This window comes from Halichoerus grypus, chromosome 13, assembly GCF_964656455.1.
Source record: "Halichoerus grypus chromosome 13, mHalGry1.hap1.1, whole genome shotgun sequence".
In the NCBI taxonomy this organism is placed as follows: domain Eukaryota; kingdom Metazoa; phylum Chordata; class Mammalia; order Carnivora; family Phocidae; genus Halichoerus; species Halichoerus grypus.
In genome coordinates this window covers 61,573,241-61,645,329 of record NC_135724.1, presented here as the reverse complement: position 1 = coordinate 61,645,329, position 72,089 = coordinate 61,573,241, and the positions used below count along the sequence as shown (strand labels likewise).

At 44.5% G+C, this 72,089-nt stretch overlaps 1 protein-coding gene and 1 pseudogene across 1 annotated transcript; one reads left to right on the top strand and one right to left on the bottom strand.

Annotated features, from left to right (window-relative positions):
- Window positions 1-23,637: 23,637 nt before the first annotated feature.
- Window positions 23,638-57,104, bottom strand: APCDD1 (APC down-regulated 1). Its single transcript, XM_036092480.2, has 5 exons — window positions 56,896-57,104; window positions 43,980-44,163; window positions 40,547-41,078; window positions 27,304-27,625; window positions 23,638-25,703 (listed from the first exon to the last, which is right to left on the bottom strand). The coding sequence occupies exons 1-5, from the start codon at window positions 56,951-56,953 to the stop codon at window positions 25,252-25,254; spliced, it is 1,548 nt and encodes a 515-aa protein (XP_035948373.1). The 5' UTR covers window positions 56,954-57,104; the 3' UTR covers window positions 23,638-25,251.
- Window positions 33,938-34,824, top strand: LOC118535877 (proteasome subunit alpha type-2 pseudogene; annotated as a pseudogene).
- Window positions 57,105-72,089: the final 14,985 nt, after the last annotated feature.

Sequence of the window (72,089 nt, the reverse complement as noted above, 5' to 3'; positions counted from 1 at the left end):
TATAGTTAGTGGGGAAACCAGACTATGTACTCAATGTTCACTTCCTCATCTAGAACATGTTTGCAAAGTACTGAGGTCCATGATATGAACACAGCAGGGGCAAGTCAGGCACCTTCCCTTCCCTGGAGGAGCTCACTCTGTAACAAAAGCAACAGATACTAAAGAACATTTTTAAAAATTACAAGTATGGAAGTAGAGCCTGTAAGGGGTCGGGGTGGGGGAGTGTGGGGAAGGATAGGCATGGTGTAATCTCAAACAGCTCAGGAAAAAGTTAAGGAGATGAGATTCTAAGGAAGAGGGCACACTGATAACTGAGGGAGCTACTTGCCCATGAGCCCCAGCTACACTTTGGTGCAGATGTGGACCTCTGAGCAGCCAGGCCCTCAGTCCCTATCAACTGAATGCTTCATAGGCATGTTACGGGTTACATCTCAAATACTGAATAGTTGGCAGAAAAGGTTGAAAAATAATAATATAAGAATTAGAGAGAAAGAAACATTCTAGTAACTCTAGTATTTTTCACATTTGAAGGTTATTCCTTAGAAGGATTGGCTTTTGGCTTTTAAGTGATTGGTTATTTATATGTAGGTAGTATAATTGTATGAAGATGAACGGAGGAAACAATTTTATGGGGGGAAGGGAATGGAAGAAAGAAAGAGTCTAATTTGGATTACTCTTGGATTGGAAGCAACTCCAGAAAAGGGTTGGATGCTACTCTTAGAAAAATTGCTCTATCTTGTGGTGCCTTGCTTGCTTCTGGTGATGGAATCCGTCCCAGCTCATGCCACTGCAGAAGATGAGGAGGATTTGGAGGGGTCTCTTTTTAACTTGTTTTGAACCCATTTAGGGACCACTGCCTTCTCTTGCTGTTTGGACACAGCTGTGACCCAGCCAAGAAGGCAACCCCTATTAAAGCCCAGGACACTGGTTAATAAGACAAAGGAAAAGCTTTGTGATGCAAAACACACACACACACACACACACACAGATACACACACCCATAGATGCACACACAGACACACAATACACACGTACACAAACACAAATGCACACACACACACACACACACACACACACACACACACACACCTCTCTTAGGGAGAACAGAGAGTTCTCTGAAAAGAGGTTGGCCTGGTTTGAGGACTTAAAAAATAACCCTCTGCAAGAAGATAAGGGAGAACTGAAGAAAGCAAGGTAAGAGGCTAGACAGCGGGCATCTGAGGGGCTCAGCTCTAGAAGGCCCATCACCTATGGGCAGGACAAGAGAATGATTTGTGACCAAGAGAAAGAAAAATTCTATCCTTAATGTTTCAGACGCTATGCCATGGCCCTGAGAACCAGCTGACTCATCATAAAGAAATACCACCAAAGTCTGATGTCATTGGTCGGGGGTAAATTGTCTAGGCGGAGGGATCCTGGAAAAAAAGACTCTCCTACTGCCAGCCATTTGGTGAGAGAGCTGGGGTGAAGGAGGGCAAGGCTGATGCCATTAACATTGGTGCAGAGAGCAGCAGACCCACTTGCTGGCCTCATCAAGAGCCTCCAGTAGTGGGGACGGTAAGCAGAACTCCCTGTTGCACTTACTCCTACTCCTCCCTCCAAAACACTTTTCCCAAGAACATCTTGGATACATATAAAAAAGCAAGGACCTTTCCACCTGGAGGTTACACAAGAAACGGTTTTGCTCTAAAGAAGTAGAGCAATTTAGGGTTTTAAAGTTGGATAAGCTTAACAAAGACCGTCATGTCAAATATCCCGCAGAATGTACTCTGCATACTGCATACATACAGACTGCATGTTTGGGCATTCATTGACACCTGAGAATAGCATACCGTAATTATGGGAGCACTCTGGGGACAGATAATTAAGACCCTTTGATGGGAATGCAGCCTCGTGTTTATGACTGAGGTAACAAGGAGACAATCTGCCTTTCATTAGCACATAATAACATCTCACTTTTATGGGAAGTTCCTTCAGTTGATTTTCTTAATTAGATTTAACTGAAGGATGAAAGTCAACTTTTGCTACACAAAGCCCTGGAAAGGAAGACCACTGTGTTTAACACAGTAATTGAACATGAAAGCCACATACATCAAAGGTATGCACAAATAAGAGAAGTATGTTTTCTAAAGATCCCTGGACCAGTGAAGGCTAATTTCAGATGGACTCGGGGTTTTCAATTTAAGTGAAAGCTTCCATACTGGGACTAAATTTGGTGCAGACCTGGGGTATGCAACACAGGCATCCTTACTGCATCTTCTAAAAAGTACACAAAAGGGCATCCAGCTCAGTAGGTGCAAAGATTGTGTGGCTTTCAAATTCCTCAATGGAAGTGACTAGACTGAGGAATAAACAAGTGGGTTCTTCTTTACTGAATAAGTTTTCCAAAGAAGAATCTCTCTCTGCTTTCAGAAATATTTGTTCTTTTTTTTCTGAGCAATTAATTTATTTAAGTCATATGAAATTTGAAGTCATGTTGCCATTTTGGCTTCTAGAGAGCCTGACATTAAATATGGCTCCCCTCGAAGTGAGGGGCTGAGGTTCGCCGGCACATCTTGACAATACCCTGTCACATCCGGATTGTTCTTGTTTTTGTAGCCCTACATTCTGTTTGCTCAGATGCACTCGGCTATTTTGATATTTTATTTGGTCTTGTAGGTATTTCTGTAAGCTGCCTTGAATCATTTTGGGAATAAAGTGGGATATAAATAAGTAAATAAAGAAACATTGATTGCAAATTAAAGAACTCAAACAATTTAAATCTACTTAAAGTAATGCAGTAAGATCAAAGCCAGGAGTAGAGATCAACCCCTCAAAAGCACAAACAATGCAGTAAGATAAGCAAAATATAAGTTTATAACCACTCCTCTGCTCTAAATACAACCATTCGCTATCAGGCCAAGGTGATGTTCCCTATTTTACCTTCCCCTGAAAATATACCAAATTCTTAAAACTTCTTGGTCCTTAATGGAAAAGAAACTCAGGAGTCCTGCCTCCAGGGATTCCCAAACAGGCCCTCACATCTCATCCTGCAGACTGACCTTGTTCCTCCATTACAATTACGTATCGTCTGTGAGCTTTGATAAGCACTGAGTCTGTCAAAGGTAAAATATTTTAACCAATATCATCATGCAATATCTGTTATTTTGTGGATTATATATAATGCATGTCTTAGATGCCAGGCATGAAGGAGGTGAAGTTGACGGTGCATTGGAAGAGCTTCTAGACAGACACAACAAATACATAAATTATTACTGTATGAAAAACTTTGAATCTTCTCAAGTTCTTAGAGCAACTGAGTTCTTACATTTCTACACCATACAACATTAAAAGAGACAACTTTAGCTTCTAAATTTTTAAGGACACAATGCCAAAAATAAATGCATGTCTTAGATTTAAAACTGTAAGTTACTGATATGACCAGAATTGGTTTAGAATAAGGGAAGCAGTGGTACTAATATTATTTTCATTTGTCCAGTTCATTGGTCTGTTCATTTAAATATCTATGATATTTTATTCAGTATTTTAAGAGAAATGTTAATTTGTCAGACTGAAGCTAACTAAAAGAGAAAGAATAGAGAAGTGATTTTTAGCACTGTAGCCAAGTCATATTAGGGAAGTGTGAAGAAACTACCAAAGAACAGAATTGGAAAGAATAGTTATTGGGAAGCCTATCAAGTGAATGAAGAGTCTAACTTATTCTAACAAAACTAGGGCCATGGGTGGAAGCAAATTTGTTTTAACTCAGTATTAGAAAGTTTTTTTGAGAATTTCATTTAAGCAATGCTTCTGGAAGTGTTTGAGCTAACACTGGGTGTCCCCATCAGTTATAGCATTGAGAGGATCACTGCACTGGGTATTTGATAGGACTAGATAGATTCAAAGTTTCATTGGGTGTAAAATTCTCTATTTGTTGCAACATATTTGCTATTGCTAAATCGTGGAAGGGCATAGCCCAATGATCGGTTTACATAATGTTGATCATGTAAAAATAAGTGAAAAACTATCAAAATAAATATGTGAACTTTAGAATAATTAATTTAAGTCATGCCATCTAAGATTAGCTAATCTGCATGCACCACTATCTTGTAGCATAACTCCTAGTAAAAAGCAGTTAGGACATGTAATTTGCATGAAGGAAGATGCTGGGATTTCACAGACCCTACTTCCATTTTACCAGAGTGCCTGGTAATAAGACTATAGAATCACGGATTGTGGGGCAAGGCTTTGAAGTCACAAGTCACCCAAAATGTACCAAAAATAATCTGATAACTATGAAGAGCCAAGTTCCCATTCCCAACTGTTATTCTTGAGTCCGTTCTGAGAGATAGGACATAATAAAACAGTATTAGTCTCCAGCTTGTTGTTCACAGATGGTATTATTTTAAAGAATCAGGTCCTAAAATTTATTAGAAGAAAAGAAGGCCTAAGTTTTTAAGACATGGTCAATAAATAGATAGATTTTATTTTGAGGCAATCAAGGATTACCATACAATTTTTTTCCATATTTTTTGTTCCATAAAAATATATGGAATAGACCCTACTTCAATGCCCATCAAGAAAATATGTAAAGATATCAGAAAAAGGGCTAGTATCCAAAATCTATAGAGAACTTATCAAACTCAACATCCAAAAAAACAAAAAATCCAGTCAAGAAATGGGTAGAAGCCATGAATAGACATTTCTCCAAAGAGGACATAGAAATGGCTAACAGACACATGAAAAAATGCTCAACATCACTCGGCATCAGGGAAACACAAATCAAAACCACAATGAGATACCACTTCCCACCAGTTAGAATGGCTAAAATTAACAACTCAGGAAACAACAGATGTTGGCGAGGATGTGGAGAAAGGGGAACCCTCTTACACTGTTGGTGGGAATGCAAGCTGGTGCAGCCACTCTGGAAAGCAGTATAGATATTCCTCAAAAAGTTAAATATAGAGCTACCCTATGACCCAGAAATTGTACTACTAGGTATTTACCCAAACATAGTTATTCGAAGGATACAAACATAGTTATTCGAAGGGGAACATGCACCCCAATATTTATAGCAGCAATGTCCACAATAGTCAAAATATGGAAGGAGCCCAGATATGGAAGGAGCTTAGATGTCCGTTGACAGATGAATAGATAAAGAAGATGTGGTATATATATACAATGGAATGTTACTTAATCATCAAAAAAATGAACTCTTACTATTTACAACAATGTGGATGGAACTAGAGGGAATTATGCTAAGCGAAATAAGTCAATCAGAGAAAGACAAATACCATAGGATTTCACTCATATGTGGAATTTAAGAAACAAAACAGATGAACATAGGGAAAGGTAAGGAAAAATAAAACAAGATGAAATCAGTGAAGGAGACAAATCATAAGAGACTCTTAATTACAGAAGACAAACTGAGGGTTGCTGGAGGGGAGGAGGGTGGGGAGATGGGGTAACTGTGTGATGGGCATTAAGGAGGGCACTTGTTGTGATGAGCATTGAGTGTTATATGCAACTGATGAATTACTAAATTCTACCTCTGAAACTAATAACACGCTATATGTTAACTAAATTGAATTTAAATAAAAAATTAAAAAAAATATGTAAAGAAAATTTGATTCACGAGTGTGGCAAGATCTTGGACTTTCAGCACAAAGATCCTTTCTGGGATCAACACAAATCGTGCTATTAAATATGAAACATGAGTAACAGTTGTAGAAAAGTTTAGGTTAAAACATTATTACATAACTGGGGTGCCTGGGTAGCTCAGTCGTTAAGCGTCTGCCTTTGGCTCAGGTCATGGTCCCAGGATCCTGGGATTGAGTCCCCGCATCAGGCTCCCTGCTCCGCGGAGAGCCTGCTTCTCCCTCTCCCACTTCCCCTGCTTGTGTTCCCTCTCTCGCTGTGTCTCTCTCTGTCAAATAAATAAATAAAATCTTTTAAAAAAATTATTACATAACTGAAAATGATAGTATAGAGAACTCCAAAACTACCTCCCCCTATCCCCACCCCCCACTAAAGCAATGATTAAGTTAGCAAAATTAACTCTTTGGAGTGAATTCTGTATGTAATGTAGTATGTTCTCTGGAACATAATTTAAAAACTTACAACAACTGGGGAATGATTAAAGAAGGAAGAAGCTAGGGGCGCCTGGGTGGCTCAGTCGTTAAGCGTCTGCCTTTGGCTCGGGTCATGATCCCAGGGTCCTGGGATTGAGCCCCGCATCGGGCTCCCTGCTCTGTGGGAAGTCTGCTTCTCCCTCTCCCACTCCCCCTGCTTGTGTTCCCTCTCTCGCTGTGTCTCTCTCTGTCAAATAAATAAATAAAATCTTAAAAAAAAAAAAAAGAAGGAAGAAGCTACTAAAATTCAATAAGAGATAATGGTGGCATTTTTCCTTACCTGCCCATGATCGACCATGCCTCAGCATGGCAGCAACCAAGAATCCATGATGCAGCTTGCTAGAACCAGTGGGAGCAGTGTGGGCCTTGTTATCAGAGGATTGTGTTTGTGGGCTTTGATCTGTCCAGTGGCTCCCTGAGGCTTGGTCCTGGGGAGCCTGGGGTGGGGGTCCGTGGAGATAACTTTTGTTTTCCTGCCTTGGAGCTTTCTCAGGGCTGGATGGCCTCCTAGGGAGTATTTGTCAAGTGCATTCAAACACAAATACACTAGCAGAAGCCACCCACCAAAGAGCAAGCAGCAGACCAAAAAACTAGGGAAGGAAAAGGCTAGGAAAGAGACACCTTGGGCACCATGGGGAAACAAGGGCTTTGAAAAGCTCCTGTGTATACCAGGGAATCTAGAAGGCTCATGCCCAAGGCTAGATAGATGTTCAGAAAAGACCTGAGAAGACACTGACCTTTCTCCTCTGGCTGACCATTAGGCTCTGGATAAGTGGGAAATGAAAGTTAAGACAGATTTGTCAACAGCCTGGGTAAATGTGGAAAGAGTGTCCCAACAAAAGCTAACCTACAAACTCAGGATTTTTTTTTTCTTTAGCTCCAGGCATTTAAGGAAATCTGTCTAACGACAAAGCTAATTAAACAGAGACCTCAGTAACCTTGAGTAACAATGAATACAGTCTTGGGCGCCTGGGTGGCTCAGTTGGTTAAGCGACTGCCTTCGGCTCAGGTCATGATCCTGGAGTCCCTGGATCGAGTCCCACATCGGGCTCCCTGCTCGGTGGGGAGTCTGCTTCTCCCTCTGACCCTCCCCCCTCTCATGTGCTTTCTCTCTCATTCTCTCTCTCTCAAATAAAGAAATAAAAAAAAAAAAAAAATCTTTAAAAAAAAAAAACAAAAAAAAAACAAAAAAAAAACAATGAATACAGTCTTTACAAAACTCATTTAGAAAAGTCACTAGATAGGGGTGCCTGGGTGGCACAGTTGGTTGAGCAACGGGCTGTTGGATTCAGCTCAGGTTATGATCTCAGGGTCATGCAATCCAGCCTCACATCAGGCTCTGTGCTCTATAGAACATACTACCAAACAATAGTAGAACACACATTCTTCTCAAGTACTCATGGAACATTCTCCAGGATGGCTATATGTTAGGCCACAAACAACTATATAAAATTTAAAAGATTAAAATTACACGAAGTATCTTCTCTGATGGAATGAAACTAGAAATCAATAATGGAAATAAACTGGAAAATGAACAAATTTGTGAAAATTAAACAACACACTCTTAAACCACCAATGGATCAAAGAAGAAATTGTAAGAGAAAATAAGAAAATACTTTGAGACAAATGAAAACAAAAACATGACATACCAAAACTTATGGGTTGCAGTGAAAGCAGTGCTCAGAGAGAAATTTTTAATGTGGATATTGACATTAAAAAGGAAGGTGGATCTCAAATCAATAAGTTAACTGTCCACCTTTAGGAACTAGAAAAGCAAGAGCAAACTAAAACCAAAGCTAGCAGTAGGGAGGAAATAATCAAGATTAGCACAGAGCTAAATGAAATAGAGAGTAGAAAAACAAAAAAATTAAAAATTAGTTCTTTGAAAAGATCAACAAAATTGAAAAACTAAGAAAAAAGATTCAAATTACTGAAATCAGAAATGAGAGTACCAACTTGTGTAAATAAAAAGAGTTATAAAACAATACTATGAAAACCTGTACATCACAAATGAGATAACCTAGACAAAATGAACAAATTCCTGGAAACAACACTACCAAAACTGACTGAAGAAGAAATAGAAAATCTCAGTGACCTATAATAAGTAAAGAGATTAAGTGATTAACCAAAAACCTGCCAACAAAGAGAAGCCCAGGATGGTGACTTCTACCAAATATTAAAAAAATTAAACCTAAGCTTTTCTCAAATGCTTTAAAAAAATAGTAGAGGAAGGAACTTCTTAACTCATTCTATGAGGCCAGCATTACCCTGATACCAAAGCCAGACAAAGACATTACAAGAAAATGAAAATGATAGACCAACATCCCCAATGAATATAGACTAAAAACTCCTGAACAAAATGCTAGCAAACTGAATCCAGTAGCACAGTGAACATATTATACATAATGAGCAAGTGGGATTTATCCCAGAAATGCAAGGGTGGTTCAACATAAGAAAATTAATCAATTCAACACACTACATTAATAGAACAAAGAAAGAAAAAAAAACCCCACGATCACCTCAATTGATGGAGAAAAAGCATTTGACAAAATCCAATACCCTTTCATCATAAAAACACTCAACAGACTAGAAATAGAATGAACATCCTCAAAATGGCAATGGGCATTTATGTAAAACCCCACAGCTAACATCACACTCGGTGAAAAACTGATAACTCCTAACATCAGGAACAAGACAAGGCTGCCTACTTTTGCCACTTATATTCAAAATTTTACTGATTGTTCTATCCAGAACAAATAAGAAGAAAAGGAATAAAAGACATCCAAATTATAAAGAAAAATAAAACTATCCATATTCACATATGACATAATCTTATATAAAATCCTACAATATCCTTATAAAAACTATTAGAGCTAATAGATGAATTCAGCAAGTTGCAGGACACTAGATCACACAAAAATCAGTTGTATTTCTATATACTAGCAATGAACAATCTAAAGGGAAGTTAAAAAAGCAATTGCATTTTTACAATAAGGTTAAAAAGAATAAAACAGTTCAGAATAAACTTAACTGAAAAGGTACAAGACTTGTACACTGAAAACCACAAAGTATTGTTGAAAGAAATTCGAGAAGACCTAAGTAAATGGAAAGTCATCTGTGTCCATGGGTTAGAAGACTTAATACTGATGTGGCGCATGGGTTGCTCAGTCGGTTGAGGATCTGACTCTTGATTTCTGCTCAGGTCATGATCTCAGGGTCGTGAGATCAAGTCGCAAGTCAGGCTCAGCATTCATCCAGAAGTCTGCTTGAGATTCTCTCCCTCTGCCTCTCTCTCCCTCTCTCTCTCTCAAATAAATAAATATATCTTAAAAAAAAGACTTAATACTATTACAATGGCAGTATTCCCCAAAGCAATTTATAGATCCAATGCAATCAAAATTCCAAGAGCCTTTTTTTTGCAGCAATGGGAAGGCCAATCCTGGAGTTCATAAAGATTTGCAGAGCACCTTACACAGCCAAAACAATATTGAAAAAGAAGGGCAAATTGGCAGTATTTATATTTCTCAATTTCAAAGCTACAGTAATCAAAATAATGTGGTATTGTCCTAAGGATATTCTATAAATAAAGGTATATATGAGATCATATTCATATAGATAATGGAATAGAATTGAGACTTTATAAATTACCTATACATCTAATTTTCAATAAGTCTGTCAAGACCATTTAATGGGAAAAGAATAGTCTCCTCAACAAATTGTGCTGAGACAACTGGACATTCAAGTATAAAAGAAGGACATTGGACCTTTATGTCACCCCATGTACAAGAATTAATGCAAAATGGTCTGAAGATCTAAATGTGAGAGTGTTGAAAACTATAAAATTCCTAGAAGAAAAGATAGGAGTAAATCTATATAATCTCAGATTTGGCAAAGATTTCTTACATATAATATCAAAAGTATATTCGAGAAAAGGAAAAAAAATTGAACTTCATCAAAGTTAAAAACTTTTGTGCATCAAAGAACACAGTCAACAAAAAAGGAAAAGCCTTCAAATCAGAGAAAATATTTACAAATCATATATTCGATCATGATCTAGGATCCAAAATATGTAAAGAACTCTTAAAACTCAACAACTAAAAGACAAATAACCCAATTCAAAAGGTGCCAAAGACTGGTATAGACATTTCTCTGGAGTAGATGTACAAATGGCCACTGAACATATGAAAAGATGCTCAATATCAATAGTCATTAGGGAAATGCAAATTAAAACTACAATGAGATACAAATTCACAACCACTGGGATGGCTATAACAACAATGAAAGGGAAATAAGTGTTGGCAAGGGTGTAGAGAAATTGAAACCCTCATACACGGCTGGTTGGAACATAAAATGATGCAGCTGTCCCTCAATAAGTTAAACATTAGTCTATGACCTAACAATTCTACTCCCAGGAAAAAACCTGAAAGATTTGAAAACAGGTGTTCAGACAAAAACTTGTACACAAATGCTCATAACAGCACTATTTGCAATAGATCAAAGTTGGCAACAACTCAAATGCTCAGGAGCTAATGAATGAATAAACAAAATGTGATATGCAATAGAATATTATTTAGCCATAAAAACGAATAAAGTACTGATAAATGTCACAACATAGATGAACACAGAAAACATGCTGAGTGAAGAAGCCAGACAGAAAAAGTAACATATTGTATGATTCCATTCAAATGAAATATCTAGAATAGGCAAATCCATAGAGACAGAAAGCAGATTAGTCATTGCCTGAGGTGGGGGGTAGTGGGTAATGGGAGTGACTGCTTAAAGGGTGATGCGAATGCTCAGGATGAGAATGCTCAGGAACTAAATGGTGCTGATGGGTGCCTCACACTGTGAATGTACTGAATGCCACTGAACAGTACACGTTAGAGTAGTTAAAATGGAGAATGTTAAGTTATGTGACTTTAAGCACAATAAAAACCATTATTATTCAAATGGTAATTTATAGACATGGTCTATACTTCATTGGGTGTCACATTTTTCTGAAAGTGAATATCAAAATGCACAGATAACAGCTTGCCTTAAATGAATGTTATTACTATTGTTTTATCAATATTCAATTGCAAATGCTTGGAAGCCAGAGTCAGTGTACTAATCTCTTTGTATTTTTTACAGTGCTGCTTCCAACGTCCTTAGAGTAAAATGTTTCATGGGGAGGAAAGAGTTCCCCAAATGCATCATAGCCCCAAAGCCCCAAGATGCACGATGACAAGCAGCATGACCAGTGTAATAACTTAAATTCTTGAGCACCTACCCTGAACCAAGCACATTCATCATTTCTAATCTTTTTTTTTTTTTTTTCATCATTTCTAATCTTTACAATTCTGCAAAGTGGGTACCACAGGGTACCCATGCCACGGGGGTAGGGGGGAATGACAATTGGTCAGCTGATACCAAGAGTGCAATAAAATAAAAATATTCTAGATGATGATCCAAATATATCCTTGAACATTTTATTTTAACTGAAAACATACAAACATACATTTACTCATTAGTCTTTTCATAAGGAACTAGGAACTTCCTTTTCCCATTGGTTCATTGATTTCTTTTATACAGCTCACTTATAGCACATGACCCAGTTTCCCAATTTCCAGTATGGGTTTCCTCCAAGAGAAGGGGGAGAATGTTGAAACCCTTGTGCAATCATTAGAGCTCCGATTCCTTCTGTATTGTTATGTCCCACCATCCTAGCCAGTGACGTGCAGTTGTCTTATTTCCAGCTTACTCAGCAGCAACATTTTTCATTCCCTTTTTATACTGTCTTCCCAACACATTCAATGTCAATTTCATGGAGACAACAATTCTCTTTTGAAATTTTTTAAATCATTATTTTGTTTATTAATTTTTCTCTTTTCTATGATTTTATTTTTTTTTAAAGGTTTTATTTATTTATTTGAGAGAGAGAGCCAGAGATAGTAAGAGAGAGAGCACAAGCAGGGAGGAGAGGGAGAGGCAGACTCCCCGCTGAGCAGGGAGCCTGATGTGGGACTCGATCCCAGGACCTCGGGATCATGACCTGAGCTGATGGCAGATGCTTAACCGATTGAGCCACCCAGGCGTCCCTCTTTTCTATCATTTTAAAAATCAGCTTTGAAGTTATTTATATAATGACAACAAAAAGAAAAAGCAAGCATAAATGAGCGTGGGAATTAAAACAACTTCTTAATGGATATACAAGTTAGCTGGTAGCAACAGAAGTGCTGAGTATACTTGTGAGCAAGCTAAAGTCAGATTTCTCAAACTTGAATGTGCACATGAACCACCTAGAGAGAGAGATCTTATTGAAATGCAGATTCTGATTTAGCAGGTCTGGAATGGGGCCTGGGATTGTGCGTTTCTTTTTTTTTTTTTTAAGATTTTATTTATTTATTTGAGAGAGAGAGGGAGAGCACAGAGCGAGAGGGAGAAGCAGGACTTGATCCTGGACCCTGAGATCATGACCTAAGCCGAAGGCAGATGCTTAACCAACTGAGCCACCCAGGCACCCCTGTTGTGAATTTCTAACAAACTCCCAAGTGACGTAATGCCACTAGTTCACGGTCCCCACTCTGAGAAGCAAGGTGCTAAAGCCGGCCGTGGCATCAGCCAGGATATTTTCTGGAGGGAATGGGAGAGTCTGTGAATTCAGGTCACTGAGAAGTGCAGGTCTGCTATAAAAGCTTCTGTTTCACCAGCTTATGATTCTCATTATATAAATGCAGAAGCTGAATACAGAGAAGCTGAAGGACTTACCCAAAGAGGGCAAGTGGGCAGTGGGTGAGCAGGGACTCAACAGGGGTCTGTTTGGCTCCAAAGCCCGTGATCTTACCACCAGATGTCCTGCACAAGATGCCCAGGGAAGGGCTGTAGGAAATGATGGCAACTCTGCCCAGCCTGCTCAGAGGAAACAGCAAAAAGGAGAGAACAGTTTCCAGGGCAAGATTGGTGACTTTCTGGATCTCATACACACAGATCATTAGAAGGGTCAGCTAAAGGTGAGAGACCTCACATTCTCTTCCTTAAATTTATGTATTGTCACGAACATTTGGGGCTTGCAGAGTTCCTATGAGTTTTTGATTATTTTTATCACCACTGTTTCTCCAACATCCTGGTGCTCTTCAAGTGAATTGCAACTGGAAAGTTAACATATTGGCTCTCTGTTGTCTGGAAAAATGATCAGAAACTAGGCACAAATGAACAATTGGGCGTAATACGGTGATGTTAGTGCCTGTATCATTCCTTAGAAGAAAGGTTGCTCCAGAAATAGAAAGTATTGTTGTTGTTGTTGTTGTTTTTTCCAATCAGGCTGCTCATTTGAATTCATATTCACTGCTTTATTATGTTGAAAATTGCACATCACTTCTTTGGATCTTTGGCTCAATAATCACTTTGATGTTTTATTTATTGATGCAAAAAAGGGACTTGCCTTTCAAGTTTGTTATCTCTCATTTCAATGGAATTTTTCAAAGTATTAAGAAACTAGCTCCATAGTACTGTCTACCCAGTTTGGAACTGGCACAAGATTCTCAAGTGTTATTGGTGCCCCTGGGTGTTTCCTGCCATTTAGTTTCAAGCTAATAAGGAAATGCAGAGGTTGGCTAGAGTTTGCTATGAATACTGTAGATAGACATTTGTGCTGGAACACACTCAAAGAAGTTTCTTCAGAGAATGCATTTTATCGTACCAGGGACTTTGTTTTTTTGGCCATTGAAATGATTTGTATTTGGAAATCAGAGCTATTTCTCATCTTTGACCAACTCTTTTGTGAAGTCTGAACTTCCATGTTTATGAATCTGTCTGTGACATCATTCAGTTGTTTCCAAGGCAAAAAAAGTAATTTAAAAAAGTTTAGAAAAAGTCAAGGAAGAAACAATATAAAATATAATATTGTTTTTGGAGAAAATCCTTGGCCCATATTTGAAAATTGAGTTATTTTCCTTGTGTTTGGCTATTGAGTTGTAGTGGTTCCTTATACCTGATATTTCTTAGATATTAACCCCTTATCAGATATATGATTTGTAATATTTTTTCCCATTCCATAGGTTGCCTTTTCATTCTATTGATTTTGCTGTGCAGAAGGTTTTGGTTTGATATAGGCTCACTTGTTTATTTTTCCTTTTGTTGCCCTTGCTTTTGGAGTCAAGAAATCATTGCCAAGACCAATGTCATGAAACTATTCTTCTATGTTTTTTTCTTGGGAATTTTACAGTTTCAGGACTTTAAGCTTTTAATCCATTTTGGTTTGGTTCTTATATATGATGAAGGATCCACTTTCACTCTTTGGGTGTGGATATCCAGTTTTCCCAGCACCATTGTTGAAGAGACTGTTCCAATGTATTCTTAGTACCCATGTCAAAGATCAGTTGACTATATAAATCTGAGTTTATTTCTCGACTCTCTATTCTGTTCTATTGGTCTGTGTCTTTATGCCAATGCCACACTGTTTTAATTACTGTAGCTTTGTAATATATTTTGAAATCAGGGAGTATGATGCCTCTAGTTTTGTTCTTCTTTCTCAAGACAGCTTTGGCTCTTCAGAGTCCTTTGTGGTTCCATATAAATTTTAGGATTATTTTTTCTATTTCTGTAAGAAATGCCATTGAGATTTTGAAGGAATTACATTGAATCTATAGATCTCTCTGGATAGTATGGACATTTTAACAACATTAATTTGTCCAATCCATGAACATGGATGCCTTTCCATTTTTTATGTCTTCTTTAATTTCTTTCATCAATGTTTTGTAGTTTTCAGTGTACAAGTCTTTCACTTAGTTAAGTTCATTCTAATGTGAAAAGCAAGATATGGAATTGCAGAAAATATTTGCAAACTATATATCTGATAAGAGGTTAATATTAAAAAAAAAATATATATAAGGAACTCTTAAAACCCAAGAACAAAAAATAAATATCCTGATTATACAATGAATAATGAAAAGAATTATGCACAATGACTAAGTAAAATTTATTTCAGGTATGCAAGTCTGGTTCAATATTTGAAAATCAAAAATGTAATCCATCACATCAATAGGGTGAAAAAGAAAAACCACATGATGATATCAATAGATGCAGTAAAAGTATTTGACAAAATCCAGCGTCCATTCATGATAAAAATTCTCACTAAAGTAAGAATAGAGGACTTGGGTAAGTCCCCAACTTGATAAAGACTATCTACAAAAACCTGCAGCTAACATCATACCTATGGTAAGAAACTGAAAGGTTTCCCACTAAAATCAAGTACAAGGCCAGCATATCCCCTCTCACCATCACTTTTCAATATCATACTAGATGTTCTAGCTAATGCAAAAAGTCAAGAAAAAGAAATAAAACATATACAGATTGGAAGGAAGAAATAAAACTGTGTTTGCAGTTGACATGATCATCTATGTAGAAAATCTAAGAATCAACAAAAACCTTCCAGGACTAATAGGTGATTATAGCAAGGTTGCAGAACACGAGGTTAATATACAAAAGTCAATCATTTTCCTATATACTAGCAACGAATAAGTGGAATTTAAAATTAAAAACACAATACCATTTACATTAGCACCCTAAAAAACTAAGACTCAGCTATAAGTCAAACAAAATATGTACAAGATCTATATGAGGAAAACTACAAACCTCTGATGAAAGAAACAAGGTAACTAAATAAATGAGGAAACATTCCATATTCATGGATAGGAAGACTCAATATTGTCAAGATGTCTGTTCTTCCCAACCTGATATTGGATTCAATGCATTCCCAATCAAAATCTCAGCAAGTTCTTCTGTGGATATTGACAAATGGGTTCTACAATTTATACAGAGAGGCAAAAGACCTAGAATAACCAACACAATACTGAAGAGGAAAAAAGTTGGAGGGCTGAGACTTCAAGGTTTACTTTAAAGCTACAGTAATCAAAACAGTATAGTATTGGCAAAAGAATAGACAAATAGATCAATGGAACAGAACAGAGAGCACCCAGAAATAGACTCACATTATTGTACTTAACTGATCTTTGACAAAAGAAAAAAGGCAATGCAATGGATCAACAAATGGTGCTGGAACAAGTGGACATCCACATACAAAAAAATGAATTTAGACACAGATCTTTCACCCATTACAAAAATTAACTCAAAGTGAATTGTAGACCTAAATGTAAAACACAAAACTCCTAGAAGATAACATAGGAAAAGACCTAGATGACCTTGGATATGGCAATGACTTTTTAGAGACAACATCAAAGGCATGATCCATGAAAAAATAATTGATAAACTGGACTTCATCAAAATTAAAAACTTCTGCTTTGTGAAATATGTCAAGAGAATGAGAAGACAAGCTGCAGACTGGGAGAAAGTATTTACAAAATAAACATCTGATAAAGAACTGTTAGCCAAAATATACAAAGAACTTTTAAAATCCAACAATAAGAAAACAAACAACCCAATTTAAAAAATGGGCTCAAGACCTTAACAGACACCTCACCAAAGAAGATATATGGATTGGGAAGGAAAATAAGCACATGAAAAGATGCTCCATATCATATATCATCAGGGAAATACAGATTAAAATGAGATACCACTACACACCTATTAGAACGGACAACACCAAATGCCGGTGAGGATGTAGAGCAGCAGGAACTCTCATTCATTGCTGGTGGGAATTCAAAATGGTACAGCCACTTGCAAGACAGTTTGATAGTTTGTTACAACTAAATATACTCTTATCATATACTCCAGCAAGAATGCTCCTTGGTACATAGCCAAAGGGGTTGAAAACTCACGTCTACACAAAAACCAGCACGTGGATGTTCTAACAATTTTATTCATAATTGCCAAAACTTGGAAGCAACCAAGATGTCTTTCAGTGTGTGGACTGATAAACTACGGTACATCCAGAAAGTGAAATATTATTCAGTGCTAAAAAGAAATGATCGGTCAAGCCATGAGAAAAACATGGAGGAACCTTAAATGCCTATCACTAAGTGAAAGAAGCCAATCTGAAAACACTACATACTGCACGATTCCAACTACATGGCATTTTGGAAAATGTAAAACTATGGAGACAGTAAGATGATCAGTAGTTGCCAGGGTTTCGTGGGGTGGAATGGGGGAGGGAGGAATAGGCAGAACACAGAGGATTTTTAGGGCAATGAAAATACTCTGTATGACACCATAATGATGGATACATGTTACTATACATTTAGCCACACCCATAGAATGTACAACACCAAGAGTGAACTGTAAGGTAAACTCTGGACTTTGGGTGATAATGACATGTCAGTGTAGGTTCATCAGTCCTAACAAATGTACCAATATGGTGCCCGGATGTGGATGGGGGGGGCGCTGTGCATATGTGGGGGCAGGGGGTATATGGGAAATCTCTGTACCTACTCCTAAATTCTGCTGTGAACTTTAAACTGCTCTAAAGGACTTAAATAGGCATTTCTCCAAAGAGTTATACAAATGGCTAATAGGTATACAAATGGCTAATAGGTATACTAATATTGTCAGGGAAATGCAAATAAAAACCACAATGAAATATCACGTTATACCTGCTTAGATGGCCATTATACCCCCTCCCCCACCAGAAACCACTAACAAGTATTAGAGAAGATGTGGAGAAATTGGAACCCTTGTATACTGTTGATGAGAATGCAAAATGGTGTGGCCACTGTGGAAAATAATATGGTGATTCCTCAGGTAATTAAAAATAGAATTACCATCTGTTCCAGCAATTCCACTTCTGGGTATTTATTCAAAGGAAACAAGATCATTATCTTAAAAAGCTACCTGTACCATGTTCACTGCAGCATTATTTCTAATAACCAAGAAGTAGAAACAACCTAAATGTCCATCAACAGACAAATGGATAAACAAAAGGTAGTATATGCATACCATAAAATATTACTCAGCATTAAAAAAGAAGGAAATCCTACAAAATGTTACAACATGAATGAGCTAGAAGTGCATTATGCTAAGTGCAATCAGCCACTCAGAAGGGCAAATGTTGTAGGATTCCATTTATATGAGGTATACAATATGGCCAAATTCATAGAATCAGAGGGTAGAATAGTGGTTGTCCGTATTCCTCTTCAATAGGCACAAAGTTCAGTTATGCGAGATACGTAAGTTCTAGAGATCTGCTGTACGACGTTGTGCCTCTAGTTCACAATACTGTCCTGTACATTTCCAATTTTGTTAAAGGGCTAGACATTTTAAATGTTATTACTACAATACGAAAATTAATAGATATATATTTTAATACACAGCATGTCTCAGCATTGAACTTTTCATATTGAAAATAGAAGTATCAATTAACTCAAAGTTATAGTGACTACGTAAGTCATCCATGGGAAGATTAACAGAGAATGCAGACAAATAGAAAAGAGCTTGGGGTAAAACCATGAAATCTGATCTGAATTAAATGATCAGTTATTCCCCTCCCCTAAATGGAGAGTGAAGTTTGTGTAATATGGAAAATATTTCTCACTCAGCATGCCCTCGTGGAATCTGAGCTGTTCAGCTTTTCGTCCACATCTCTCCTCCTCGTTTGTCCATCTGTCCTGCCCAGCAGCTAACCTGCCTCCATGGAAATGCAGTTGGCAGTGTGTGAGGGGCCACTGCGTGTGTGGGCATGTGCCACTGGAAGATTGGGTCAGGTGAGGAAGGACTTTATTGCTTATGAAAGGAAGCAGCTTCTCGGAAAGGCTGCCACCAAATTTGCCCAGATGTCCTAGAAGCGCTAAGGCATCCTCTGACAAAATAATTCAAACTCATATTTCTGTGTTCCCTCTCATAACGTCAGATGAGCCACAAAGTTAGATAAATAGAGCTGGTCATCAAAAAGGGGAAATGACTCTTATTTATGAAGGAATGTACCAAAAGTTAAGGACAAGCATCAAGGGCTAGTGTGGTACTCCAGGGGATAGGCCTGGTGGGGAGCCATGAAGGGTATGGGAGGAAGGGCTTCCAGAGAGAGCAGAGAGGGCAGCTGTTTGGAGTGGACCATCTGATAGGAGCTGTAGGTCTGGCAGCAGACCCACAGCGACCCAGCAGGAAGAGCCAGGGGGGATAACTCCCCCACCTACCCCTCTCCTCCTGCCTTGCCTGGAACTGCCTGCCTACGCCCCTGTTGGCTGAATCCAGTCAGATGGTGGAGGCAAGGGAGCCCATGGCTGCAGTCTGTGTGGGGACCCAGGCAGGGAAGGGGGAAGCCCAGATCTGGACTTGGAGAGCCCAGTGGACAATCTCCTGCCCAGCTTACCATGGCGTGCTTCTCTTGGATTTTCCTCTGGGCCTCTTTTGCTGAGCATGGTTTTTGAGTACTTCATCCTCAAGATGTGGACAAGCCTGTCTATCTGAAATGACCAGCTTATGGCCTGGCGGATACCACCACCCCACGGATGGGAGCAGGGGCTGAATGTTTGACTTGGGTACAAAGACTGAAAGAAAGTATGGAGAGCTCAAGTGAGTGATTGTCTGGGCAGTGCTCATTTAATAAGCACGGGCAGACGTGGATGTCTTGCCAGGGCCAGGATGAAAGCTAGCCTGCTCCAACAATTCGCTAAAACATACTTCGGTCCCTGAGAGTGCAGACACTGGTATGTGTACGTCCACCCAGAGGATCCCTCACACTGCACAACATGCTTCTTCTCAGGAGTTTCACCGAGTGCATTAAATCTCTCTCTGGCTTGACCCGAGTTGCTCAAATATCTGCCCTTTGAGCTTGAAATATCAAGTCTGTGCTCGTGTGTGCAGAAGCCCATCCCGAAGGCACCTTCACTCACTGGTCTGGAAACCTTGGACCAGGGAAGATCTGGATGGAATCATCTTGGGCTGGCTGAGGAACTGAGGGTCACTGAAGCCTGACTTGATGTTTGGAAGTCGAAAATGTCCACTTCTTGCAAAGAGGGCATGCGTTGTTCTGTCCAGATGGTTCCCAAAGACTTCTGGGAGGAAGGAGGCTCCCTCGGCTTCCCCAAGCCTGATCATGGAGTAATGATCATGTAATGAGCTCTCAAAGTTAAAAGCAGAGACTGATGCCGCCCTAGTTTCTACTCTCTCTCCCCTGAAATCAGGGACTAACATATGCTTCACCAGCTTCACTGTGTCTCTGCATGTTCTGGAAGGGTGGGTGTTAAAGTCTCTAAAGAAAAACTGGCTTTGTGGGGCGTTAGGACAAGCACACTGCAAACCATAACCAGATTTCCCTGCGAGAATTCAAAATGGTAAAGTACTAGGTTGTAGTGAAGAAACAAGATAATGTACGCGAAGAACCAGTTATGATGCCATAGACAGTGTGCATTCAAGAAATGGCTGCTGTGCTTGAGAAAGTCAGGCTGAAATTCTGTGGCAGGAAAAGAACAACTCTGTAATAACTCTTTGATTCCCTAATCCCCGACCCCAGGGAGCTTCACCTTTATCATCTAGAACCTAAAATTAGTGATGCCTTTTTGGTCTTCTCTAGAGCCAAAATTTCCAAGGAATCCATGCTCTATTTGCTAGCCTTACTTTAACAAACACTTTAACAACGGGTCAGATTTAATCTGGAACATGTAGTGGGAAAGAAGAATTGATTTGTACATTGGCGAAATATACATATAATTAAAAACCAGAAAGATCTTCACATTGACAAAGGGTGGAAAAAGCATTGAAAATGGAAACAAATGCCCACTGGAATTGGATCCTGACTGCTCCGCTTTCTACGTAAGTGGCAGCAAACTCTATAACGAATGCTATTTCTTTTTAATGGAACATAGTACTCGTATTGCTGTGCTCTCCATCTGATATTGGGGAGAGAATTCATTTCAAAAGCTTAATTTATGCAAAGGGCTTTTAAGGCAAAGAGGCCTTATGTGTTACTAAGGTGCCTTTTATTTCCAGGGATAGCAAGGCAGCAATAGTGGAAGAGAGCTCTCTTCTTGCCTACACGAGCTTTCCCTGCCAAGCTGCTTGCTTCTAATACAATGCAATATACTCTCTTCTGCTTCGAGACGATACATTCTTCTCAGGGACTTTTTTCTTTTAATGTTCTACTTAGGTGCTATGAGTTGAGAATACTATGAGGCCGATTAACTTGACTCTTTCACGTAAGTGATGCTGGGACTCAAATAAAATATAACTCCACTTCCCAAATAAGTTGGAGAATAAAACTGCAACATGCAACAGATATTTCGATTTTTCAATCTATGAGAGATCTCAATTTCAGTGAGATAGCTCAGTGTTTCCAACTGATTCCCGGGCAGACGTATTACCCGGGGCCCAACGTGTGAGAACATGGACTGTGTTATTTAGGGAACCAGAAAACATTCTGCAGATGAGCTTTCTTACCACACAGAGTCCCTCACTTGTTTATTATAACGTTGATTTTCTGAAGGTCAAGTCCTCTCAATTGTCCTACATATGTTGCCTCATCTGCTGCAGAAAAAGCCTGAGCCTCAAATGCTGCAAGTTTTCAATTCCCAACCTGCTGAGGATCTTTCTCAGCCTTTCATATCACTCGAGAGGGAGAGACTTCATGAGGAATAAAGAGGCTAGAGCTGTTTCTGAGCAGTGGACAAAGCTACCAGGTGCCCCTCCAGCTCAGGATAAAGACGAAGCTGGTGGTTGTCGAAGCTTGGAGGCCCGGGATTGCAAATTGTTGCTCTCTATGCTCACAAACCCACTGGCCTCCAGATTCTAACATAATAGCTCTACAAGATTGATTTAGTGAAGGGGGTGTGGAATTGCTTGGGTGGTGTTCCAGAGGGCATAGGGGTCGCAGAGGTGGTTGTACAATGGATGTGCGAAACCAAGAGATCCAAACGAATCCATGGAAACCACGGGAGGCCACCGGTCAGATCCTGCAACTTGCTGTCCAGTGTGCCGTGCACTTGAGTAGAGATGTGGGTTTGCCCTGTGTGGCATACTGTGGCGTACCACTTGGTGTCAGTTAGGTCGCCCCTGGAGCAATGTAATTGTGTCAAGTGTCCCTGTCATCAGGTCTCAGTCAATGGAGAAGTTGGAGGGCATAACCTCCCCAGTATTTTTCCTTCTTGTGATAGTGTTACTTCTACCTACTGAAACCCCAGGGGAATGGGGTTGTGATAAAATAGGAGCCCCACAGACATGCAGAGATCGTTTACCGTGCAAGCCAGAAACTCTTGGATCATTATAGGGATTTAAAGGATTCAATTAGTCCTTTAGGACATACGATTCTTAGTTGTAAGAGAAGAATGCTCACACATTTTCTCAAGAATCTAGAAATCAGTGAGAAACATTTATCCAAGCTACCTTTATTTGTTCCTGATGCAGGTGTATCCTTATGAAAGATGTTGGGATTCACGAAAGCTTAGATGTCTCAAAAAGGCCAGAAAAATCTGCGTCAGGTAGAGAAATTCTCCGTGCCAGAGTAGGCCTCCTCTCCATGTATTTCCACCCACCATCCCTGCTTCCCCAACGCCACCTGGGGACGGTCTGTGATTTCCCTGGAGGATGGTGTCCAGAAAGCCCAGTGAGATGCTATCGGTTGGTTGCTGCCTCCATCGCCACGCGCCTGATGAGTCATAGGGACGGGGGAGGGGGTACCATTTTAAAATGAAACATTTCGATGTGTGTGGGGACTGCTTTGAACATCATCTTTGTTTTCAAGACCTATTTAAAGAGTTGGTGGGATGGATCTCTTCTATTCTTGCGAAAGCTGTCCCTTCAACCAGGAACCACAGGTCTTACACTCCAGTCGCTTTTACAAGGTGTGTGTGAAGCCCTGCCGAAGACGCCCTGACCCCCAGCCTCTTGTGCAGGGATCCTGGGTGCTGGGCGCTGCTGAGAGTTACCCTAGTGGGTGGCCACAGCACCAGGATGCCACGATGGACTGTTCAGGATAGCAGGATGGACACCACCTGGAAGTCACAGGCGCTGGGCATCTACACAGATGACCAGATTGGTCATGTCTGCACGAGTTACCTTTGTTCCATACTGGGTGACTGGAGGCTCTAGGAAGCTCCTTTCTGAGTCCAGGTCCACCTGGAGTTGACAAGGTTTGCCCAAGGAGCAACTTTCTGACCCTGACCATCATCAGCCTACTACCCAGGAAGAGAGGAAGTCTAGCTCCAGGCCAGGGAGGTCGAGAAGAGCCATCCTTTATTTACTTACTTCTTGCACCAAACCCAGTATTTACAAGTGGAGCTACATGCCACGAACTTACTGACCCTTATTTGTGTTAATATGACATAACCAAGACAAGATGTGATATATATGGGTGATAGAGCAAGCGACAGGTGTACATCTAATTGTGTTGATAATTTGTGAGTAAATTATATTGGCCATTCTCTGTAATGATTTATAGTGTATCAGAATGTGATACGAGCCCATGAATGAATGTCATGTTGTCCCTAAGACATATATACATACACATACATTATATACATGTTAATATCTATATATTTGGATATACATGTGTGCATGTATGTGTATGTGTGTGAGTAGCTAAGTCTAGGTGAGTGCCTGTGAATTAAATGGCTACAAACCTATCACTTCTATGGCAAATCACTAAGGTATTCCTTAGCAGTGAACATAGTTTTTCACATAATTTTATTATATCCTTTAAAGATAGCATTAGTGTTAATTAAATAGATCCACAGGTAAAATGTATTCTGTGGGAGTATTTTTGACATCTTTGCTTATTAAACTTGGCAGACATTAAGTTAGTATTTTCATTTGAATAAACCCCCTCAGTATGCACCACAACTTAAAATATATTCTAAACATAAAGCACTTTGGTACTCCACGCTATCCTATAACTTCTCACCACACTGAATGCTGCAGCATTTCATAGAGTTAATTTTTAAATACAAGCATGACTCTCAACCTTGATTGTGGTTTCCACGCTCATTTCCAGTTCCATCCAAGCTTTTGGTGACTTGCTATTTCCCTCCGTCGGTGCCACTTGGTGTTCAGATAGCACCATCTGTAATAATCCAAAGTAATGGGTAGACATGACTCATGCCCCCTCCCAGCGTCTGTGAGGAAGGAGCTCACGGACTCTTCAGAAGGTGACCCTGAGACCCTGTGCAGCCACAAAGGCAACAGCAGGTCAGAAACGGAGTCAAGCTGGTGCGTCCGGTAATAAGGGGGCTTTACCCAAAGCCTGGGCTTCACACACATTGAGGGTCAAGTGCAGCCCCAGTGAGGATGCCCCCGCTATGCTGTCTTTGAACAGCAAAGCGTGGGCTCTGAATAGTCATCTTTGAAGGTAGCCCAGATGGCCAAGCGAGGCTCCGTCTGCTCACCCCTAACCAGATACAGCATGAGCCAGGACGAGGGTCCCACGAAGAGGAAACTGTGGAATGAACAGGCACTTTTTTATCATTCAGGTGGCATTTAACTCACTGTCACTGTCCCGTACACTGCTGCTCCCGTGTGTACTGCTTTTGATATTTGCTCGACCACCCTCGCCAGCCAAGCAGTCATCAAGCAGCGTGCATTCCACAACCACCCAGAAACCAGCATTTCACCCGTCTCCTTTCCCCACAAGTTAGAACAACGATAGTTTAAATTACATTGAAACTTTAATTACAGATACTTTTCCACTCAACATTTGAAAGCTGGGATTCCCTCCTTTTTTTGCATTAAGGCTGTCAGGATGGTTAAGCTAAACCCAGTGTCTTTCCCTATGTACATATCTACACTCAAGTCTCTTCTTTATTAATAATAGGTGTCTTGATTGCTGTCCCAAACCAACTCTGCACTGGATTCCAGGTCGTAACACGGTTTCAGGGGAGGACAGGAAGCGGTACAGTGGCAGGAAAAGCTGGAGCTTGATATCCGTCTAAGTGTAACTCAGAAATAGAATAATAATTATGAGGAAGAAAAGAAGAGGACTTAGCTGTCACCCTGCCCCCCCTACCAAACATACTAGCTCGCCACTCTCTGCGGTCTTAAAGTGCAATTACTCTTGAGAAGGCGCCCCGGCCTGGGATCCCACTGGCCAGAGTTCAAAGCAGAAACTTCAAACAGCGCGCTGCTCAGGACTCAGGCCGGGCGGGAGGGGGCTGGGCAGCAGAAAAGGAGCCACAGTTCTGGGGCATTCAAGTGCATCACAAGAAGCAGCACCCTTTCTTTTTTTGTAAAGAAAATCTGTCAATTGTAAGGAATCCTGGTTTGGAAAAATATAGCTTTTTAAAAACTTCTATCTGAGGATGTTCCAGTGTGGTAGAGTCAAAAGGCCGGCGAGCACAGCAAGGAGCAGGGGACAAGCGCTCCTCCCGGGCGCCCAGCTCCCGTACTGGTGACCCCGGTGGTCCTCGGAGAAGTCCTCGGCTCTGGGCGCAGAGGACGCACACTGGACTAAGGGCATCTGGTAGGAGGTGGCTCTCTTCTCGGGCCTGTCCGGACTGGACCCATCGCTGGGCCTCTGGCCGTTGAACAGCAGATAGCGGCCGCGGGCGTCCTGCTCCATTTTGAAGATCTCGTATTCGGTGTGAGGTAGTTTGATCCCCAGCGCTACGCAACCATTGGTGTGTGTCACGTCCTGCTGGACGCCCACCTGCCAGGAGCCCTCGGCCCCACACTCGTTCCCGTTGAAGACGTTGAGGAGCGACGCGGTGGCCGCGTCCATGGGGGTGACCTTCATGTGGTTCACTGCGAAGGAGAGAGGACAGGTCGGTGACTCGAAGGGTGGGGGGTGCGTGGTGCAGAAAGGCCATCTGCTCTAAACCCAACCCCACACAGCCACCCACCGGTCATAGCCCCCCTAAAAGCACCCCCCAGTGGTGAAAGTTCAGCGTGTGGACGTGAACGGTCATCACACCAAATATACTGCCGGTAGACCACATTCGGCGTGTAAGTGCGGGGCCCACACTGCCCCTGACTGCCTGCTAACGTGAACTCAAACTGTCACATACAGTGTCTCCAAGGAGTTGCCCTTGGTGACTCTGACTCTTTGGGATTGCCACAATATTTCAACACAAACTGGAATTTTGTTTTTATGAAAAGGTTTTGAGGTTTTTAAATAGTTTTGGTGTTGAACGCCTATACTAATTAGCAGTCTTGCAAATTCATACTGGTCCATATATCAGGCATCTAAAATGAACTAGGCTGCAAGCAAGAAAAATATCAATGAATGTATTAAATAGAAATCCCAGCACTTAGAGAGGGCTGTTTCTGAAGGACCCCAGGGGACTATTTTATGTACACCACGACAGCTTCGGCGTGGAGCCGGACCAAGATGGTTGTTCTCTTGGCCACATCTAGCAAAGGTCCATCCTTCCTGGAGAAAATCTTCCTTCCTAAGTGGAGGATTAAGATGCCCTAGGTCTTATCTGGGTTATCAAAAATACTTCATATTAAATAGACTGAACCATGGAATGCTATCCTAGAAGGGGTCATACCCAGTATCTGAGCCACCTCTCTTTTGTCTGTGACATGACTGACACCATCTTAAAAAGATGTGTAAGTGTAAAAAGAAATTCTAGAAAAAGAAGCCACGAGACCTCCCTTGCTGACAACACCCTGGTGAATTTCACCCCTTACGTTCCTCACTTAGGTCATCAATAACAAATTCCAACCTCCCACCTCCAAGCACAGGACAACTTTCAAGTGCATGACAAACTCGGCGTTGGAAAGGACAATGCTGAGCACCTGAGGTGTAACACCTGCTCTTTATTGCTCACTCCAGAAAGCACACTGAATGCGGCAAGTAAGTGTGATGTTATCACAGGGCAGCTCAGAATCACCCTGAGCGGTGCACAAAAAAGGAAATGTGTAGGGGCGCCTGGGTGGCTCAGTCGGTTAAGCATCTGTCTTCGGCTCAGGTCCTGATCCCAGAGTTCCGGGATCGAGGCCCATGTCGGGCTCCCTGCTCAGTGGGGAGCCTGCTTCTCCCTCTCCCTCCCCCCACTTGTGCTCTCTTTAATAAACAAACAAACAAACAAATAGGAAAGGTGCAGGCATGAGGTTTCATTCCTAGTCACATACTCCCTGGCCACATCTGACAGCACGCATAACAGTGTGGGCCCTCCTGCACTGTGGCCCAAGGGCTGAGCCACCCCTGTTGGCCCCATTCTGAGTGGGGAACCTCGAAGGCTGATGTGAACGATGACCTTAAAGCAGAAAGGACTCCCTAATTTCTCCCTCAACATCTCCCCTTTCCCTCAGGCTCTGCCTGGACAAAAAGGTCCCCAAACTGCTCAGTTTCTCAGCCACTGGGCTGTTACTTTGGGAGTCAAGGCAGGAGCCCTACCTTTGAACACAAACTCCGTTCCTCCCATGACCCTGGAGGAGTGCACCCCCCGGCTGTAGCGGCCCTTGGCATAGATGGTGAAGGTGGGGTGCTTGCAGACGGGGTCGGAGTAGTGGTAGTAATGCCCTTCCCAGGTGTTATTGTTGTCATGGAAGATGAAGTGGCGCGTGAGGAAGAGGACCTCGGGCCGCACCTCGCAGCGCTGGCTCACCCACTCGCCGTGCAGGCCGACGGTCAGGTCAGCCTTGGGGGGCAGGAGGGGCGGGCGGTGCTCATCTGACCTGTGGATGATGCGGCAGGCGATGCAGGCATGGTCGTGGTTCTGGAGACAAGAGACACACACACGGATAGACCTTTGTCTTCATGACAGAGCAGTGCACACATGCTCCCTTCAAAGGAGGCTCACCAGTGGGACCGGGCAGGGCCCCCCGGGGCTCCATCACTTGTCACCTGCGGACCCGAGAGGCACCTGGGGCTAGGCCCTCGGGCACAGATGGGAGGGTGGTGGGGTGTGTGTGTGCGCACGCGCAAGTGTGGGCTCACAAGCGCACATGTGTGTTTGGCTGACATCAGGGACTTGTCTAAATATGTCAGCTGGGATGTGTACTCTCTTTAGAATCCTATCACATGTCCCAGACACTTGACTTCGGCAAGGCTAGCGTCACCTCATACCCACTGGGAAGGCTGCAATGAAAAAAATCTGAAAAGAACAGTGTGGACAAGGGCGGGGCAAACTGAAACCCGGGTGCACTGCTGGTGGGAAGATAAAATGGTGCAGTGGCTGAGGAAAAGAACTCCGATATGATGCAGCAATCCCTCCTCTGGTTTATGTCCAAAGGACACCAGGGTCTTGAAGAGACAGTCATTCAGCCATGTTCCTAGCAGCGTATTCACATGGCCAAATGATGAAAACGACCCAGTATACATCCGCGGGTGAATGGAGAAACAAGATGTGGTCCACACATACCATGAAAGATTATTCAATCTGGAAAAAGGAAAGGGATTCTGACCCAGGCTGCAACACAGATGAGCCTTGACGACATGATGCTAAGTGAAATAAGCCAGACACCAGAGGACAAATACCGTACCATCTCAATCGCACTTCTATGAGGGACCCAGAGTGATCAAATTCAGAGACAGAAAGTAGAATCCTGGTGGCCAGGGGCTGGGGGAGGGGAGATGGGGAGCTCGTGTTTAATGGGGACACAGCCTCGGGTCAGGAAGATGAAAAAATTCTTTGGATGGATGGGGGAGATGGTCGCACAACCCTGTGAATGTACTTAATGCCACTGAGCTGGACACCTCAAATGGCTAAGATGGAAATGCTATGTGTATTTTACAATCAGATTTTTCCCTTTAAAAAACAACTATGAGACACACAAAACTAAAAAAAAAGGCCAGCCTTCCAGTTGCTGGGATGACAAAGGGAGCTGTGTAGTAAAGCAGGGGTCCTTTCAAAGGAAGGCATAAAGGAGGAGGCCAGCAAGAGGGCAGGGGCCGAGACCTCAGCGAAGCCAGCCTGCACACCTGTCATCCATTTGTGTCTGGGGCCTCGGGGTTTGACGGTTTACGGGCTCTTAATTTGCTTCCTGCTTTATAGCTTTAAGCCGTTTACTTAGTACAAGATAGCTGCAGCTCGGCCTTTCAGGGGCTGCCTCCCTGGGCGTCTGCTTTAGAACACTCCCACAGCCTCGGGGACAACGCTGTCTGTCCACAGCTGTGGCTGAGAAATCCTCCAAGGAGCAGAGATGGCCAGAGGCTGCCAGTCGTGCAAACGTCGTTTGCCCAGAGGGCTCGGGGCTCCCCTCAAAATGCCACAGTCTGGAAGGCAGGACAGCGGGGTTCTGGGCCATACCTGCCATTGCCTGGCTGTTTGATCGAAGCCACGGGACACCTGTGTGCGGTGGCAGGAGGGTAACAGTCGTAGCCCACAGTCGGGGGGACAGCTCGTGGACACTGGCCTTGGGCCCCTCCAGCCATGGGATCCATGGTGTGCAGCAGCTCCCTGGTGTGGCCTCAGGCCTGACCACAGGCACTGACAGGAACGCCCAGGAGGGCATGCCCGTGCTTCCGAGAGCCGGAAATCCGGATTGCCAAGGCCTCTCCTTGTTCAGCAGTGACTCAATGTGACGCTGCAGTTGTCTGGCTAGGTGCTCGGAGATCTCAGAGAGTGGGCGGGCGGGAGAGGGCTCTCGGCCGCCATGCCTCTACAGCCTCCTCCAAGGAGAACTCAAAGCTCGCCAACTTGTTGCTGTGCTCATCAGAGGAGCCTAGAGCTGTAACTTAGGGGAGAGAGGGCTTCCTTTGCTAACACCGTTCGTGGCTTGTAGATGATAAGATCAAGTGGACAGCCACAGAGTGAGATGAAGTTTCTCTTTCGTTTCATTCCCCACAAATGGGTTTGCTATCTGTAATTCGGGTATTTAACATCATTTGTGGCCACTTCATTTCTGGCCATTCTAAGATAGTCTCATTCCCTGGTAAGATTTGTCTCCTCAAACACCAATATCAATTTGGGAACCTCCCAGAAAGCTTCTTGGACGGGGCAGAGCGGGTGGGAGAACAGGGGTCTTCGTTCTCACAAGAGCTATTGCCCCCAGCATTAACATCAGGGATTAAGTGCTCTTCCGTCAGAACAGGAACAGGCTCGGTGAGAGGAGGTGGGCACAGCCCTTGGGCCCAGGCTGTCTTGGAAAGGTGCCGTGGTAGCGTGTGGAGTCCAAGTGGTGCTTTTAAGAACAACGGCACAGAGGCCTGACCTTGGAGATGGGGACCCGGCTGAAGCATTTCTGTTCGTCAGCAGAGAAAAGCAAGCTACAAGCAAGGGAAGCTTGCCGTCCATCAGCTGGATCTGTGAGAATTTAGGGACAGAGTGGGAGGAACCTGGCCCTTAGCTATTAGTGTTGCCAAATTCCTATTTTTTTTTTTATTGTGGTAAAATATGACATAAAACTTATCATCTTAACCCTTTTAATAGTTCAGTGGTGCTAAGCACATTCACACTGTTGTGCAACCATCACCACCGTCCATTTCTAGAACTTTTTCATCTTCCCAAATTGAAACTCTGTACCCAATAGACACCAACTCCCCGTTGTTTCAATCTCAGCCCTTGGCAACCACCATTCAACTTTCCGTCTCTATGGATTTGTCTACCCTAGGTACCTCACAGAAGCGAAAGCACACAGAATCTGTCCTTTTTGTGACTGGCTTATTTCACTTAGCATAATATCCTCAAGGTTTGTCCATGTTGTAGCCTGTGTCAGAATTTCCTTTCGTTTTAAGGCTGAATAATATTTCAATGTATGTATGCACCACTTTTGTTTATCCATTCATCAGCTGATGAACACTCCATTTTTTGGCTACTGTGAATAATGATGCTATGAGCATAGGTGTACAATCTATTTAAGACCCCACTTTCAATTCTTTTGGGCACACACTCAGAAGTGAAATTTCTGGATCATACCATAATTCTGTGTTTAACTTTTGGAGGAACCACCACCATACTGTTTTTCCACAGTAGCTGCACCATTTTACATTCCCACCCACGGTGTGCAAAGGTTCCAATTTCTCCACATCCTTGCCAACAATTATTTTTTTCTCTTTTTGATAATAGCCAATCAAATGGGTATAGTGTGATATCACACTGTAGTTTTGATTTGCATTTCCCTAATGATCAGTGATCTGGAGCATCTTTTCATGTGCTTACGGGCTATTTGTATATTTTCTCTGGAGACATGTCTATTCAAGTCCTTTGCCCATTTTTTAATAGGGTTGTTTTTCTTGTTATTGTTGAACTGACTAGTAACCTGTTGTAACAACTCTTGAGCAGGCATTAAGAAACCAAGGTGTCATAAACATGGGTGGGACTTTTGGCCTCTCCGTAGATACTGTCACCAAGTGGACAGGTTTAGCCATGGTTAGGTAAGGGGGAACCTCTCTGTTGTATGGACAGATTTTTAAAAAATCTAATTTGTGCTCTTGATTCTAACCATCCTTGGCTGGAATAAAACTTGAAAGACCTATAGGAACAATTATGCGGAAGCAGAAATTAAGGCCCATATACTGGCTGTACCGTTTCTCTTTCGGGATGCTTTTCTTAAACAGCAGCTTTTCGGGGCGCCTGGGTGGCTCAGTCAGTTAAGCGTCTGCCTGCAGCTCAGGTCATGATCTCCAGGTCCTGGGATCAAGCCCCGCATCGGGCTCCCTGCTCAGCGGGAAGCCTGCTTCTCCCTTTGCTTGCTGTTCCCCCTGCTTGTGCTCTCTCTCTCTTGCTCTCTCTCAAATAAATACTTAAAAAAAAAAAAACAGCAGTTTTTCAAAAAGAATAAATGGGAAGAGTTTTTCGTCATTAAGAGTGATGTGTACTCTGAAATATTATTTGCTTTATGAAATCCCTCTCCTTTTTGGTCCCTGCTCTGATACTTGATTCTCCTCTGAGAAGCTATCCTTTTGTAGGCCGTCCCATTGGGCTTCTACCTCACTCCCTTCCCTGAATCTTAGAAAGGGCTACTTTATTTATTTTTTATTTTTTCAAAGATTTTATTTATTTACTTGACAGAGAGAGAGAGCGAGAGCACAAGCAGGGGGAGTGGCAGGGAGAGGGAGAAGCAGGCTCTTCGTGGAGCAGGGAGCCCGATGCGGGACTCGATCCCAGGACCCCAGGATCATGACCTGAGCCGAAGGCAGACACTTAACCGACTGAGCCACCCAGGTGCCCCAGAAAAGGCTACTTTAAAGTTAGGGTTTCTGTACACAGAAGATCTGAAGGTTAAAGCAGAAGGACCAGAATGTGTTTCCTTGTTGCTACTCTTTACACCAACTATAAAAAGCTTTAATTCTGAAGGAGGAGGGGAGAAAAAAAGATCCCCATGTAATTAATTTCCTAAAATAAAACAATCAAACTTATTCTAAAAATGAAAAATCAACCTTCAACTTCATAAGTGCGCAATGTCCTAGGCAAAGAGTGGGGTTTTGCTCACTCCGCATTCTGATTCCTGCAGGCGCCCTGGCAACACGCCAGCCGCCCCCAGCTTGCACGTACAGGACGTGAGTCTGAGGAAGCTCAAGTACACCATCCCCTTAGCTTTACAACCTCTCGAAGAGACCATGGGTACACGTTACAGATGAGGCCACCAAGGCACAGAGAGATTGAATAGCATGGCCCAGATGACTTTACAAGCCAAAAGTAGAGTCTGGAACATAATTTGGTCTTGGGGCTTACTGAGTGCTAATCCCTGGCCCCAGGCTGCCCCTCGGGCTGAGAACAGGTATCTCCCTATCAAGGACCCTGGTCCCTAGAAAAGGTCTTCCCTGGCCGATGGCTGATAGGGATTCTCCAGGCTTTCTCCTGTTCCCTGCCAACATTTATTTCTGGAGAGGTGGTTCGTCAACAACATTTGCCGACAGCATCCACTCATTTCCAGCGTCTTCCCAGAATGGAAGAAATCACTTGATATCATCTTGCCATGAACAGATCAACCAGAGAAGCAGGATGAATAAAACATTTCCTGGGCTAAAGGTTTTGCCCAAGGAGGAGGAGAAATGGCAACAGATGATGGAAACTTCCTTTCACAGAGCTTTCTTCCATGGGATAAAAAACACATTTGTGTTTCTCAGGAAGAAACCTGCCAATGACTGAAGCTGAAAGCTTTTTTTGTTTTTTTTTTACAACTGCAATTCTCCATGCATTCGATTCCATTTTTACTGTAGGTATTCCTACACATGCAGTCTTCCCGGGGCCTCTCCATTTCACTGGAGAAGAACTTCATCAAGCTCTTGGAGGCCAAGACCAGAGTACTCTCCCTTTCTCCTACTTCCCATGACATCTGGGGGAGCGCGGCAGGTATGGTGAAGGCTCACAGGTGGCGGAACGCCGTCACTGGCTATTTAACAATATGAATAGAGTAGGCCAGTGGTCATCGCAAATGAGGAAAGCTGACCGCCTTGTGGAAGGGGCCTCTCGGGGTGCCTTTCAGATCTGGGGTCGCAGGAATTTATGGACTTGGGCTCATTTTGACCACCTCAGTGGGTCCTGATGATACCACTTTCAGGAGGAAGTAGAATAGCCATGGTCACACTTGTCGTGTGTCTCAAAGAGCAGCTTTCAGAGCTGCTGGAAGTGGCTGGCAGTAGCCATGAAGGGACAGGGGATGAAAGGATGATGGAAGGACACAAGAAGGGTGAGCTGCCGACGTCTCAGGCCTCACATTTGTCTCCTGACCGCTTAGTGAGACAAAAGTCAACTCAACACTGTCCTGGAGTTAAGAAGGGGCACTTGGGGGGGGAGGGGGTCCCTGGGAGCAACCCTTCATTTTTGAGAAAGAGGTTTTCTAAGAAGTTTAGAATCCAAGAAGTTAGCTCACAAAGGCCTTTCCAGTTTACAAAACATTAGTAAATCACACCAAAGATAAGTTTGCTTCCACCTTGCCTATACACACACACTACATACAGACTCAACAGCCAGATAGCAAGGGCCATGAGAAGCCAGTTCTTTAAAACAAAGGACTTCAAGAATGATTTCGGAAAAAAATTTCTGACTGATGTTTTTACTTGTTTGTTTCTTCCACTCCATCAATTTAAATTCATTTCAATAGTTAAAGTAGATTCATTTTAATAATGACATTAAATCGACTCCAGGTAAAGATGGCGGAGCGCGGTTACAGCTTTTCGCTGACTACATTCAGCCCATCTGGTAAACTTGTCCAGATTGAATATGCTTTGGCTGCTGTAGCTGGAGGAGCCCCTTCAGTGGGAATTAAAGCTGCAAATGGTGTGGTATTAGCAACTGAGAAGAAACAGAAATCCATTCTGTATGACGAGCGAAGTGTACACAAAGTGGAACCAATTCCCAAGCATACAGGCCTGGTGTACAGTGGCATGGGCCCAGATTACAGAGTGCTCGTGCACAGAGCTCGAAAACTAGCTCAGCAGTACTATCTCGTTTACCAAGAACCCATTCCCACAGCGCAGCTGGTACAGAGAGTAGCTTCAGTGATGCAAGAATACACTCAGTCAGGTGGTGGTCGTCCATTTGGAGTTTCCCTACTAATTTGTGGTTGGAATGAGGGGCGACCATATTTATTTCAGTCAGATCCATCTGGACCTTACTTTGCCTGGAAAGCTACAGCAATGGGAAAGAACTATGTGAATGGGAAGACTTTCCTCGAGAAAAGATATAATGAAGACCTGGAACTTGAAGATGCCATTCATACACCCATATTAACCCTAAAGGAAAGCTTTGAAGGGCAAATGACAGAAGACAACATAGAGGCTGGAATCTGCAATGAAGCCGGATTCAGGAGGCTCACTCCGACTGAAGTTAAGGATTACTTGGCGGCCATAGCATAATAACTAAGTGACTGAAAAATCCGGAATTTCAGATAATCCCTCTACTTAAACATGTTTAAAGTATGTTTTGTTTTGCAGACTTTTTGCATACTTATTTCTACATGGTTTAATGGACTGATGTTTTTAAAATGACACTTATAAATCATAATAAACTGTTAAATCCAAAAAAAAAAAGATGACATTAAATCTACTCTAAATCCAGAGGGGCCCTCCCCTCAGGTCTGGCCTTCTCCCCCTCCTCCACACTCCCCGCCAGTGCTGGGCCGGCACCCCTGCATACTACAGGCCTACTCCAGACTTTCTGAACGGTTGACTTCTGGCACGCCTGGGCTCTCACTCAGTCCTCTGGGCTCTCTTGCCTTTTAAGGGAGGAACTGTTTACCACTTACACTGTCCCTGACAACAAGTATTTCCTGGTCGGCTAACTCCTTAAACAAAGCAACCTTGCAATTCTGTTTATCTGCTGAAATACCCTGGAGTCAAGAAATACTGAACTGTTTCTGCAAGAAAAGTGGATGCCAGCCGTTGTGGGGTGCAGCGAACGACTGCACGACACTTCATACTTAGGCCCAAATCAAAGGTCCACACAGGCAATCCTTTCCGAGTCAAGCCCCCATCATCCAACACCCACCATCAGCTCCGTCTTCTTGAACAATGTGCACCATTTGCGCTCTATAATAAACACCCAGCCCTGGTGAGCAGGGCCACACTTTTCTTTAGGATTCATCCCTGAGGACGCCTGGGCGGCTCAGTCGGTTAAAGCGTCTACCTTTGGCTCAGGTCATGATCTCAGGGTCCTGGGATCGAGTCCCTCGTTGGGCTCCCTGCTCAGCGGGGAGCCTGCTTCTCCCGCTCCCTCTGCTGCTCCCTCCCCCCTGCTTGTGCTCTCTCTATCCTCTCTCAAAAAAAAAAAAAAACCACCTTAAAAAAAAGGATTCATCCTTGATGTAAGACGGGCTTTTTAGGTCATGACTCCTTGAACTCCCCGGCCCTCTACCACTTCTTCTGTTCCCTGTCACCTCCACAAACCCCTCTCCTTTCCGTCCAGTGGCAGAAAGAGAAGGAAGGTGAATTCTTCCACAACCACCTTCCCCGGCTTCTTCTGCCCTTACTCCTGTGACACCAGCTCACCCAGCCCCCTGGGAGCCCCGCCAAGCACCTGCCTGAGGAGAGGCCCCCGTCCTGTGGCAGAGCCACCTCCTGGGGCTGGGCTGAAAAGTGCCCTGCCCGTGGCCACCTGGTCCACAGTGCCTCGGATGTCACAGATACAGAAAGTCTCACAGTTCATCTGTATTTCTCGCAGACTCTGAAAAGGCTCGGAAAGGCCAGCTCCCTCAAAATCAAATGCTCGTTCGCAGTCTAGAGAGTCTACAGAATGCCAGAGAGAAAGCACAGGAGCATCACTTTTTTCATTTTCAGTGCTCAGCTCCCCTTGAAAACACTTCGGTGCCTGTCTTCCTCAGATGTGCCGTGAATGCGCTGGGCCAGAATATCTGAGATGCATGGCTTGGGGAAAGCTGTCTGGTTTTAGACAACCCCTTTGATTTACGACCCTGTGGCTAAATCAGTGCAGGATTTTGGAGAAAGACCAATTCCGTTTGCTTACAAGTCTGATCCTGAGGCTCTGGCATTTCCAACAACCCGGGTGATCATTTGCTTTTAATTACTATTTGATTCTACCACTGAAAGAATTCGGCTCGCTAACCCTTCAACTGCACAAAAATCTAGGCAGGGGGTGACAGCTGCCCTGATGTTAAACTCAATTGAGGGAAAGCATCTTCTTTCAGGGTTATTTTATGTGGTCTTGATTTTTCGTAGTGAAGAGTGGCCAATTTCATCCTGAAAGAATCCTCCCAGCACACCTGATTCTCTTCAAACGCGATGTATTTGCCAAAGGACTCGGAACCTCACAGCAAAGCTGTATTAAGCTTAGAAAAACAAGTTGATTTAAAGTTTCTATTTTTACATGGTGTCCCGTTTCCAGAGGGGCTGAGACTAGTGGTTTCAAACTCAATTTAGCATTTAAACTAATTTTCAGCCAGGTCTCTACGGACCTGCAATTAGGGGAGGCAAAGAGTTCAAAGAGGTGGGTGGTGGGGGGGGAGTGTGGTCTCTCCGGATGCGCTCCCAGCCGTCCTCCTTCCCGTTCCCAGTTCCCAGCGGGCGAGGCGACCTGCCACTGGCCCGCGGGCAGGGAGCACCTGGGGCTCTGCCTGCGCGGACTCTGGAAAGGCACCAATGGCAAAGTCCGCTTCTTCCTTCTCAAAGCTGTCCTGGGGAAGGATCTAAAAACTTCCTGAGGACTCGGCGGTATGCTGCGTGCCAAGACATTCGACGCCAGGGACAACATTAGAAGAACGGGCCCTTTCAGCTCCCAGAGCCTTGCAGACCTCACTGGCCTTCGAAGGACACCCATGGCCACGCGGGGTGGCTGTGGAAGCGGAGGGCAGCGCACACCGGCCCTGGATGCATCAGGTTTTGGCCTCCCAGCCCTGCCACCAGTTCTGGTGGTGGCCGCAGAGCTCCTCTGAGCTCAGAGCCCCAGCTTCCAAAATTTATTTTAATTTTGCATGATGACTCTGTTTGGATAACATAAGATCATGGCACAAAGTGCAAAAGGTACAAAAAAGGTATACAGTGATGAGTCATGGTCCAACTGTCCCCCAACTGTTCCCTTCCTCGGATTGTTATGTTTCTCATGTGCTCTTCCAGAAATACTGCCTCCTTTGTAAGTTCATCTTATGCTTCTTTCATTATTAGTTTCACACAACGTTATCATACTGTTCATGCTACTCTAGATCTTTTTTTTTGTATTTAACAGTATGCCAAAGGTTCTTTCCACACTTAAAATTTCTTAAATCAGGGCCTCAGGCCTAGGTTTTAGAGGGTCTACCTTTTAAGTATCTGGGTCAATGTCCTCACGATTGCCTTAGCAGGGGGGTGGAGGAGAAAATGGGAGGCGATGCTTCATGGTGAGGCATCATCAAACACTCTGAGGCCCCCCGTCAATGTCATTGTCATTGTCATCCCTCCAGGAGACACTTGCCAGAAGGGCTACCTACTCTAGGAGTGGGGAGAAGGGAACTTTGGTGAACGGTCCTTTCCGATGGCAGGCAGCATTCTGCACACTAATCCAGCTGATTCTTCTATTCTTGCCACTTTCCAGAAGAAACATCAAGGCTCCCCAAGGTCAGACGACACCACTAGCACCTGCAGCTGACGGCCACAGGAGAAGGGGGTTCCCGGACTGGCCACCACCTCCAAAGTCCATATTCTCACCAGCTTCTCCAGAGAGTATTTTAAAAAAAAAAAAAAGAGCATGTCTCCCACCTTTTTGTTTATAAAAACTCTAAGGTTGGCCTTACAACTATCATCCTTAGTCCTCATGCCAGTGGTAATAACTCACAGTCAAGACAATTTTTCCTTCAGGAACCACAAGTGTGTGCCTTTGCTCTCCCAACAGACAGGCTCTGTTCAGTGAGTCGATTGACAGCAGGAGAAATGCCTCCTACAGGCCTGGGGAGGGAGTGGGAGAGAATCTTCCAGAGTTGCAAGTCTTAGGAATACTGACTTCTCCTACTGGGCCTCCTGATGGGGCATGCCACCAGAAGATCAGAGTGAGGGAACAGATGTAAGAAAAGAAAGGTGTTAGGGTTAATATTTTTTTCTTTTCAGTCCTAAAAAGAGCCTCCGTGGGTGTCTGCAGTTGAGGAAAAGGAATCTGAACCTGAGTGTGTGCAAAGGACCAGCCCAAGGTCAGGTGTGGATAGGAGAGCGGCCAGACGCCAACCCAGGCAGCTCTGGGACGGCACCTGCCTCCTCCTGCAGCAATTCAGCCTCCTCCCTCGGACTGCCTCCTCCTTACTCAGTTCCCTGCCTCACTGTTCCTGCCTCTTGGCTGTTCGCTGCCTATTAGTGTCTCCATTGGAGGGCGAGCAGGCATGAAAAGGACTGTGTGCTTAGCGGGCGAGCAGGCATGAAAAGGACTGTGTGCTTAGCAGATCTTCATAAAGGTTCAGAGTGGGACCGGGTTGGTGCTCTTAGCTGACATCAGGTTTCTGGATTATCTGTGGGCCATTTTTATTCATGACATTCTTACTCCCATTACTAGAGATAATTTAAAAGTTGGCTAGACTGTACTCAGAGGAAGCCAAATGTTCAGATGAAAAGCTCCTTTACCCCTCTGCTCTCTCACACCAGAGATTTGTTCAAGAGAAGAGCTGTTCAGCTGCAGTGTTCAGCACCGGCTCTGGAGGACGCTTCCGTCTGGATTCCTATCTGGCCCCCCCAAACCACGCCCTTGCCTAGATGCCACCTCTGGAGCATTGTCCTCTTGATGCCTTGGCATGATGTGTGGAATGGGCGCAGCGTCAGCTCCTCCGCTCCCCACCCCTCCTGAGGAGGCCTGGGGAGTCCCAGGCAGACACTGGGATGGAGGCAGGCAAGAAAGGCCACCCTCTCCCTCACTGCCCTAACTCCCCTCTTCCTTCTCAGCAAATCTGCAACCTCACGGCAGGACACAGGGGGCTGACTCCAGGGTTTACACTCGAAGTCATGCTGTGAGCCCAGGGAGGGCTGGGTCTGGGGCCCGGGGCCCTCAGTCTGGCTTCTCCTCGCACATGGGGACCGTCCCTGGTGAGGCGCATCTAGAGGAAGCAGCCTCGGCCAAGTGGGCTTCCTCAGCAGATTTCCCACAATTATAATAAAGGCGACTTTCATTACGGGAGCTCACAATAACACAGATAAACAGAAGATAACACCGAGTGGTCTTTGGCAGGGGAAGTACTCTGGGATATCTCTACCAGTCATAAATAAGCTCAAAGGACTAAGAAAAAAAAAAAAAAGATTAAAAAAATGAATAAACTATCAAACAAAAGTCATATGGGGCCCCTCATTTAGAGAGTCATTGTCGGAGAGAGGGTTCCACAGACGCCAATCCGATGGCGGCGGAGGGGGGTGTGTGGCCACTGGAGAAATCTCCCTTGACCCCCTCCCTGCACACACGCCCCAGCTCAAGCTTCTCCAACTTCTGAGGTGGAAGATCGTGTTCCAGGCTGACACGGATTCTGAGCCCATGGGAAGGAAATGCTTTGTGAATTCCAAATATAATTACTGGACTATCGTTCAAGAAAAGAACATTATAAGGTTTTAATTGTTTCCTGCCCCTCCTTCCTCCCTTGTGATCACAGTCACTTTACATTTCACTTAGTTGAATGGAAAGAATGTGGGGTCTGGAGAAGGAGGTCTGGGTTCAAGTTCCAGCGCAGAACCTCACTACCCGGGTGACCTAGGGCAAAAGACAACAAGCCCTTGAATCTCCACTACCTCTCCCTTCTGCCTAAGAGGGCAGCAATATCTGCCTCAGGGGGTCGTTTTGAAGCCGGGAAGCAGTAGTGTGGGTGGGAGACTATAAGCTCTCCAGCCTGCAACAGCACTGTCACTTTCCCCTCAGGCGCCTCTCCCTCTCCTCCAGGGCTGGGATCACTCCTGTCGTGGCATCTCTCCACAGTGTGGTTATAACATCTCCGAATTTCCTTTATGCTTTCCTTTCAGAATCAAAGAAGATGTTCGTGGAGTGTCAGAGCTGAGAAGAGCCTTAGGAATCTTCTAGAACCACCACCCCAGGGCCCCTAGCACACCAACAAGCCTGCCGCCATCACCCATGTCATGAGGAAAACCACAGCCCCTCACTGCAGAGCAAGTTGGGGGTGCGGCCAGGTGTCCTGACCCTGCTGCGTGTCCCTCCCTGGGCAGCCCTCCACAATCTCCCCCATGACGCAGGGTGCTTCCTCTCAGAGGTCCCTTTGGACCCCACTGCCATGCCTCCCCGTGGGTCGCTCATCTCACTTAATAAAGAACAGCCCGCAGGCCCTGAGTGCAGCCAGCGGCAGGGTACCTTGGCATTCTGCAGAGGGGGCTGATAACTGGACGGCCGGTAGAACATCCTCTGCGAGGCGTCAGTGTGGATGTCCCCGAGGAAGAGCTCCTCCACCAGCCGGTCCAGGTTGTGCTGCAGGTACTGCTTCTCCACCCGGATGAGCTGCAGCTCGTGCATGGCGAAGTTCACGGCCTTGGTGCACTCACAGCCGTTCTCTTCCCGCCACAAGTCGTAGGCCACGTCCTGCACCCAGGGGCCCCCAGCGGGCACGAAGCCCGGGCACGTGCGGTTCACCAGCTGGCTGAGCCTCTCGGCGACAGCCTCTGTGTGGCAGACAACCTGCACGCTGTGCAGCTGGTAGTCGGCCTCGGTGCCCCCGCGGATGATCCAGGAGGCCTGGCGCAGGCGGACCTTGCCCCGGATGACGAGGGTGTAGGTAGGGCTGGTGCACCGGTTGCCGCCATAATAGAACTGGTAGGCCTTGAAGGTGTTATTGTGGTAGAATCTGTAGGACCTTGTGATGAACTCTGGGCCCGACCTCACTTCACAGCTGAAGGGGAAGAGGGGAAGGCAGACATTTTCAAGCCCAAAGGCACTGAGGAACAGATGCGTTATGGTGTCAAGAAATTATGGTAATAATAACCAATGTTTACTCTGGGCCAGACACTGTTTTGTGCCTTCATAGACACCAATGTATTGAATCCTCACAACAACTGAGGAGTAAAGCAGGTATTGTCTCCATCTTACAGCTGGAGAAACCAAGGCATGAGAGATCAGGGAAAGTGCCCCCAGGCCACATAACCTGAATGCAGGCGGTCTCACTCCAGGCCGTGTTCCTAATCTCTCTACACCACAGTCTTTATTCATCCTAGGAACAAGCCAAGAGAGCCCAAACCTGCCCTTCTCACTTCCACCTGGGGGCCTAACTTCAGGGAAGTGTCTTTCCGGTGGGAAGAGGGAAGAGAGTAGTGCTGGCCTATGAAGGAAGTCTCCTCACGCTAGCTCGAAAACAGCTGATCCCCTGAACACTCCTGTTCATGGACCTTGTGCACAGCAGGCAGGTGTGGGGTGTCTGCCGCTCCGAAACGGAATCTAGTCTGGGGAGGAGTCACCTAGGGGCAAGGGGAAGCCCACCCTCCCACCCAGTGAGAATTAATGTTCCCTCTACTGGGGAAAAGGGTCCATTAGTGAAAGCAAAGCTAGCGGAACACAGGTAAGGGCTCCTTTTGTTTGTGCTGACTGACAAGATGACAACGACAAAGTAGTTTTTTGCTGTGGCCTTAGATCAATGCTAGATTCGTTGGCCAGAAATACTTAGACTAGGTCTACAGGGCATACATGGCCAGCAGGAACTGATCACTGCCCTACTTGGGGCCAGTTCCTGTCTCTGCAGCCCAGCCCACACCAGGGAAACGCTGGAGGGCTTCTTCAACATAGCTGCCAAAGATTCTGACCTCTGTAACTCTCCACCAGATCAGAATTTCAGTTACATCATGATTTGCATCCTTCAGGTTTGGCCTTATAACTCTGCTCGAGTCTGTGATATATGTATTATTTACAATAATTATGGTTTGAGCAGACTCAGCATGGCTAAATCGAACAGTGGAGCTGAAATCCCAAAGACCTGTTATTCTCAAAATCGGTAACATTTCCATTTTTCAGTTAACACACTGGTGAAAGGTAAACATCTCCCGAAGCGGGCTCCTCCCTCTGGGAAAGGCTGTCAGTGGAAGTCCAGTGCGGGCGAGTGCACAGAAGGCACTCGGCGGCACCCTGAGCCCTGCGTTCTACAGAGAAGGCGAGAGAGGAGCCGCAAGGGTCCTCCCCCTACAAAGGAGGCCCTGTCCAGCGTGAGCGGTGAGCGGTAACTGCGGTCTGTTTATAAGGCCATGGAAGGTGTGCTGCCTGGCCTCAGGGCTCAACGTATCTCAAGGCCTTGCGTACTCCACTGGGGCCACCACCCCCTCACCTAGGCCTTGTCGCCTCTAGATGCACCTGCTGCAACCATCTTTTAACTGGTCACCCTCCTCTCACACTTTCTACCAGCCATTTGCTGCACTGCAGCTGGAGTGCCTTGTGTGAAAGCTGGATCATGTCTTAAGCACAGTCCTTGCTGCAAACTCTTCAGTGACTGTCCAGTTCTAACCCCAATCTGGCCAGAACTGCCCTGGAGCTGGCCCCACCCTCCCTGGCAGCCTCACCTGGAGCTGTCCCCCGCCCAGGTCCCTGTGCCCAGGTTTAGGAACCTCCCTCCCCGCCCCACAAGGACTCCAGGTCAGTTGTTTCTCCAACCCCATCTTTGCTAGTTCTTCCAGATGGAAAGCTCTTCCCTGGGTCTTTGCATAGCTAAGGACATCCCAGCTCAAGTGTCCTTTCCTCTAGTAGCCTTTCCTGACCCCACCCCCGTCCTAAAATAAGGCCCCTGGTATTCTCCTTTAGCACCTGTTGTTTTTTTCCCTCTTCATAGTACTTCTTTGTATGTTTATTTGTAAAATTCCTGAAGACAGGGACCATGATTTGTTTTGTTCACTGCTATATACACAAAATCTAGAACAGTGCTGGGCACACAGTAAATATTTGTACACTCAATAAATATGTGTTTGAATAAAATGATAAATTATTTAAAAGTACATCACATTAAGATCGTGCAAATATTTATCGTGTGGTTATTTTAAGAAACCCCATCTTTAGGAAAAAAAAAACACCTCTGGGTCTTCATCATCTTATAAAAATTCCTTTTTTTCTCTTCTCTGTGTGCATTTGATCCCTCCCCAAGGTACCTGGAGGCTGCAAGGGAGAAGTGATCAGATCCCAGAGTGAGTCTTGTTAATTCTCAGCAATTTAATGGGTAGGGGAAAACCTGCAGGTCTGCCTCTAGGCTATTTTTAAAAGCTCTAATGGAAGATAAGCCAGAGCTCAAACTGGGATAAATCTCAGCTCTGCAGCCTGGAAGAGTCCAAGAACTATGCCCTGGCTAGTAGAGGTAGCTTGAGTACCTTTTCACTTACTCTTAGAACCCTGAAGCCATATATTAAATTACCAGAATATGGCTAGAATATTTAGACCCTCAGAAGCTTGCAAGTCATGTTTCAGGGTTGGTGAAACACAGACTCCTAATTTCACTTGCTAATGGTTTCTTTTTATACATGAGTGGTCCCACAGAGTTCGGTAAACAAGGACCCATTCACTCACAGCCTGTGGTTAACAGTGGTACGCATCTCTGCTTTAGCTAACATTTCTACAGTCCTTAGCTCTGTTTCTTTACCGAACGGAGTTTCAAAGTGTTGCTTGGTTTTTAGTTAGAACTTAGATAACACCTGCGCCATTGCAGATAGGATACAGTCTCTGTGCATCTGAGAAGCCCCCAGGAAGGCCTTCCACAGACGTGTGCTCTCCGATCCTCCCCCCCACTTCCCCGCCCCCGCCCGGGGCCAGTCCCCGACCCTCTTACCCGGTGGACACCCAGTGGCCCTCGATTGCTGGTGGCATCTGCACAGTGATCCTCGCACCATTGTGAAGATGTTTAAGCATGTGATGGCACTGTGATTCCTTGAAAGCCCTCCAGGCACTTTTCTCTAAGGACCTGGGATGGGATCTGCTATCTGGATGAAGGAGGGCAGAACCCTCTCCCAGCCCTGAAAGAAAAGTGGAAGTTTGTTGAAAGGAGAGCTCGCAGCAGACAGGAGTCAGGCTGAGGAACTGCCTCCTTGGCAAGAAATCACTGCAAATGGGGGACGCCTGGGTGGCTCAGTTGGTTAAGTGTCTGCCTTTGGCTCAAGTCATGATCTCAGGCTCCTCGCTCAGTGGGGAGTCTGCTTCTCCCTTTGCCTCTCCCCTCTGCTCCTGCTGTCTCTCTCTCAAATAAATAAATAAAACCTTTTAAAAAATTATTTAAAAAAAGAAAAGAAAAGAAAAGAAATCACTGCAAGTAGGAAATGCACTCTTACCCCACCAGGCTTATCACTGTCTCTGCTGTCCTGGAGTTAACATCTCAAAGGGGGATACATCCTGGGAGACCATTTCCCAGGTGAGAAAGCCGGGAAAGCTGAGGCCCACAGAGACAACACAGGCTCTTGGGAGGTCTCTTGGCTAGTTCCTGGCAAAGGCTGAGCTCAAATCCGTGTGTCTGTGCAACGGCAAATAAAATGGTGCATCTAAGTGAGCAGCTTACAGTGCAGACAAATGAATATAACGGGCTGAAGAGAGAAATGAACGTGTTCCAAAGCCACCCAAGGGAGGGGTAAGAAAGGGGTCAGCAGGAAGGGAGACTCATGCAGTGACACATTTAGGTGAGGAGGAGGAAGAGCATGGAGACCAGCCTCAGTGGAAGGGGAATTTTGATGGGGTGGCGAAAGGCCCAGGAATAACTCAGAGGGCTCCTAACTGACATCTGCTCCCTGGCTGGGCTCCCCGCTGCTCCCACCAAGCCATGCATCTTCTGGTTCTCTCCATCTCTGATGGACACCCTCTACAGGGCTGCCCATCAGTGGGGCGCAAGTCATATACCACTGGTGGGGGACGTGTGGGACATTTTTCCCCAATTACCTTCCCACTCCAGCCCCTCACACCCACGAAGGCAATGCTAATATAGGGTTCTAAATAAAGAATAACTACAAGAAGACTACATATTTTTATTTTCCACAGGTAAAGGAATATTAGGACTAAGTTCATCTTCAGTGTAAGTAGTTTAGGTTGGCAGACCCTTAAACATGCAAAATAACCAGCAGCCCCTGTTCAGAAGAAAGCATTGCCAGCTAACTGAGTTATAATCTGAAAGCCCACTCTTCCCTTTGAGATGCACTCCTGAACACATCAATACGTCTTTATTGTGGACCTACTAAGTATTCAGCACTGTGCTAAAAACCAAAACAAAAACCAAAAAACCCTAGACAAATAGACAAAAATAAAATAAAAATATACACAAAATAAATAAAATGCACCCATCAGAACTGTACTATGAAGAGGCAATTATATATTTTGCAATCAACACCTAAATAACTTCATAGAGAAACCAGGGTTTATGGGGGATCATTTAAAAATGCAAAGTTAGACCCAGAACATGGTGACTTAGAGCAACATGGTGAAAACCTACTGGAGAAACTCAGACCCACATGTTGATAACATTCAGATATTTATAAAATATTCAGATATTTGCCATGACTCAGAAGGCTGAACTAATCTTCTGCTGAAAGTCTTTGGTACTAAGAAGACATGTGGGAACTCGGCTTCTCCTCTGAGCAAAATGCTGGCCTTGGGCTAGAGCAGCAACTTTGGATTGTTCCCTATGGATCTTAAATGAAGCGAAAGGCAATGAGGCAGAGACACCCATGAGTATGATTCAACTAAATAAAAAGTGTGAAAAGAGATCTGAAAATGAGATGATGGTGCTACGTTCAAATGAATGCAACCTCACAACCAACCCCGTTTAGCCCAACCAGGTGATTCGGACCCCAGCAAGAATGAGAGGAACACTAAAACTCCGAAATCCACGTCTGGTGGTGTCGGTGCTCATGGGCTCCTGGCGGTTCAGCGAAGCCCTTCCTACCAGTGGCCCCTGCTTCCATGGAGGAAAGAAGATTGCATTTCTGAGTATTCTCTCCCCATTCCTTATTCAACCCTCCCCAGTGAAGTTGTGTGTAGGATGGAAACAGGTGTGCATGACTATGCCATTCCTCTCTTTCTGTCTGCCAAACTGGCCTCTTTTCAAAGTACAGCTCACCCTTGAACAACATGTCATATGTCTTATACGCTGTCTTCTTACAATAAAGTAAGCTAGAGAAAAGAAAATGTTATCAAGAAAATTGTAATGAAGAGAAAATACACTTACAGTATTGTACTATCTTTATCAGAAGGAAAAATCCACATGAAAGTGGACCCACACAGTTCAAAGCTGTGTTGTTCAAGGGCCAACTGCACATGCATTTTGATCAGCGCCCACCCCTGCCACATAGTAAGGACCCTGACCCTTCAGTTGTTTGGCTATGGCACTAGGCCAGCTGGAAAGGCTGAAAAATTCGGGGGTGAACTGTTAGCAATCCCACCATGGGACACTATACTGTGTCTTCTGAGTATTTATCACAGTTCTTATGTTTTCATCCCCATTTGTCTGAGACCGCTGCTGATCTCTCAGTTGGCTTTGAACTGGAGGAGGGAAAGAGAGTAGTATGGATCTCTACCAATCCCAAGAGCTGTAATTATCTTGATGATGGGAAGCAGTTCCTGAATTCCCTGTTATTCAATCAAGAAATGAAAGATACTACAGTTTGCTGTCTGGTGGGTCAACTGCCTGTGTGATCAATTACAGTGTGGGTAACTTAAAACAGATTCCAATTCAAGTTATGAAGCATTGGGAGCTGGGGAAGATTCTGCTTTAAATGTGACACTGAGCATGCGGTAAAGAATCATCATCTCCCTATCAACCAAGTTATGTTCTAAAAATTGATTTGTAAACCCCTTTACACCCTGCAAGTGCTTTCCTGTAAAGACAATAAAAGCCGGAAGGATAGTGGATATGGGTGAAGTCTCTGGAGCTAGGCTGTGCGAGTCTGAAACTGGATCCACCACTTAAAGCATTTCATCAAATCCAAGACTTCATGGATTGTGACGGTGAAGATGCATCATTATTTTACTACCAGTGACAAAAACACTTGCAGCTCAACGATGCCTACACAACAGTCCCGCGATCCCCCTGCATCCTGCACAGCAGCGCCCAACTGCTCTGATGTTGCTTTTATCTGTTCAAAGAGATTTGACAAGGTTTCTTGTCTTCAGTTGCAACCCTTCACGTGTGACAGGTAATGGGTTTGCTCTGTATGTATCTCAACAGCAAAACACGAACACAGCCACATCTTTTTGTGGGTCTTCCTTTCTATGTAATTGACTGTTGCTATGTGAGAAAATAAGGAATCGCAGTTTATTCTCCTGGTGATAAATATCTGCCTCACTGATGTCAAACTCACACTCCATGGCTCTGTTACAAGGCCACGCTGATTCTGAAGAGTGAAATTTATAAGTGAGTTATGGAGAAAATAACCAAGCACGTGTGGCTCAAACATTTATTCTATTTTCAAAACTGACCTATCTGCAATGAATCCATAGATGTGGAGTAACAAGGGGCCATATAAAGGAAGTGATGTGATGACAGTGTGAGCTGCTGTGCCCAGATTCACACAGGGGAAGACTGCAGCACCCCGCATGACTGCTGCCTGCAAGCTGACAGGGCCTGGGACCCCCACAGACCAGAGGACGCACATCCACTGCAGAGATCTTAAAATAGGGGGGAAAAAAGTGTATTTTCCAATCGATGAAACACACCATTAGCGTGGTGACCTGAAACAAATGACTTAACCTCGCCAAGCTTCCGTCTACTCATCTGTAAAGAGGGGATAACATTACCCATCTCTTAGGGTTGTCTTCCTTAGCACAGACATAGTTCTCATTAAATGGGTTATTATTTTAAATAATGATTAGGCTTTTAGATCGCCTTCAAAAAGTCCTTCCCAGCCAACAGCAGAGTTAAAATAATGGTAAAAGTCAGCCAGAGCCAGGCTCCCTCTGAGCTCTGAGAAGGACAGAATGCTCAGAGTAAAGAAAGACACAGGGCTCCCTAAGTGAACTGATGACCCTGACGCAGAAGGGGGTGGGACCCAAAGCGCTGGGCTCTGTGGTTGTTGACAAGTTCTACTCAGTTTAACAAATACCTATTCACTCTTACTTTGTATATTTTAGGAGCCGGAAGCATGAAGAAGAATGAAAGTAAGTTTTTCTGACCTTGAGGCTCTCAAGGACTCACTGGCCTGAATGTCAAAGAACAAGGGTGGAGATGATGAAGGAGGGTTCTGGGAAGGAAGCTGGGAGTTCAAAGGCAGAGGAAGAGGGAGTGGTGGTCAGAATGTGCATGGGTCGTTCATAAGGCCAGTCACACAGGAAGGGAGCCTACAGTGATGCTTTTTAACCAGGGGTGGAAGAAATAAAATCCCAGAGCCACCAATACGCCAATCATTCGAAAGCAGGCAAAAGATCATTACGTCACTCGGGTTTCTAGAGACAAATCTCCACTTGGCCATCGCTCTTACCGGACAACGAGCACAGGTCACAGAAAATGGCAAGACTGTCAGGGCAGAAGAGCAGCAGCATGGGCAGCCAGGTGGAGGAGAACTCTACAGTTAGCACGGCTCTTCGGCATACAGTGAGTTAGGGTTTGCACTTGAGGCCGATACTATATTCTTAGGGTAGAAAAAATGGGATTGGTTCCCTTTCTATCTCTGCCCTTCGAGCACCCATCACCTTGGTGGGAACAAAATTAAATGGGTCATGTGAAAGCCGGAGCTGCTGTACAATCAGAGAAACTTGTCTCTTAGGTTTGCAGTCAATTGCTAACAGTGGTCTCCAATATTTACTTGGCTTGTCTGGTGGGGAAACTCTGGTTGGCCTTCTCGTGAGTGCTACTTCTATGAAATGGCTTTTAGAATTAAAAGATCATTTGAAGCACCAAGTCTACCTGCAGGAGAGGTCAAGATGAACAGCTTTCCTTATCCCCCAAGACTTCTGTCTCAGGATCGCCCATGGCGTGCCCTCCAAGGAAACCAGCCTTAGACTTCTGGTCAACCCAGGGACGCCTGTGTTCACTGCGTCGCTCAGAGCATGTCAACTCCAGTTTGGGATTGAAACTAGCAACTCATTCATTCAAACCATCAGAAAGGTTCTGAAGGGCCAGGCTCTGTTCTGGACATGGAAGCTACAAACATTATACCCTGAGGGAGTCTCAGTTGGGCCAGAAACCAGATCCCCAAGTGGGCTTGTAGAGGGACTCATAGGACAGAGAGAGCAGGCTCTGAATTCATCCTTGGAAGGTTCATGGAGGGGCAACCATGCCTTGAATGCTGAATGGAAGTGATCTGGGCAGAGTATACAGCATATTCAAACATAAAGAGGTAGACAGGAGGGGTTCACGTAGGAGGAACCGGGCGGGCTCAGGGAGGGGGGACCACAGGGTGGCCCACAACAGAGGAACAGAAGAAGAGAGGCAGGGCCATGATCAAGAGTAACATGTAGTATGCTGAGTGTGCATTTCACTGGAAAGGTTAAGAGAAACCACCAAAAGATGTTAAGCAGTGTAAGAGCACAATAGGAATTCCATTTTGGGAAGACCACTTTTCCCATTTTCGGAGGTATGGGAAGCAGATGGGAAACAGTAAGATCCATTCTGACACTTCTGTGATGATGGCTCAGCATATCATTTTTGCCTGAATAAATGAGAAAGATAAGAGACGGGAACCACTCTGGACAAACAGCAGTAAATCTCTTTTGTAGTCTCTCAGTTTTTTGTCCTGACCATTTTATGCATGTTGTGGAGAAGGTATATAAGAAGTTATAGTCAAAGAAAGGAAAGAGGAGGGAAGGGAGGGAGAGAGGAAAGTAGGAACGAATACTAATTTAGGACTACATCTGAAAAGACACTTGTGCAAAATATTTTTATGTCCTACTTTAATCTTACATTGTGTAAATCTGTCATCCTGGTACTTGGCAATGCAGTACTCAGGGGTGGCAACTATTCGAATAGCTGCTGTCTGAGTATCCCTATTATTTATAATATATCTGCTTGCTATATATAACAACTTTTTAAAACCCCCATTTAATTGGACTACCCATGTAACTGGAAGTGTTGACTAATCACAACAGCTGGTTGTTGAGAATTCTGCCATTGTATGTTGAATGCAGTTGACATTTATGGTCGTTCTTTGATGACCAAAGTGGCTCAAGGTCATTATTAGGAACATCGGTCTCAAGGTCATTATTAGGAACATCGGTCCCTGTAGTGGCTCAAAGGTCATTATTAGGAACATCGGTCCCTGTAGGATGGTACTCTGGATACAGAGATACTGGAGTGAACAGGTAACAACTCTGTTTAAGCCATGAAAGGTTTTTTCCTCATTTTTTATAAGCTGACGAAGTCTGTGTGTGGGAGTGCAGGTACAAAGAACATCAACATTTTGGTTAACTGAGGATTCTAGATATTTTGCTTAACTGAGAAGATTAGTTAGCTGGGTTCTTCTACTAAGATTTTGCTATAAATGAATCCAAGGAAAAGAGTATCTCAAAGGATTAAAAAACCACCACCATCCAGTAAGAAAGTGACTGTGAATTTGGTCTTCAGGGTGGCTTGGGGTAGGTCATCCAATATGCGCATTTTACTTGTATCAAAGTAAAAATTACAATAATGATAATAACTAAAGTTTGTGTAACACTTAACAATTTACTTTATGCATATGCTATCTCATTTATCAAATGCCAGTTACTACCTAGGTACAGAAAGTTATAAGCAGAGAACCACTCTTTAATGTGAAGTGTTCTATAAACGGCCAGTCCATGACACCAAATAAGCTGGAAGCTCTCCATAGCACTGTTCCCTGTCCAGCAGAGTTCTGAATCAGGAAAAGGACTTCACCATAAAATGGTCTCCAAGACTGGGGGTCCCAGGGCCTGGGCTCAGATAAAATTATGATGACAAGTGGGTATTTCTTTCAAGTAAGTGTGGGAGAAAATAGTAGACTTCGGAAGGAAATTATTCACTTGTTGAAAAAAAATTAATTCCTAAAGGCTTTACGGTATTATTTTACAGGTTACCACTTCTAGAGAACTAAACGAGATCCTGGAGCTCTGGAAGGTTTATTCACATGCATGCGTGCACATGAGTGATTTACTCCCAGGGAATAACAGTAATCCAAAATGACTGCAGAATGACCTTAACCACTATCATAATTGTAAAGTCTACAGTTCAGATACTGAAAACTCTCAATGGTATCAATAAAAAAAACCAGATTTCCCGAAATGAAAGGAAGCATAGAGTTGGCCATTTATGTAGAGATTGACACCCTAAATCCAAAGCCCGCATGCGTGACCAGATGACTGTTTACACCACTGAATTCACCAGATTATGCATTCAGAAAGCAGTCCTTAGCATAGTTGTCAAAGGGAATGAATATACTATTTTTGCTATGGTCATCCCCAGCAAAGCTTGTTCTTAAACCCATGGTGTTTTCAGGAAGCAACCAGTCCAGGGACAGGAAGGGACTAAAGAGAAGAGCGAAGGGTGGGAGACCAGGGGAGCAAGCAGCAAGTGACTACTTGCCTTCTGAAAGTCAACATTCATTCATTCACCAAATAGCTAAGTGCCTACTACACGTGAGGTTCTCGCTCGCGCATAGGCCATTGTTTTTAATGAAAGGAAACAAGAAATAGAAGGAAAGTATACTCCATGTCCAAATCCCCAATTTTTCAATAACATTTTTAAAAATTTGAATTATCTAGATACATTCCAGAGTTTCTCACCTGACGATCGAGATCGAGAACCAAAAGTTCCAAACCATTTTGCATGTAATAAAATGTAAAATTAGTGGGGAAGGAAACAATTTTCAGGCACACTTGGGACTGAACTGAACTAATCTTTGATCAGGTCAGTCTCTATAATATGTAGTTCAATGCTTTAAAAAAATTTTTTTTAAAGGCTAAATAAGCATATGTAAAAATATTAACAATGGTTGTCTCTGGGGAGGGGCTTCTCAGTGATTCTTTTCTTGCTCATTTCGCACGCTTCTGTTTTAAATAATGTGACATGTATTACTTGGATAATCAGAGTGAGAAAGTATTCTCAAGTTAGAACTGGTGTGATATGTAAAAACGCAAAGCAGATAAAATGTGACTGATTAGATTAAATGCAGGTAATTACTTAGCCATGAAATTGCCCTGCCCAATTAAATAAGCAGTCATTACTGTAACTATACGCTTTACCGTGGATTCTGCTAGATAAGCTCCAGCAGAGCTTTCCATGTGTTGGAATAAAAGCCTGTACGCATTGCAGACAAACTGGATTTTACTACCATGTGGGTAGCTATGCCTACCAAGCTCTTATTTTTATTTCCAAGTTGTTTTTTGAGATAAAAGCTCAAAGAGCTGCTCTTGCCAATCTTTAAACCTTTTTATCTAAAAGTATTTTTCCCTTTATGAGAAATATAATAAAGTCAAGATTTCAAATTCCTGGCTCCACTCAACGGTAGCTGCAAATGAGGTAATTTTCTATGTCATTTTCTTCTAATGCCACGGTCCCCAGGCTAGACACTGGGGTTGAACCACAAACTGCACAATTTGCATGTTGCGTCCCTAGTTCACTGCTGCTGCCGCACCCATGCTCTTCAGCACGGTCGTGCGTGTGTGTGTGTGTGTGTATGGTGTATGTGGGGTATGTGTATGTTTGGGGCGGTTTGGTGGGATTCTCAGCAGGGAAAGCACTACAGTCACCCAGAGCATGCCATCCTCCCCGCTCTGGGGCCCTGCAACAAGCTTTCCTCCCTCACCCATCGATATTCTTTGGGGCTCTGCAGGAAAGGGAGTATGCACCTCCTCACAGCTCCTGTCCTTGGCATGCGGGGGTACTTGGCACACAGTAGGGCCTCATAAACGTACTTGCTGAATGAATGAAAGTGGAAAACCCTTACCAAACAGAATACCCTTAATACTTTTAGGGTGTCACACTATCATTTCTCTAACCTTGATACCTATAGAATAGAATAATTCTATTCCCATAAGGACCCGAACACATAAAATCTTGACACAGTAAGAAGGTGTGCGTGAACGACGACGGCAGGGTCTTTACTTCAACGCTACACACCAGGGTCTATTGAAGACACGTCCTGCTGTGTGAGCTTTCAGCAGATGTATACAATCACTAACATAGCTTTTCATGTCTCTAGTCTTAAATGTCTTATGCTTCACTTTAATTGATTATATCAAGTTGTCATCAGTCTGTCCCTAAACAGTATGTAATTACACAGTCGTATTATCCACTTAAGGTTTAGTTCTCTTCTCATTTGGGGAGAAAAAGAATGAACACGGCTACTATAGATGTGCCTAGCCACATGTCTGAAGCACGTCAACTGATTCTGCAAGAGAATATTTAACATCTAAGACCCTTGCTCCTTGTTATGTACCAATGAGTCATATTTCTTTTCAAGATTTCATTTTATGACCAAGGGGGAGAGGGTGCAGGAAACACAATGGTTTCTTGGTTACAAAAACTGTCTTCTTCAGTAAAACGGTATTTCAAAGATTCCTATTTTATCCTATGTAAGTGTTTCGTCCGATTTTGTTGGGTAAGCTCTCACTTGGAAATTTACAGTTTTGTGTTTTTTTTTTTTTTCCATTTTGCTAGAATATGCTTGAATGAAAGGGAATAGCTCAAAAGTGCCTTCCCTTTCAGAAAAGTCAACTAATTCTACACAAGTAAACAGCACGGGGGGATAGAACATCTCCCCCAACATCAGTTCCAAAACTTAAAATCAAATATTTCCATTAGCAAGGAGAGTCCGCACTTTGCTGTGCATTAAAGCACCACTTATTCTGGAATACCTCATGCTAATCTGTGTTTCTGGAGCCGAATGATTTTTGTGGCTTTTCATCTAAGCAAAGAAAACAGTGATAATGGACATCTTCCAGCTGCATACCTCCGTGACATTCAATAGGTTTTATTTGGATTAAGAAATTCAATTGTTTTCAAAGGTTGAAGGAGAGGAAAGTAAAATTGACATGTATACTTTCACGCCATTAAATTTTGAACTTGAGTCCTGCCCTACACTTACAGTTTAAAAAACAGCAAAAACAAACAACAGGCTCAAGTCTAGCCAGAGCCTAATTTACTCCCCAGTAGGACATAGGAGTGATTTATGATTTGCAATTAGTGGAAATAAAAGTAACCAACAAACTGAGCAAAGACTGGAGGCCAAACATCATAGTTTCTATGTCATCCTTACACAGAATCTTCATAAAGGCCTTGTGTACTTTTTAATCTTATTAATGTGACTTGCTACTATAAGAATCTATAAATGATGTCTGAAACTACACTTATTAAAGTTTGTCACAAACACACTCCTAACCCCCAAAATCTGTTGTTACCAAAACTGCTACCATAAATAGACAAATAGTGTCCTATGTTTAGTAAAATAAGATGCCTAGGTATCAGGAAAAAAATCATTACGCCATTCTAAGATTTCGACTCATAACTATTAAAATATATGATCAAGCTCATCTGTCGCTACAGAATTTTTAAATGTTTGTAAAACCTCCGACTATAGAGTAGGACACGTTCATCAAGCCATTCTCTTGGGTTAAGATGGTTAATATCCATTTTCAGTTAAAACTACTTCAATCGGGGAAAATCAGGAGGAAAAAGGGGAAAAGGAGAATACTCAATTGTTTCCTGGTGCTTTACATTATCCTAATGAATTATGACAAGCCTTTCTTAAATCCCAAGGATTTATATATTGAACAACCATTCCATCTGTTTATTTTTTTATGCTAGAGTCCAACACTCCCTGAAGGATCCAAGTGCATCTTTGAGCAACGGCAGCGTTAATAGTTTTGCCATTGCAGACTCACTTTGAAATTGGATAATTTTTTGCAGGGTATCCATGCCATCCAATTACAATTTGCAAACACCTTTTTTCTCTTATATTCTCTTCGTCACACACGTACAGGCATGCACACATGCACAGGGTCTGCCCCCCCCCCCGGCCCCCCGCTGGGTTATAGTGCAGACTGCCCCCTTCCTTCCTCCCTTCCACCACAAGGTTCTCCCAGCACAACCCGGTCTGGGTAAATCTCTTATCCCAAGAAATTCAGGCCAACACAGACTCAAATTGGGAGATCTGGGCTATACTCACAAGGATTTACTGGGGCTTTTATTACCAACTATTAGTTATTATCCCAGCTTGGACTAGCGGGCAGGCTAGGAAGTATAATTTATAATTATAACACCCACCTCTGAAAGGAGGGAGAAAGCATTCAGAATAAGCTGGTCCAAGCTGCACTTCTGAGGCCCACTTTTGCAGTCCAAAATGCAAAAAAAAATCCTGTTTATGCCAAATTTTCAAGTAATTTCTCCTTTGAAAGATCCTGCCATTTTTGTTCGCAGATATTACAACAGATTTTTTTAAGGGGACAATTCTCTCTGTTTCATCTCTCTCACCCTCTTTCTTCTGGTGTGTGTGGCAGCTGCTGTTTGATCTGCTCATTGGCTCTGATTTGTTTCATGTTTCAGCCAAAGATTAAAACTGCTCTGTAATTCTAAGCAGATGGGCCTAGGAGTGCAACCCTGTAATTATACCTTCTCTCTTTGGCCCTCAAACTGCAAGCCTTCCATTCTGACTTCTAAAGTCTGGGATCACTGGGGCTCAATGGACACACCTTGGCAATCAGGCAGGTCTGGCCCCACCAGGCACCTTAGCAGGGCCTGCAGTGCTCGAGCTGTCTGCCCTGAAGCCGGGCGACAAAGAAAAGAGCCACTTACACAGCTCCCGGGCTCGTGCCTTCCTAGATCACGCAGGGTGGGGGGTGCAGGGGGGTGGGGTGGGGGTCACAGCCTGGTCTTCAGTGCTAGCTGCAATGCATCAATGCATTGTGAAGCTCCACCGAGAGCTGCGGGTCCTGCTCAGAAACTGACGGTCCTTGAGGGTGCTCATCTGACCTGCAGGGGTTTTGGAGGCTTGGTGGTGTGGAGGCAGGAGAGCCATGCTCCCGGTGGAGACGCTCTGCTGAAATGTCAGGTGTCCACCATTTGGGAAAGTTCACTCAGGATTTCTGAATCAGCACATGTTCTGCCACCGCCCGCGCAAGGATCAACACCAATCTACCACAAAATCTGCCTTCTTTTTCTCAGTGCAATTCCTGGAACTCTTTGAAAGAGCTGGGGTTCTCTAGCTAAGGGTTTACTGGAGCCCCCGAGGAAATGTGGCCCATGAGGCGCAGAAACAAAACCATCAAGCAAGAGTCTGATGGAAACAGGGTGTCCAGTTCCGGAGAACCTTCGGAGACCGGTTTTCATGATTACATCTTGGGTGTTAAGAGTCCCCTGCTCCTTGAGACTGCACCCAGTCCACTTGGGGCGAGAGCCCCATCACCACACCTTCAGCAAACACTACTCCTCTCCGACGGCACAGAGAAACGCGCGCGGGCTGTTTTTCCCCTTAAATGACCACAGTTTCGCTTTACAGCCCCACAAAACCTTGCACCACATCAAGAGCCCCTCCGGCAAACACTCTTGACACTTTGGAGACCGGATCGCGGAGCCCGCGGTTTCATGACAGTCTGTACTTTGAAACCCCAACAGGACAGAAAAGTTTTCCCTGGAACTTGATGCAATCCATTCAGGAGCTAAAAGGTGTCTGTGTGTGAGCTCTGCACCCTTCCAGAAAGCAAGCTCCAGCCGCAAACCAGCTCCAGGCGCCGCCGGGGGACCCGCGAGCCCCCTCTCCCGGGGCCGGGCAGGGGGAGCAGCGGCTGCGCCCGGGTTCCCCGGCGTCCGCGCAGGAACTCACCGTGAAGCAGGAGGGCCGGGAACAGGTACGCGAGCAGGAGGCGGCACAGACCGGACATCTCCAGTCCTCCTCCGGGACCGCCCGAGCCGCCCGCCGTCCAGGGACGCCGCTCCCCGGGAACGGCCGCGGCGCCGCGCGCGCTCTGTCCCCCCGCCTCCAGCCCGGAGGACGCGACGAGGCGGCGGCGCGGCGACACCGGCGGCCGGCCCAGGCCCCGCGCGTCAGGCGGCCGCGGCGCGCCCCATGCCCGGGGGGCGCGGTGCGGGGGCTGCGGGGCGCGCGCTCGCTGGGCGCCTTCGGGCCCCGCGCGCCCGGCCCGGCCCTGTCCGCGCTCCCGGCCTCCCGGCACCCGGGCCCTCTGCGTCCCTCCCCGGCCACCGCCGCCGCCGCGCGCGCCGCTCCGTGCTGCAGTGGCCGCCACCGCCGCCGCAGCTGCAGCGTCTCTTCATATTTCCCGAGCGCCGCCGGCGGGGCTGCCGGGCCGCGGGCCGGGGGAGGAGCCGGGGGAGGAGTCGGGGCGGCGACGCCGCGCCACCGCCTCCCGGGCCGCCGCCGGGGGCCGGGGGCGCGGAGACTTGAAAGGGCGCGTGGGGCACCGCCTCTCCCGCCTCCCTCTCCAGCCTCCTCCCCTGTCCTCCGCTCCAGCCCCTTCTCCTCCTCCCGCCTCCTCCTCCCTCTCTCTCCGCGCCTCCCCCTCCCTCCCTTCCCCTCCCAGTTTTTAACCTCCTCCCTCCCGCCAGCATCCCCCTCTCCCAGCCCGGGGCTCGGCGCCCCTTTCCCTCCTCCCCCTCGGCCGCCGCGGCCCCGCCGGCCAGGAAAGAGGTGCCCTTCGCCCTCCCGGCCTCCACGCCGGGGAACTCTGGACCCTTTCTCATCCCTCCGCGGGGGTGGAGGCACCACTTGTGAAAGGTGTTCCGAAAAGGGGTGGGGGGCGCTGCAGGGCTGGGGGACTCGTGGAGGGGGTCTGAGAAAAGTCCGCTTGCAAGGATTGGAGTGTGTGGGTGTGTAGGCACGCGCGCGTGTCCGGGCGCAGGAGAGAAAAAGAGACAGGAGATTAGTGCAAAGAGGAGTTGAGTTTTGGAAAATTGCTCAGGGTCTGGACGCTGCAGTGCCGGCTCCCTCAGGGGTGCAGTGCGCGCCTTCGCCGACAATCTTACCCCCGTGAGCAAGGAGCCCTGTCACAGGCCCCAACCTGTGAAGGGAATGGTGTAGGCAACAGGAGCTCTTGCTCTTCTTCCCCTTCCAGGAGGCAAATGACTTGTTGAAACACGGGAGAAATCTCCGAGAAACACTCGCTGTCAGTCCCCAAGAAAGTGCACCGAGGCCCCTTCTCTGGTTCCTCCTCTCTCCCAGCCCAAATCTTGATTTTTATCTGTGTTCTGTGGGCCTTTGGGTATGGTCAGTTTGACAGTGGCTTTTAAGACGAAAGGCGGGAATGCCTTCCACTCTCTCAATTCCCCAGGGCGCGGGTACAAGCTGTTTCGGTCCATGGCAGCTCCCCTGGTGGGCTGATGTGCCAGGGCCCTCGCATTCTCTGGAGGCCTCTCCTCTGCAGAGCTCCTCCATGGGCCTTTCACCAGCTCCCAGGAGGTTTCTCCAGGCTCTTAGGCTAAATGTCACCCCCTCCTCACACTGGGATAAGGAGCAGCCATGGGACCAGATGGAATCAAGAGAACATTTCTTGACTCTGCTAGTGTTTTTCATAAATAAAACACTTAAAAAGAATGCCTAATTTCCCAAGAGAGTTCTCTGCCCCTTTGAACAATGTAACAATTCAACTCTTTATGCTCTAGACTTTCAAAACTAGTGGGACCTTAGCATGGGCGTAAAATTTAGTAAAATAGATAAGAATACATTTGACAGTTCCTACTTTTCCGGTTTTTTTCTTTTTTCTTTTCTTTTTTTCCTGAGAAAGCCATGGGTCTTTTGATGGGATGGTGCTGATACTGTTTGATGTGCTTCAATTTTTATCACCATCATTATCATCTTTCCATCTTTAATGAGAGGGATCATAACATGTACCACCTGCCTGGCTCGCAAGGATGTTGTGAGGATTCTGAGCCAATGTTTGCAAATCTCAGAGATGAAAGACTCCTGCTGTGGGAGAGAAGGGAAGGTTGAGCAGGAGCATTCTTTCGTGCTGGGCTTGCTTTGCACCATCTCTCTGGGCCCACTTTGTTCCCAGTCTCTGGCTTGTCCCATTTAGGAGGTTTGGGTAGCAGATTATGACTTGTTGGATTTGAATGCTGCCCAAAGGTCAATCGTGTTTAAAGCAGGAACTTGGTTTCCTCATGAATGTTGGGCAGTTGGAAATGATGTAAACAGCCTACTTGGCTGCTTCAAGCAGAACATTAGCCTGGTCACCAAGAACACATACTAGGCAGTGTTTAGCTTTTCTATGCCTTCTAGTCATTTGATGCTTTTTTAGTCTATCAGCGAATATTTGAAACAAGCAAACAACAGGAGAGAACGTTAGGGATGGTGTGCTTATGAGTAAGCAACTGGGTTGATAGTAATTGAAAAATGTCAAGGTCATTCATCACATGTTAGCAGAAAAATTAGGTAATATATCTAGTTAAATAATTATTTGATTCTGTGTTTTAAGAAAAAGAAGAAGAAAACCAGCAGGCCAGCCAGTAATTTGCTGTCATCTTGATAGTCGAGTTGATTCAATTTTTGTTTTTCCAACTGGTTTTACTGGTGTGGTATGAACATAGCCAGAATGATGTCATCAGCTTAAAATGTGTTTTGCCAGTTTATTTTCTACATGTAGTGTCTTGGATTTAAAGATGTGACCCTCGACCCTCCACATAATATCCAGCCAGAGTCGCTGCTCCCAGAAATTCCCTCATCGCATTCTGCCTTGTCCTCGCTGTAGGGTTCACTCTCTGTATTCGTTTTTACTTTTGCCCTGAGTGTGCTCGCTTCTGGAAGGGAATATGAAAACAACAGTAGGAATTTGTCTTAGAGTGATTACATAGTACGTGGCTATCTGCTTAGAGTAATAGAATTGGGATGAGGGCCTTTTCTGGGAGGTAATAAGGTGGCTGTGAGCTCCACTCAGAAGTGGGCCCCTTGCAACCCGCACAAGGAATTTCCCCAGGCTACTTGCAAGGACCAAGCCTTGAGCAGGAGCGTTGGTAGCCAGGTCCTGGTGATAATGGGAGAGTCCTGGCTGGGGCAGCTGGACAAGATACCTTCAGCAGTATCAACCAGTATGTTACAAGAGTCAGAGCTACTCATAACTAACTTTGGGCATGTTGATGAGGAAGAAGAAAGTCAAAGGGGCTGAGTTCTCAGGCATGTGGCAAATCAGAGGCGCACTTGGAACTCCTGTGATTGTTCCGTCACCAGCTCACGGGGCCTCTCACATGCTTAGGGAGTGGTCTTTTCCCATAAACACTGCTGATCCTAACTCAGAGCCTCTACAGTCGGCTCCGGCTCTGGGTCAGAACCACCCTTTGCTCTTCCCCCAGTCACTCTGAATCATGAGCACATTTTCTGGAACGGACTGTGCTGGCCACATAGCTCGAGTGATCACCTTGGCTTGGTTTTCTTAGGAGGGTGTCTCAAGTATTAGCGAGCAGAGTAGTGGACAGCTCAACTGCATCGTTATCCCAGGAGGCACAAGGACCAATGTCCTTTAAAACCTGTGCCAAGATTTGGTTTCCTAATCAGTCCTTGGGACAACTGACTAAAGATGTATAATCATGCAAGTCATTTGCAACTTTGGAGATTCCATGTTTTTCAGTTCTCGAAGAAAAGGATAGTTTCAAGAAGGGTCAGAGGAATGAAAACATGAATTCTGAAATGTATTCAACTATGAATAAGGTTGAAAGCATTTTACTACTGCTGCGTCCTCAGAAGATGGGAAGTGTCACTGAGAATAGACTTTTCGTGAAACTTGCTGGACGTCAGTGCCCAGCCTGTGACACTGTGGAAATGCCTCTGAGTGTGAGAGGCTGGAGGACAGGAATGGTGTCTAGTCATGACTCAACCCCTTTGAGCACCTGTGTCAGTGTTTTCATTTTTTGTCCCCAGCAGGACTTCAGTAGTTGATAAAGACATTACATTTAAAAAATCTTATACAGCTTCCTTAGGAGGCAGAGCTAATAACATTATCCTGAGGAGTCCTTAGAAAGGGACATACATCTGAGTTACATTTTTAAAATACGTTAGTTAGAACAAACTCTATTTTGAAAATAAAGTGTAGTTTAGATGTATTTCTGAGTGACATGGTCTTCTGAGCTTCAGAAATTAAAGGTTACATTCCATTGTATCCTCATGGCGATTATGAAGAAGATTAGAAGAAACCACTAAAATGTTTGTGAGCTTAGCATTCATTCATTCATCCAGTCATCCATCCAACATGTGACCACTGCTGAATATAGATATATATGTACAATCATCCCAAAATAGGGAAAGAGATGCATGAGGATGGCCCAGCTTACCCATCCATTCACCCCATGTCACAAGTCTTTGTGGGGCCAATGACGAGACTTGGGACCCTTAACACCGAAGGAAAATATGAGATCAACAGGGACAGGAGACAATAAAGGACCTCGGTAACATTTTTTGTCTATACGTTCGTGTGCTTCTTACAGTATTCTTTCTTGTTGGGCTGGTTGCCCTGTATGTGTAACTGCTTGATCTGCTTAACGACATTACTTGGCTCTTTGAGGGCGGGAAGAAAATTGGGTATTATGTTTGCCTCTCCTCCCCCCCAGCCCCTTCACAAATCTTTCCATAATGGGCATTTGTTGGGCTGGTAGATGAGGCAGGATAAGATCAGACCATCAAGAAAGAGTCTTTATGAGGCCAACACCACCCTAAGCCACCGCAGCACACAACTACAGAAACAGGAAGACACAAAAACCCTGGTATTCAATCCGAGCACGCCCTGTGTTGTTATGGCGCACATAGCAACGCTCAAACATGTTTGTCAAATGAGAGGCAGTGTGGCACGCTTGGTAGGGAGCCAGATTCACCAGGCTCAGCTCTCGCAGCTAGAGGACCTTGGGCAAGTTACTTAACGTGGCTGTGAAATGGGGATGAGAGTAGCATATACCTGCACAGAGTCAAGCGCTATGTAAGCGCACCCTAAAAAATAACTCACTGACAATGATGACGTCAGACTAGACCATACATTCTCAATGATGGTGAAATCGCCCCCAAGAGGGTGAAAACTGAGTTTTGGTGGGGAGAGGGTATGAAAAACAAAACCAAAAACAAAACTCTTCCGATGGTTTGTGGCTCTCCAAAGGCACATGGTGCTTAAACAGGTGTACTGTATGGCCTCATTACTTACAATTTAATGGGGGCAGGGGGCAATTAGGAATAAATGTCTAAAAGCCTCCTTGGGAGCCTAAATGAGAAAAGTTTGAGTAACAGTACTAGAGGAATGAAGTTAAGATTAGTCCTATTATAATTAATCATATAGCAAACGTTTATAATAACTTCATTTCTTTAATTCACTTGATATGTTTTGATATGTGAAACGAAATATGTTTTACCTCAACTGACCATCTGGTGTGGCATTCTACCATTGATTACATCATCGTACTATCACAGTCAAATACTGTTTATCTTTGATTTAGATACTGGAATGATTACTAGCTCCCTTCACAGATGGGAAAGCTAAGGCCAAAGAGATTAAGCAGTTTGCCTAAAAGTCATACAACTTTCGAGGGGCAGAGTCGGTAGGGTTCCTAACTTCCAAAGGAGGTGCTACCCCCAGCTCTAAGGCCCATAGCACCAAAAGTAAATGCTTTTTACCTCTCAGAAGTAAACAAACAAACAAACCCCAAAAAGCAAAAAACCAAACAACATTGAGTTAGATGTGTTTTGAGACATGCAAGCTAAAAAGGCAATACCGTCGGGGCTATTTGGACATTTCTTGCAACTGTCATCTGGATGGTTGGTGCTGCAGTTCCCTGTTTTACATGTAAAATATCCAAACAGTCTAATTTCTAGAACAGATTATTGCAGTCTGTAAGATAGGGGGGTTGAGCAGGAGAGGTCACTAAAGTGCTGCCCGCTGCTGCGAGTCTCTGAACTTCTCGGTGTGGGGGCGTGCCCTGCCGGGCGGTGTATATACAAAGTGATGAGCTGTGCACGCATAACTGTGTGCACTCTCATCTCGTCTCCCCGAAGGGCAGGTCTCTAACGCAGTGTGGAGCTTAAACAAAACAGTCCTCTGGGTCACCAACTGCAACATCAGAGAGTCCATAGTGATGCCTAACCTCCGCGTTCGTGTAACACTTCGTAATTCTCAAAAGATGTCCAAATACATGGTCTCTTTTGACCTTCATGCAATTCGGTGAAGGCCAGATGACTGCCAGGGCTGTCCTGATGTAGGGATGCCAATTCGAGTTTCAGAGATTACGATGTCTGTGCTAAGATCTCATGACAAAGAACACTTCATAATTTTCCATCTCCACATACTGACCATATTACTTTAGCTCTATCAGGGCACAACAGGTCCTAGCTTAAGCCCTAACTGTTTTATTTTTTATACAGAACTTGGTGTCCTTGCAGCCTCTATCCTTATGCAGGCAGCAGGGGGAATCTTTTATAAATAGACACAATATTCAAAAAGCACCAGAGTTTGGTTAAAAATAAATTAGTCAGGGGCTCCTGAGTGGCTCAGTCGGTTAAGCATCTGCCTTTAGCTCAGGTCATGATCCCGGGGTCCTGGGATCGAGTCCTCCATCGGGCTCCCTGCTCAGCGGAGAGTCTGCTTCTCTCTCTACCTCTCCCCGTGCTCGTGCTCTCTCTCTGTCAAATAAATATATAAGATCTTTAAAAAACTAAATTAATCATATTAATCTAGGAAAACTATAAGGGTATATAGTTTATTTTCTCATATTTTATCTCTCTAGATTTTTCATATGCTTTAGCCTGGTGCCTAAATTAGTAGTTATTCACAGACTCTCAATTGATTAGATGGGACCTAATGTTGTACTGTAATGGATCCACCGAGTCAGATGAAAGCAGCAAATATGCTGGCAAATCGTGCTGGGGAGTAGAAGGAGGTAAGAAACTGAGTCATGCACACCAACGAAGCTCGTAGAACAAGAGGTCAGCAGACAATCAGTCCATCCAGAACAAGACAGCGTGCTTAGGAAGGAGTCTCTGGTCGTAAAAGTCTAACGCGGACCCATTGGCTGACCTACACCAGTGTGCTGACCCCACACTGAGGATGGTGGCATGGCCACCCACACGCATAGTGTCTGCAGGTGGACTCGGGCAGGTGGTCAAGCCGTACAGTTAGGCTGTCGGCCTTGAGGCCAGAACTCACTTCTTTCATGTTGGAATGGGAGAAGGGTTGAGTAACTCCAAAATAGTCGAAGTGAAACAACTGACCATAAAGCCGATGGGAGAAATGCCAAACAGGTACTCTCACACTTGGAGAGGTGGAATCTACCTGTGGTGGGCGGCAAGGAGCCTTGAGGTTAGCCAGAGAGTTCACAGCCACAAGGAGACTGAGGCCCATTGAGGCCAGACTTCCCCCAAGGTCATACAAGCTGGGGTCCGGGTCCAGAGCTGGGACCAGACACCGGGTGCCCCATCTCATTTCAGAGCGTCTCTCCCTTCCACCTGGTGCTTCAGGTCTGTATTTTCTCTCTCGTAATGATCAAAAACTTGGAAAGCAGGACCTTATGAGGCATTATGTTTGTTGAATTAATTATATTTTGGATTTCCTCTTCAATATATATTCCACATCATTAATTCTTTCCTTTACTGCATCGATTCTGCCTTTGCTGCCTCTTGGAGGTACATGAGGTTCTTCTGTCCTGCAGCAAAATATTTTCCACTTTACAAAAAGCTCCTGGTTTATAATCTCGTAAGTTTTTAACATGACAAACTAAGTGATTCGACTTTATCTGTGGTACTTATATATTTTTTTTTTTTTGTCTCCATCATGGTAGCTGTTGACTTGGTGCCCTTCAGTGCAGTATGGTCACTGTGATTCCGTGAGGTGAGCTGCTGGGGAAAGCCACTCCTGAAGGATTCATTCTTGTTGCAGAGCGGGCCTGGGGAGAGACGGACAAAGAAGAGGAATTAGAGGCTACATGTTGATTCTGCCATACCTTCCTAGATCCTCCAACTCATCTTTCTAATATTTTAATGCAGAATGAAATACAGAGACGTTTTTCTTGCCATCACATAACTGGCAAGTATGCCAAGACTTGGTAGCTCTCTAGGAACATGGCAGGTAGGGAGAGGGGCACTGGTTGATTCTGTGCTTCATGGAGGAGAGGCTAAGGCATTCCTGGCCCACACTGAATTTAACATTGTGCTCTGTGGCCATCAATTCCATGGAAGCCACGGCGGCAGAGAGACCTCCTGAGACTTGACAGTTTTTAGAGGTGGGACGGCTTTCTAGAAGGCCATTTGAAGAGGGCTGACCCCACATATTATACTTGAATTCAGTAACTCAGTTTTAACATCTTAATCCAAACCCCTGGACAAAATTTTGCACAGAAGACCCTCCATTCCCCCCACCCCCACACATGTCCACCGCTCTGCCCTAGAGAGGTGACCTTCCCATGGAGCCCAAGCATTTATGCAGAGCTGAGCCTGGCTGCAGGAGGTGGGTGCTGGAGCAGAAGAGCTACAAAGCACTGGACAGACAGCAGTAGTTATTACAACGGCTGCCAGGGGACAAGTCCACACGTGCAGGTGTCTTGCCCCAACACCTTTAAAATCCTCACCTTCAGGGCGCCTAGGTGGCTCAGTTGGTTAAGCGACTGCCTTCGGCTCAGGTCATGATCCTGGAGTCCCGGGATCGAGTCCCGCATCGGGCTCCCTGCTCGGCAGGGAGTCTGCTTCTCCCTCTGACCCTCCTCCCTCTCATGTGCTCTGTCTCTCATTCTCTCTCTCTCAAATAAATAAATAAAATCTTTAAAAAAAAAAAAAAATCCTCACCTTCAAGTGTCCATCAATAGATAAACAGATAAAGAAGATATATATATGTATATATGTATAAAATACATACCATTATATATAATATATATTCCATTATATATAATGTATATTCCATTATATAATATATTCCATTATATAATATGTTCCATAATATATATATTATATATCCATTATATATATGGAATATATTATGGAATTCCATATATTTTATATACGTGTGTGTGTGTGTGTGTATATATATATATATATATATATATATAATGGAATATTACTCAGTCATCAAAAAGAATGAAATCTTGCCATTTGCAACCACATGGATGGAGCCAGAGAGTAAAATGCTAAGTGAAATTAGAGAATGACAAGTACCATATGATTGCACTCATATATGGAATTTAAGTAACAAAACAAATGAACAAAAGGGGAAAAACAAAGAGACTAAAAAACAGACTCTTGAGTGTCAAGAACAAACTGATGGTTACCAGAGAGGAGGTGGGTAGGGGAGTGGGTTAAGTAGGTGCTGGGGACTAAGGAGTGCACTTGTTATGATGAGTACTGGGTGATGCATGGAAGTGCTGAATCACTATATTGTACACCTGAAACTAGTATCACACTGTATTTTGACTATACTGGAATTAAAATAAAAAACTTAATTAAAACAAGAACAAAACAAAAAACTCCCAGCTTGGATAGTAAGTTCCATGGCTGGCCAGGTCAGCTCAAAGAGATAAGTCGGTGGTTAATCATGTCTCTGACCAGAGACTTCTGCCCAAGCAATCACGGAAATCCTATGATAACAAAATAATTTGAAAACAAATAGCAGCTCTCTCCAATGAGTCAAAGAACAGGAACAATCTGAGAATAAAGAAGAATAAGGAAAAGAAACATAACTGAACATTCTTAGAATAAAGCTGACATATACAGAGAGCCAAACGCAAAGAAAGGAAAACATTCAAAACCGTTTTTTTCTTTGTTCAACAAATATTTACTGAGTCTTATTTCTCCTCTTACATGTCCCTCAGATCTGAATTCAGATGTCACTTCCTCCTGGAAGCCTTCCTGGGCCTCAGGCCACCCCACACAGCAGCCCAGACCTCATTGAGTGATGCCAGTCCACTTGAATCGGTGACTGTGGGAAGGTAGGGTCTCAGGCCAGCCCTCCAGGACAGGCATGGCACAACTGTGCATTAAATACGTTTTTGCTGAATGATTAAGAGAATGAATACCATGTTCTAGACATCTAGCTAGGTGCTAGAAATATAAATGTGAATCCAATAGAATCCTGCCCCTGGGAGCTCACAGCCAGCGTGAAGAGTGTATTGAGAATCATAGCTTCTCCTGGACAGATTCCGTTGATAACCGGAGTCCGGGCAACATGAGACCACAGGGAGTCTGGGAGACCATGAGGTGGAGGGTGGGGAGGTTTATTTTCAACTCTGCTGCTGACAGTTAATCCTCTCAGTTTCCCCATTTGCAAAACCAGGGTTTTCTTAGGCCCCTCCCAGCACTGAGTCCTGTCCTGAAGGAGGAGCAGAAGAATTTTTAATCAACTGGGCTTTGCTGGAAGGAGACAATGGAGCCAGGGGAAACTCTAATCTTTTTGTTGATTTCCCAGCATTATGCTATGTACTGTTCAGGAGCCATTGAAAGTATAGCTTGTGAACTTGATCTTAAGAAATATGTTCTCCAAAGGATATTACTCTTGTCATGAGGCAGTGACATTTTAATTCAACATCTCTAAGTTTGCAGTCAAGGACATACATGGGGCCAGGGCGTGCATATGAGATATGGAAAGTACATAACTCAGGGTGTATTGGACAGCGGCTGATTGCTTGTCTAATACCTGTCCTAGCCTTTTGATTTAGGATCGGCATCCTTGTGTTTGGGGTGGAAATTTGACCAGCTGAGATCCTCCATTTCCCAGTGTTCCTGGCCGAGAAGAATGGCAGTGAGATTTCAGTTTACAACAGGTGCATAGAAACAAGGGTTGCTGCAGCAAAGGACAGATAGGAGGCAGAGAGTGCCCCAGAAGATCTGTGCACGCTCTCCACCAGCCCATGCGAGCGCCCCATGATGCTCGGATGTGCTGGTGAACATTCACTGTCCCAGAGGTGAGGGCAAAGTTGAGACGCACATGGGACCCAAAGGCGCAAGACATTGGCCATCTCTGTTCCCGCCTCTTTTCACACACGTACAGCAACATGCATGTGTGCCACACACATATACATGCACACGCACTTACACATTTGCAAATATACGTGGCTTTGAGAATATTTTTGAAAATTAAAGTCCTGCGGTTACAAGCATAGTCACACATGTATGGGAATCACTTGCCGGCAGATACACTCCTGATTGGAAAACCATTAGTTTCCTAAAATTTCCCCTGAAGATCTACTATGTTACATCTAAGCCCTTTCCAAACACATGTGATAAGAGTGGAAAGAACCATACTGATACACATGATGGCATATTTTCACTTTTTCTACAACAGTGGAGGCAGCAGAGTGGGCTTTGGGTCCTGGCAGACTGGATTACAGTTCAGACTCTACAATCTGTGAGCTCTTGTGCAAACCAAGTCTCAGCCTTCTCATCTGAGAAATGGTCATAATAGTGAAATAGTTACTTTTTGGTGCTGGTGGATGGATGAGGGATGTGAATTATGTAAAGCACAGTGCCTGGTCCCCAGAGGAGCCTCACTGATGTCCCTCTAGGAATCAAAAGGGTTGGATGCAAGGGGCTGCAGTTTGGGCTTCCTCCTTTTATGCCCTCCCGCGTAGTGGGCCTCCTATTATAACATTGCTTGAAGAGCCTATGAGCCTCCTCATCTACTTTAAATCATGCATTCATTCAATAAACATTTACTTAGCATCCACTGTATTTCAGACGCTGTTTACATAAGTGCACCACTATTTTCAACAGAAAAACACAGAAGAGCATCAGGATTAGAAGAAGAAGTCTTAAAAAGATCCCCTTCTCCCTGGTGCTGCCCTGGGTCATGTTTAGCACTCATCTGACTTGGCCTCCTTCCTTCCTTTGCCCCATCCTCCCCAAAGATACCAGAGTGCCCTATGTCCTCTGCCCTTATTCCCTAACAAAACAAGAATTGTTCTCATAAACCCATAAAATGCAAATAATTAGTAAGTCTGAAGTGTCAGCATTTAAACTGCAAATGAAACCCTGACCCAGAATGAAACTGGAGGGATGGAATTTCAGGGATCGGTTGGAAGTAGAGGGCTATCCAAGCACTATCTTGAGTAACCACCCTGACCCCAGAGCATCTCAGTTGGAAGCAGAAGGATATCCAAGTACTATCTTGAGTGACCTCCCCAACCCCAGAGCATCTCAGTTGGAAGCAGAAGGATATCCAAGTACTATCTTGAGTGACCACCGCAACCCCAGAGCATCTCGGTTGGAAGTAGAGGGAGATCCAAGCACCATTTTGAGTAACCACCAGATCCCAGAGCACCTCATCTTCTCAAAGCACTCACATTGCCCGTGAGCCTCTGTGCTTGTATTTAAGAGGCTGCTCACTCCCTTGTGGGGATGTGAGTGAGGAGTGGTGTAGACTTGGCTTTGCTGTGTTTATTTTGAACTCCGGGGAAGCCAGATTTCTCTTTCATTTACATTATGGCTCTGGTTGTTTTATGTTTTATTTCTAGCTGGGTGTGGAGAATTTGGTGACACCACTGGAGTGTTGTCTTCTGGTTCTGTTCTGACTTGTAAATGTTATCTCGTTCTATTCTGTTTTCCACTTTATGTAATATAACTTCAGTATCTAGATTACCTGAACCATTAATTGGGTTGCAAAACCCTTCCCTTTCCCACGCGAAAGCAGAGAGGAATATGAGACAGGGCTACAGACAGTCGCTGTACATATTTAGTTAGATTTGTTGTTGTTGTTTTAAAGATTTTTATTTATTTAGTTGAGAGAAAGAGAGAGAGAGAGAGAACACGAGCAGGGGGAGGGGCAGAGGGAGAAGCAGACTCCCCGTTGAGCAGGGATACCGATGTGGGGCTCGATCCCAGGACCCCGGGATCATGACCTGAGCCGAAGGCAGACGCTTAACAACTGAGCCACCCAGGTGCTCCCATATTTAGTTATATTTATAGGATCATTTGCTTCTCACATGTGAGGAGGTTCTCTCCTCTCCTCTCCTTTTACTATCGCTTGGCTAGTCACTATCTTCTCTAAAGTATTACTGGGGAAAGGCTTGACATACACGGCATAACCGGAAGCTCTACCTGGTTTTCATGCCCTGCTTTGCTCAGATTGCCGTATCTTAGGTTTCCCAGTGGCAATTTCTCCATCATCAGCAAGCTGGGATTGAGATTCCTGGCTCCTGTTCTCTACTGGCTAGTGGCATCATGGATGAGTTCTCCTGTAATAGATGGGGAAGTTGGTGCATTTCAAGAGCTGGTTGATGGTCCCATCATTGAATATGCTGATGGTCTTCCCTGTCGTCCAAGAGCACTTTATGAAATGGGAAAATGTGGATGACCCCTGGAAGAAGCCCTTTGTGTCAGGATGGACTTTGCAGGCTTCAGATGAATCTCAAGGTGGGTCAGAGACCCTGCAAGTGGTGATGGTGGCCTGGGGCTAAGGTTTGCCTGACCTGAGATCTAAGAAAATTACTCTATTTCAGTATTAACTAAGGAAAATTTAAGAGTCTATTTTTACATGTGGGACTTGGTATGATAAATGTCAGCTATAACAAACTTACTTATAACTCATTATGAAAATTAGTGTACCTGGCTTAAATAAATAAATAAACAGGACAGACTCTAGCAAACAACTTACTACCACTTCTTTCATTTGGAAAGAGGTTTGCCCTTTTGTGGATGAAAACAGAGACATTTTCGTATCAGAGTTCCAAAATAACTTTTTACAATTTCTATTCCTTTTGGATGCAAAGCTCTTTGAAGTTAAAATAAATAGAAATAAGAAGACAGAAAACAAACAGTAAAACGAAAAACATTTCTCTGGATTACAGTAAGCTTTGTGATTCTTTATGAGATAGGAAATGCAAAGAAAAGTGGTATTTTTTTTTTTGTCCTACTGAGAGGTGGGCTGTCCATGTTTATTTAAAATTTCCCTTTTGTTTATTTTCTTCTTTCAAAGTAGAACAACTTCTTCTAGTAATCTGAAGATGTAGCATCTTCAATGTATTCAGGTAATTTCCTGTGGAAACAAAGGAGAAATGGAGTAGTTTAGCTTTAACTCATTTGCTTCTGGGGGCTTAGTTTTACTTATAACCCATAAAATATACAGCATGGCTAAAAGCTAGCCTGAAATTACACACACAAAGAAAAATAATGATCATATTAAAGGACATTGTATCTTACTACACAGTGAAATGATCTTCAGGCAACTGCTAAACAATCAAGCTTTGTGTGGGTGTGAGGGTGGGGGGTGCCTGCTTCATACATTCACGGAATACACGTGGTAATATGAATAAACTGGAGAAAAACACAACAGGACTGGATGAAGTTCATATGCCAGCCAGTTGACAATCTCCTGTGAGCATTTTAGCACTAACATTCATACAAAGAGGGAAAATATTAAAACCGTGGCGAAGAGAACCAACTCCTTTCCTGAAGTGTATGAAGTGTAGCTGGTGTCGCTAGATTAGACAACACAGCTTTGTAAAAGTAAACTAAACCATCTGCTCGGCAAGACAGTGCACAGGGAGGCGTGACCAGGGCTAGGATCTGCAATGAATGAGCATTCAGTGCACTGATTTTCTATTGTCCCAACGTCAGTGATGGCATGGCTCAGCCTCAAGACAGATGACAGAAGAGATGTTCAATTAGGTAGCACCAGCGTGGTTGGGACTGACTCAGACAAGGCAGGAAGGCTGCTGAGTAGATGCTTAGGACAAATTCTGATAATGTGTCCTGGTAAGCGTTCGGTCAGCTGAGATCACTCACCACCTGATTCATTGATGGAATATCTGGCCCTGAGGGAGTAATCTGTCCCAGCAGAGAGAACCACGGACCGCTGCACGGTGGGAGACAGGTTTCTCTTCTGCTACGTAAGGCTGCGGAGTCAACCATGGTTTAGGCAATTTTTTTTTTTTTCAGTGACACTGAAAGTCATGGCCACAGCTACAGTGACCTGAACCAGCCTAGCTGACAGCTATTTCTCAAACCTGCATTTTGGCAGCAAAGGTCTGAATGTCTAGGTTGAAAACTGCTCCCAGTTTTAAAATTAGTTCGTACCGGATCAAATCGTGAGGTCCAGTCAGGGTCAGGAACGTGTTGTTGGT

Excerpts from the sequence above, each read along its gene's own strand:
- APCDD1 (XM_036092480.2), bottom strand. The coding sequence starts at position 56,953 with ATGTCCGGTCTGTGCCGCCTCCTGCTCGCGTACCTGTTCCCGGCCCTC. Across the intron at positions 44,164-56,895 it reads CCCGGCCCTCCTGCTTCACG|GGCTGGGAGAGGGTTCTGCC; the intron begins GTGAGTTCCTGC and ends CTTTTCTTTCAG. Across the intron at positions 25,704-27,303 it reads AACGGAGTTTGTGTTCAAAG|TGAACCACATGAAGGTCACC; the intron begins GTAGGGCTCCTG and ends TCTCCTTCGCAG.